This window comes from Cynocephalus volans, chromosome 5 (genome assembly GCF_027409185.1).
Source record: "Cynocephalus volans isolate mCynVol1 chromosome 5, mCynVol1.pri, whole genome shotgun sequence".
Taxonomy (NCBI): domain Eukaryota; kingdom Metazoa; phylum Chordata; class Mammalia; order Dermoptera; family Cynocephalidae; genus Cynocephalus; species Cynocephalus volans.
The window spans coordinates 156,941,654-157,013,742 of NC_084464.1; the positions used below are offsets into that span (position 1 = coordinate 156,941,654).

Below are 72,089 nucleotides of genomic sequence, written 5' to 3' on the forward strand. Positions count from 1 at the left end.
GCAGTAAAACACGATGCCTACTCTGGCTAGGCTGTGGGGAGAATCAGGTTTGTGGGTAATGCAATTGATGTCCGCGGTATTCTAACCATCATAAGGAACATGCTGCTAGACCTACTCACATACGAAACAGTACTATGCCTCAAAGAATTATTCCTCCTTCCGAATGTAGTTATTTGTAAATGCTAGTTTTAGATATTTAAACAGTATAATTTGAATTTTACAAAGATTTTCCATTTTTTTGGGTCTCCAGATGGACATTTACTATCAAATTAAAACTCTCTACATTGTTAATTCAGTCCTTAATGTTGGATATTGGCTAAATCCCCATCTGTGCTTCTGATTACAGTGTTTACGTACATCCCGAGCATATTTTGTTCTGTAGGAAAAGAAACTGAGGTTAAGCCTCGTAGTCTAAGATCTTTAAGACAGGGCTTGATCATCCTCGTCTTGTTCATTCTTTATTCCTAAAGCCAAGGAGCCCAAAAAATATTTAATGAAGGAAGGAATGAGTAAAGGAATTTATTAGTAAATCTGACAAATTCCAAACAGATTACAGAAGCACAAATAATTTTTAAGACTTATATCCTCCCTTTTCTTCTCCCAGCTAGTAGTTTAAAATTTATAATCATTTTTGCTTAATTTGGAAGCTCTTGTAGGAGAGAGATTCCATCTCTAAAAGTACTATTTTCTGCACTGAGTACAACGTGGTACTTACAAAATAATTTTAAAAGAGCATGATATAAAGTTTTCAGTCTCTAAGCTTAATGTCAAGATTGGCCAGACCATACTATACACGCTGTGAGACTTTTCCACTCTGTCAGATTCATTACAGTGTAAGGTGCATAATCAATTTAGAAACTCATAAACTACCTTTTATTAAAATTACATTTTCAACCAAAGCAAGTGAATGGACATAAAAAGCACAGTAGGAAATATATACATATGTAATCAGACTAGAACACTGATCAACCAAAACAGACACTCAAACTCGAAGCTTTAATAATTCAGTGTTTTCTTATATAACACTATTTTAACGTTGTAATATTTGCCGTGTCCAATATTACCTGAAAATAAATCCATGGCTATATTCTTAAAATCTAGATATGTCCTAAATTTCTGAATAAGAAGGGATAGACTATTTTTTCTTTTGTAGAATTTTAGACTTTTTTCTAAACATTCACCAAAGTAAATAAGGTACAATTTGATTACAGTTATTTTACTTACAATCAAGACACATTTTTGGCATGTCCCCCCCAGTGGACATGGACTCTCCTCCCTTCTTCCAGCTGAACACTCACTGCAGCAGATGGCCAGCGATGGCCAGAGACAGGGTTGCTACAACCAGACCCCCTGAGGATCGCATCTACGCCCACACTCCTCCGGTCTCTGTTCTTTGGGGGTTGAGAGAACGGCAGGCATCGTGAGGGTCTGCTAGCATCATCTAATTCACTGGGTCCAATTTCTACTTTTTTGTAACATTGGAAACTATTTTCTGGGTCATATGAGAATAAGAAACTAATGCTTATGGAAGGAACCCAGAGAAGAAACAATGCTGAGAAGTTTTCAGCTTTTCAACTCTTGCTACCCATTATACTAGCTGAGGGAGCTTTAAAACAAATAATGTCCAGACCCTGCCTCAGACCAGCTGAGTCACAATTTGTATTCACTGAAAATAGTATTGTTTAAAAAAGTACTTTTGGGAGCATCTCACACTGGTCATAACGGGGCTGCTGGAGTTTGCCCGTGCTGGCCAGGCAGGACTTTATGCATTTCTGGGAGATGCAAAAGTCGGGGCAGCAACCTTGCCTTTTGTTCACTGTTGTGGTCCTAGTCACAAAAACAGATCTTGGTACTAGTAGGTACTAAATAAATATTAGCTGAATGAATAAATGGCCATGTGTAAAGACCAAACTGTGTTTTCTCCCTGTGGCATGTAGATGCTCACTCTGGGTCCTTCACGTGTGCAGCAGCTTTCTCTCTAATCAGTCCACTAGCAAATTGTCTTTTTTTTTTTTTTTTTTTGTCTTTTTCGTGACCGGCACTCAGCCAGTGAGTGCACTGGCCATTCCTTTATAGGATCCGAACCCGCGGCGGGAGCGTCACCGCGCTCCCAGCACCGCACTCTCCCAAGTGCGCCACGGGCTCGGCCCCAAATTGTCATCTTTTTGACAGGTGATGTCCTGAGCCTTTTTAATTGAAGGTTATATTTTATGTTGATGTTTCTCTATTAGGGAAATACAAGAGGGTGCTTTATGTTTTTTCTGACTAATAAATGAAAACAATGTTAAAAAAAGAGGTTTTAATGAATAATCTGTAAATTGAGTAGATAACCACAAAATAGAAATTTTCACATTTTTATTTATCCTTTCCCCCCTCATTCAAAAAATGAACAGATGATTCAAATGTTGTGGTCAAAATCTTCTTGATGCAAAGGATGAAAAATGATCTCGGATAAAGTTGGCTCCTGCGAAGGTACAGACACACAATATATAAAAATCTTACTTAATATAAGGCAGTTTTCTCACTGAAGAAACCTGTGGCACTGACCAAACAACGTGATTTTCCACAGGTCCCACTTTTCAGAAATAGAATGACCCAGCTGTGGACGTTCAATGGGGAGATGTTAGCTGACATGTTCCAACAGAAATAAATGCATAATACTTTTTAAGAACTTACATGAACCTTATTAATGACTAATACTCTATACGTGAATAATATTGAAGTGATTCTTTTTTTTTTTTTTTTTGTCTTTTTCGTGACTGGCACTCAGCCAGTGAGTGCACTGGCCATTCCTATATAGGATCCGAACCCGCCGCGCGAGCGTCGCTGCGCTCCCAGCGCCACACTCTCCCGAGTGCGCCACGGGCTTGGTCCAATATTGAAGTGATTCTAACAATGTAATCTATGAATCTGCTAAAATTATTTTAATTTATAGTAGTTATGCCATATAAATGTATTTCACTATCTGTGACTTTGTTAGGAACAATTTTAGCAGTCACTCCATGAGAAGTGAGAAGTACTAGAAATAAGAAATTTATGTATTTCTGAGTCCTTTATATAGCTGGACTCATGGTATTATAGGTAGGTTTATTTATGATGAAATAATTTTTTCTAGATAGAGGAAATAAAATATATACACAGTGATTGGAAGTAGACGAGCCATTTCAGGGATATTTTGTTGCCTATATTAATTGAAAAAATGGGAACCTCAGACTTAAAGTTTGAAATGATGAATTTTTCATTAGAATTAGGGACATTTTTTGTTTGCTTATAAATACTTCTACTGAAAATTCAAGCATAGCAACTTCCTGGCTACTACTACTACTACCAAAAAAAAAAAAAAAAGAACCCACATATACAGTATAGACAAAGTGTTCCCTCTTGACATTCTGGGAAGACTATGATATTCCAGTATCATATAAACTGCTAATCTATTTACTTATGTGGAACTAGCTCTCTAATTTAAATCTTGTGTGAAATATGTGAATGCAGTCACTTATTTTAAAGTGAAGCAAACTTTCTGAAGTTCTGTTTGGTCTAAATATAGCCAGAAAAGTAGCATAAGGGCTAATCTGAAAACCAAACTACTCATGTTTTTTTAATGCAGTGGTGGGTCTCTTGAAAATTATCATGTAAAACATAAGTTCTGTGAATAAATCTCCTATTTTCCTCCTTCACTTAGATGGCAATTGTGGAGCTGACTGTCACTGCCCAGTTCAATGGGAGGCAGTTTTTGGGGGGGGGGGGGCAGGGACAGCCTCTGGAGCCAGCCTGCTGGGTGTGCGTCCTGCCTTACCTCTCAATACTGACCTTGGGAATAGGGTGACCTTAGATAAGACAACAGTGTGACCTTGGGATTAAATTACTTGTGACCTGTGAGCTTAAATTACTTAAGCTCAGTAGCCTTCGTTTTCCCAGGTATAAAAGGGGATGCTGGTAGTGCTCACCAGAGATGGAATATTTGGGAGGCTGTGGTGCCATAATGAGCGCCGAGAGCTTATCATGGTTTTAAGGCTCTACCAACACTCGACACAGCCTCACTCACATGCTTTCGGTTTATATAGTTCTGGGCACTTGGCACACTGAAGTGTTTGGAACAGATGTCTAGGACAGAAGCCAAGAGTCCTGTCCTGTTTGGTGCTATGGCTGGTGTCCCACAGCACTGGGAATCCAAGCCCTGCAAAGAATGATCCTTGGAGCATGTTTAGGAGTCTCAAGTACATAACATTTGTGTTGACTTTAAAAAGTGGACATTTGAGTGGAGGATCACAGATGAAAACGGTGGAGGATTTTTGACACTGCATGAATCCCTGGCTGTAAGAAGTAAGCAAGAGTGATCGTAATGCTGTCATTCACAGGAATCAGAAATTTGGAAAGACTTTAAACAGATCATCTAGTTGAGGCCCTCACTTAACAAATGAAGGAAGTGGATTGAGAGAACAATTTTACCTTTACGTGGTCACCTAGCAGGGGCTAGGACAAGAGCCTAGTGCTCCTGACTAGGGCTTACACTGCTTGTTTATTCAACAGATGTTTATTGAGCACGCACTGTATGTGAGGCTGGGATGAGACTTGGGATGCCACAGACAGCAGTCGTCGACATGGTACTTATATCCAGTCTTTTCCAAACTATCATGTGTTAAGTTCTTGCACAATACTTGAACTCTAAGAAAAGGCATCACATGAATCTGTACAAATATGAAAAGCAAAACAAATGCCAATACCCACGGGTTTCTAAGCCCACACATTCACAAAACTGTCCTGGAGAAGACGTGATTGTAGTAATCACTATGCCATCAGTAACAACATGACAGTAGGCATTCAATCATTACTGTACTCCAGAACACGGTTTTTTTTCCTCTTTTTTTCTAGGCAGTCTATGCAAAGAATCCCTGAAATTTGGGGAATTTTGATAGTTTATTCATCTGACATAGGTTTCCCTAAAAATATTTAGCGAGAATATCAGTTTCCTATGGCTGCTGTAAAAATGACCATCAACTTAGTGCCTTTGGAACAACAACACAACTTTATTATCTTACTGTTCCGGAAGTCAGAAGCCCACAATTAGTCTCAGTTGGCTAAAATCAAGGTATTGGCAGGGATGCATTCCTTCTGGAAGCTCTAGAGGACCTGTTCCCTTGCTTCTTTCAGCTTCCAGAGGTGCCTGCATTCCTTGGCACATGGCCCTGTAACATTACAACCTCTACTTCTGTCATCACATTGCCTTCTCTGCCTCTGACCCTTCTGCCTCCCTCTTATAAGGACCCTGTGGAAACATTGGGCTCACCTGGATAACCCAGGAGAATCCCCTAACCCAAGATCCTTAACTTAATCCCATCTGCAAAATCCCTTTTGCCATATAAGTTGGCATATTCACAGGTTCTGGGGACCGGGATGTGGACCTCTTTCGGTGGCTATTATTCAGACTACCACACCTAGCATTTCTTTTTTTTTGAGGAGGGGAGTGTGGCAGAAAAGTTAAATAGACAATTATGCCGTGAATGATGAAATGTAACACTGTGTAAATATTAGGCCTCATGGCTGGCTTAAGATCAGCACAGCCAGGTTAAGCAACTTCCCCCACCCCCTTTTCCCTTTTCTGCTCTGGGAACTGAGCAGCCAAATTCCTCTCCTGGGAAGGGGTAAACATGACCGTCATCATCAAAGGAACGTCTTGTGGGCTGCGACAGGCAGCTTCGGGCTGGAGGGCTTTGCACCGATATGGTAATGACACGAATTAGAAGCCTATGACCTGACTGACCAGGTGTTAGCAGACTACAAGGGCTGTGTCACCCTGCATACTACGGATTTTGAAGTTGCCCATTACTCTGCCAGAACCTTCAAAGGCTTATAACCACCTGCTTTCCTTTGTTCGGGGGAATCGATCTGGCTCAGTCTCCCCTCCACGTTGGTGGAATAAAGCTTTTTGGCTGAAATAGCACCTGGCTCGGGTCTCTGTCCCTTTTCTCCCTCTTGCTGAACCTAACAGTAAATAAATCATAGAAAGAACTACTGACAATTTCAGAAACCAGTCAGGTTTTAATATTCATTTCAGAGAATCTGATATTCTTTTAATATTCTATTATGACTCAATATTATTTTTGGCCGCAAAATGAAACACGTGGTTTTCTTACATGAAGTTTATGTATATTTAGAGTCTGCATAAAGTTTGATTTTTAATTTTAAATTTATGATGAAAGATTGACTAAAGGAAACCTACAATACTTTCTTAAAAAATAAATCCTACCTTCTGTTCTACCATCCTGTCTCTTCAGTGTTCCTGCCACTTTTCTGATCCTGTCATCTGTGCCTTCTCTGTTTCCGCTTCCTGGCTGTGTCCTTTAACTGCTTTCTACAACTAGCGACCTGGGAATTTCTCTTCTCTTTCAATCTCTGAGGTCTCGTCCATTGCTATATTTACAGTTCTCACTTTTATGGGATGAGGTCCCCAAGCCGATCCAGTCTCTCTGACCCAAGCTCTTCTTTGTCACCCCAATAGCTTATTTCCATATTTCTGTGCAGCTGCCTCCCCACAACTCAAACCGATCAGGTTCCAGATCAAAGCTGCCACATTCCCTTCCTGCAAACCGGCCGCTCCTCTCTCTGCCCCGTTTCTGTCACAAGCATCACCATTCCTTTTGCCTAATCTTCCATCATCTCTACTCATAAGCAGAGAGGTTCCCAAGGGCTGTCCCAACCCTGTCAGCTACAAGAGTCTGGGCTTCATGAGGGCGGGGCTCGGCTCTGCTTTGCTCACTGATGTCACCCAGGGTCTAGAGCAGTAGTGCCCAGCACGGAGCAAACACACACTGTATATTTATTGCACAAATGACTGTCAGCTCCATCTGTTCATGACATACCTTTGCTTTGGCTCATGGATCTGAAAAATCTATTAAAGGAGAAAATAAAACCAATACTTGCAGAACACTTTTGAAACTACAAAGCCAGTTGACACTTACCTATTTTATTTCTACAAAAACCTCGTGATGAGGCAGAGGGAATATGTTATTAAATTTCCACTTTAGAAATGTGAAAACTGAGACCCAGTGAGCAATTAATTAACCAATTTCTTCACCTGAATTTCATTTCATCTTTTCTTTTCTTATGGACTTTGCTTTTTTCTGTTTTGGTGACTGGCCAATATGGGGATCTGAACCCTTGACCTTGGTGTTACCAGCACCACACTCCAACTAACTGAGCTAACCAGCCAGCCCAACTTTGCTTCACCTCTAATCTCCTCTGGGCTTTGTCTCCCATGGCTTTCCCTTGCTTTCCACTCCCACCCTCTCAATGCCTCACTCTCTCTTGTCTAGACAATTGGAGTATTGTACTAATTAACCTTCCTATTAACATTCTTACAAAAAGCTCTTTTACAGTTCTGCTAAAATTATCTTCAGAAATACAAATTTGATGCCATTACCTTCTCATAAACTACTTTACTTCTCTCCCAGAAGATCTCATGCTTGCCCAGACGTGATAATACAGAAGCCAAAATTAAACAATTTCTACAATCCAGATTAAAGAGTGAAGAAAAAATAATTTAGTAGGCAAAATTTTCAATTAGCTTTCATGGAGTAGGTAGTATGGTTTCAATATCTTATGAAAATACTATGTTATTTCTCTGCATAATTATTTGAAAGACACAAACCTCCAAATGTCTCTCATTTTATGTGTGCAGAGGTATTACTGTAGCAGCAATGAATACATCTATCCATAAAATGCAGTTACTTACATCTGGTGTTTATAGCTGAAGGCAATAATTCTTGTTAGATGTTGTTCTCATTAAAAATTAACATTCTCCAAACACACACAATGTGCTAAAATGGCCTTGGATAAACCATCAGGCTGAGCAAGTCTACAGTTAATATTGCCTTAGTCCTAGAGCTCATGGAAATAAACCCTAATGTTTTATTACTTCATTGTCTGAGTTAAGTACTACAGCAGCAGGACAACAGTGGGCCAGCATCATAATGTGGCCTGATGCAACGTCAGCACACTGATGCCGAATTCTTGTGACACTACTGCCGAGCCTGGCGTGATGATGGCACGTCCTGCATCTCACCTGAACTTAGGAACATATCTAATGAAATTCTCTTATGTCCAGCTGTATAGTATTATTCTTTATTGGTGATCCCTTTAGTTACCACCATTTTATATTTATAAGACCCTATTCTCATTTTGTTAGATTTTTAAAAACAGTATAACCAGATGTAGCTCTATGAAGATAAATTATGAGAACTCTTTCAACTAAATTAATTCAATTCACTGTGTATAAACACTATGAATTCCTGTCATTTGGAGAGTCTTTATAATTTTTAAGAACCTTCCTTAAAGGAATCAGTATAAAAGATGTAAAGTCACCACTTCATATTTTCTATTGGTTACAGTAGCTTCAGTTATAAATCAGGGACTTGCTGAGATGCTGCTAGTTGCCATGTACGAAAATTTACCATGGCAGGGTGGCAACCTGGTCTATCATCTGTTTAGAAACTCAATACTCTGTAAATGTTTGAGTTCCTTTTGTGATATGTTTAGAGAAAGATAAATGATCATGAAACAAAGAAAAAAAGAAACTGAACCGGGTTTAGGATGAGAATGAGAAGATAAATGATTGTCAAAAAACAGAAGAAACTCAACAGGGCGGCACTGTATGAAATTTCACCTTCGCAGCATGTAATTAATGCATTTTACTTGTATAAATGTAACCAGATTATTGAACAAGCTGGACTAGGGAGAGTGTAGGCAGAACAATGTTGTTCTTCCTCCCACCAACTCTTTAAGCCCAATCTTTGGACTTTCATCCTCTTGGATGCAATCTTGGGCAGATTCCATAGCTTTTCTGGTTACTTAAAAGAAAATTGTGATAAAAAATGCATAACATGGGCCAGCCTGTGGCTCACTCGGGAGAGTATGGTGTTGATAACACCAAGGCCACGGGTTCGGATGGGTGAGCATGGTGCTGACAACACCAAGTCAAGGGTTAAGATCCCCTTACCGGTTATCTTTAAAAAAAAAAAAAGGCATAACATAAAATTTGCCATCTTAACCATTTCTAAGTGTACAATTCAGTAGTGTTAAGTATATTCACATTGTTGTGCCACTAATCTCCAGAACTTTTTCATCTTGCCAAATCGAAACTGTGCAGCCATTGAACAACTCTTATTCCTCCTCCCTTCCAGCCCCTGGCAACCACCATTCTACTTTCTGTCTCTATGAATTTGACCACTCCAGATACCTCATTTAAGTGGAATCATACAGTATTTATCTTTTTGTGACTGGTTAATTTCACTTAACATAATGTCTTTAAGGTTCATCCATGTTGTAGCAGGTGTCAGAATCTCCTTCCCTTTTAAGGTTATAATATTCCATTGTATGGATATACCACATTTTGTTTATCTATTCATCCATGCATGGTCACTTGAGTTGCTTCCACCTTTTGGCTACTGTGAATAATGTTGCTATTAACGAGTGTACAAATATCTCTTTAAGACCCTGCTTTAAATTCTTCTGGATGTATTCCCAGAAGTGAGACTGTTGGATCATATGGTAATTCTATTTTTAATTTTTTGAGGAACCACTGTATGATCTTCCACAGTGCCTGTACCATTTTACATTCTCACCAACAGTGCACGACGGTTCCAATTTTCCCACACCCTCGCCAATACTTGTTTTGTTTTTTGGATAGGAGCCATCCTAGTGGGGTGATATCTCATTGTGGTTTCGATGTGCATTTCCCACGGGCCGGCCCGTGGCTCACTCAGTAGAGTGCGGTGCTGATGTGCATTTCCCTAATGATCAGTGACACTGAGTATTTTTTCATCTGCTTTTTGGCCATTTGTATATTATCTATGGAGAAATTTCTATTCAAGTCCTTTGCCCATTTCTTTTTTTTCTTTTTTTTTTTTTTGCAGCTGGCACCCTTGACCTTGCTGTTACCAACCCCATTTATAAATCTAGTTATTTTTGTTGGTGTTGAGTTGCAGGAGTTCTTTATATATTCTTAATATTAACCCCTTTTCATATCTATGACTTGTGGATGTTTTCTCCCATTCCATAGGTTGTCCTTGCACTCTGTCGATTGGTGGTTTGATGCACAGAAGTTTTAAATTTTGATGTAATCCAATTTGTCTGTTTTTACTTTTGTTGCCTGTTTCTGGTCACTCTGAAGGTACTAAAATCTCCATCTAATAATTAAGTGAGTGTGTGCAACAGTCAAAACTCTGAACGCTCATCCAGCTGGAAACTTCTTCCTTCCCCAATCCAGCCAGCTTCAGGTTGGAGAGTCTGCAGTGGGGTGGCCGAGGGCTGGGGGTGGTGTGCCTCGCTTTTCCTCTTTTCTCCAAATCTCTCAACTTGCTGTAGATGCCTATTGTTTCTTTCTTTTTAAAAAAAATTAATTATCATAATTTATTCTAGAAAGCTGACTAAATGGCAAGGTCCTTATATCTAAAGGACACATTTTAGAGCAATATATTGAACAAATCCTCAGTATTAGTATTAGATCTTTCAGAGATTTGGAGTGGTAGTGCTTTTAAAAATTTTTATAAAATTTTATTTTATTTTTAATTGACACAATAATTGTACATATTTCTGGGGTACAGTGTGATGTTTCAATACATGCATATATTGCATAATAATCAAATCAGGGTATTTAACTTATCCATTACCTCAAACATTTATTTCTTCGTGGTGAGAACATTTAAAATCCTCTCTTTTAGTTAGTTTGAAAAACGCAATGCAATATTGCTAACTACAGTCACCCTAATGTGCAATAAAACGCCAGAACTTATTCCTTCTAACCGTAATTTTGTACCTGTTGACCAATCTCTCCCCCTGGCTCCAGCTTCTGATAACCATTATTCTACTCTGTACTTCTATGAGATCAGCTGTTTTAGATTCCACATACGAGTGAGACTGTATGATATTTGTCTTTATGTGCCTGCCTGATTTCACTTAACATAGTGTCCTCCAGGTTCATTCATGTTGCTGCAAATGACAGGATTTCATTCTCTTTTTTTTATGGTTGAATAGTATTCCTTTGTGTAAATATAACGCGTCTTCTTTATCCATTCATCTGTTGATGAACACTTAGGTTGATTTCATATCTTGGCTACTGTGCATAGTGCTGCAATAAATGTGGCAGTACAGATACCTCTTCAACACACTGATTTTATTTCCTTTGAATATATACCCAGTAGTGGGATTTCTGGATCATACAGTAATTCTATTTTTAATTTTTTGAGGAATCTTCGTACTGTTTTCCATAATGACTTTACTAATTAACATTCCCACCAACAGTGTATAAGGGTTCGCCTTTCTCCACATCCTCACCAGCATTTGTTACCTTTTGTCTTTTTGAAAATAGCCATTCTAATTGGGGTGAGGTGATTTCTCAAGTTATAATTTACATTTCCCTGATGATTAGTGATATTGAGCATTTTTATCATATACCTGTTGGTCATTTGTATGCCTTCTTTTGAGAAATATCTGTTCTGGTCTTTTGCTGATTTTAAAATTAGATTATTTGTGTTTTTGCTATTGAGATGTTTGAGTTCCTTATGTATTCTGGATATTAACCCCTTGTCAGGTACATAGTTTGCAAATATTTTCTCCCATTCTGCTGGTTGTCTCTTCACTCTGTTGATTGTTTCCTGTGTAGAAGCTTTTTAGTTTGATGTTATCCTACTTGTCTACTTTTGCTTTTGTTGCCTGTGCTTTTATGTTCTTATCCAACGAATCCTTGCCCAGATCCCCCGTTTCTTCTAGTAATTTTATAGTTTCAGGTCTTACATTTAAGTCTTCTATCTATTTTGAGTTAATTTTTGTATATGGTGAGAGATAGGGCTTTAGTTTCATTCTTCTGTATGTGGATGTCCAGTTTTCCCAGCACCATTTATTGAAGAGACTTTCCTTTCCCCAGCATATGTTCTTGGCACTTGTCAAAAATCAGTTGGCTGTAAGTGTGTGGATTTATTTCCAGGTTGTCTATTTTGTTCCATTGGTATATGTGTCAGTTTTGTGCCAATATTATGTTGTTTTGGTGATTATAGCTTTATAGTATATTTTGAAGTCAGAAAGTGTGATGCCTCCAGCTTCGTTCTTTTTGCTCAAGATTGCTTTGGCTACTTGGAGTCTTTTGTGTTTCTACACAAACTTTAGAAATATTTTTTCTATTTCTGTGAAGAATGTCATTGGTATTTTGATGGGGATTGCATTTAATCTATAGATCATTTTGGATAGTATGGATATTTTAACAATAATAATTCTTCCAATCCATGAACATGGAATGTCTTTCCATTTATTTGTGTTTTCTTCAATTTTTCATCAGTGTTTTATATTTCCTTGTAGAGATCTTTCACCTTCTTGGTTAAATTTATTCCTAGGTATTACATATTTTTTGTAGTTATTGTAAATGGGATTGCTTTATTATTTTTTCCAGACAGTTCATTAATGGTGTATAGAAACCCTACTGATTTTTATGTGTTGATTTTGTATCCTGTAACTTTACTGAATTTGTTTATTAGTTGTAACAGTTTCTTGGTGGAGTCTTTAGGGTTTTCTCTATATAAGATCATGCTGTCTGCAAACAGGGACAATTTGACTTCCTCCTTTCCAATTTGGGTGTCCTTTATTTCTTTCTCTTGCTTAATTGCTCTGGCTAGGACTTTCAATACTGTGTTGAATAAGAGTGGTAAAAGTGGGATCCTGTTGTTTCTAACCCCTCTGTCAGAAGGGACTGGACCCAGGGAGAGAGAGAATCTGCTGAGGTAATACAGCTGTAATCTACCATGAGGGCCCTCTAGATAGTGGGTATAATATCTGGCTCTTCCTCTCGAAGAGAACTTTTGGGGGTTCCTCAAAGATCCCATGAGGGACCCTGCTGGCTGCCATTCTTTTGAAGCCATACACTGATTTTAAAAAGTGTGCTCTGACATTAGTGGTCATGGACAGCTAGTCCCTTCAGTTCTCATGGCTGGTGTGAGAAGTATTTGATGCTGTACCACTGCTGGCTACTTGGTGCACCAGCCAGCTGTGCCATGGCTGGCACTTTAGCCTGTGTGATGCCCAAAGTCACCAGGCTACGGGTCAGTGGGAAACATGAAAATGGTAGGTTAGTTGTGTGGGAAGTAGAAGCTGAGCAGTCCTGCCATAGAATGTCCCGAGGAGAGTCTGAATGCTCTTGCTACAGTGGCCTGTCATTTATTACATGGTCTATGAATCCGTTATTTATTGTTGGGTGGTACTACTTTAAATTTTGCAGTGACAATTTACTCCAACTCCAGGAAACATAGGTCAAACTTTTGAGTGCTCCTCTTGAAGCTTCTTTCCTGCCTAGAGACTGTACAGCCCGCTGGTTACTCCAGAACAAGCCTCCCCCCTAGACTTCATTCCTCCTCTACAGCCTCAGGCTGGGCGAGGACTAGTGCTTTCAGCCCTGGCCTCAGTCCGCACCCTTCCTTAGCTCATAGCCGTGCTAGGTACTACTGCACAGTTCTCAGCCTCCGGGGCCTCAGCCTAACCCCTGAGAATGGAGTCCCATTTAAACATCCTGCCTCATGACTGTATTATAGAGAACAAAGAAAACTAAACCAAGAATCAGTTTAAAAGTTTATCTTTAAAGCAGCGCATAACAATTTTAGTCCAACAAGGTAATTAACAAAAATAAGGCACTGGTTAACTTAATTGATAAAATAACTTTTGAAAAAAATTTTTTAGGTGATGTTAATAATAACATCTGAAATAATGTATCTTATTATCTCATAAAAACAAGTGACTAGATAACTAAAATTCAGAAAAAACCAAAGTCATGGGAAAGGCCTGAACACCAGACTGACATGAAAATATTATTATCAATGAAAAAAGTAAACTAAATGTGGGTTATTTGGGCAACCATTGTTCAAAAACCACAAATGTGACTTAGGAAATGAGATGAATAATACGCCAGGTGTCTGCAAATCAAGGAGTTAAAAAGTATGGAAAACAATTAAGTGAATTGAGCTTGATGTAACAGCTCCTGTGGCCCGTGGTCTGTTCTGCAGCGCCTCTTTAGAGCTGTCTGTGAAGGCCTTTTAGTTCTTATGGCTGAAACAGTGTGAGATGCTGATGGAACAAGGAATGAGGCACCCTTTGAATTTAGCGGGTGAATTGACAGGTAAGAGTCACCTTATCTAGGATTCATTCTCTGCACATTGGCCTTCTGGAGATGGAGCTGGTATCCTGTGCAACAGGACAACTGGGACCTGAAATCTGTTCCACAGATACAAGGAGTCTTCAAAAAGTTCACGGAAAGATTCATATTATCTTTTAATTCTAGTTTTCCATGGACTTTTTTGAAGTACCCTCATACTGGCGATAGCCTAGTGCTTAAGGCAGTGAAGTTAACCTTGGAGAATGCTGAGTGGCAGATCAGGGCTGGAAGCCACTGATCTACCATGTGACATAGCTGCTACTGGATCCCAGACCAGGCCTCTGCCAGGGGAGGGCCTGGTACTTCCCCATCATACAGCTGATCGTGTGCACGTAGGATGCTGGCCTGCAGCTACTCTCCTGGAGTCTAATGTCTACCTATGCTTGATCATGTGAGCCACCCAACTGTGATGGGCAATGAGGGAATTCTGCACCTGAAACTTCTCTCGTCTCATGAATACTGCCCAGGCCTGGTGTGTGTGCAGCCGGGACGTTGGAGCCCTAAAGAAGGCCTCATAAAGTAGGGACCCTTGAGCTGCGTATTTAAGGATGAGAAATTTGCTAAGCAGGCAAATGGTGTGTGTTGGGGGGGAGGGGGGTCGGGGTAAGGTGGAGACAGCAGGGACTGTATCAGATACTGCACTTTTTAGTTCTAGAGTATCACTTGGTTCTTTCTTTAATCATTCCTATTTCTCTCCTGAGATTTCTTATTTTTCACTCATTGAAAGCAGACTTGTAATTTGTTTTACTTCACTGAGGAGAGTTTTACTTCAATGAAGAGATGTTTAAAAACCACTGTCTGGTAGTTCCAATCTGGAACATCTTGGCTTTGGACTCAGTTGATTTTTATTCCCTTGAGAATATGTTCCATTTTCTTGGTTCTTTATATGACAGTTTTTTTTTTTATTGTATCCTGGACATTATGAATGTTAAGCTGTGAAAATTCTGGATTCTGTTAGTTTTCTGTCATGATTATTATTTCTTTTGTATAAGCAGGCAATTATCTTGTTTGTGCTTGAGTTGAAAACTATTTTTGGGGTGGTAGCTCTAGTCTCAGTTCAGATATTTTATCTTTAGATGAGCTGCTCTGAATTTGGCCCATACATACATGGTTCAAGGGTCACTCAGAAATGTGGGTGGACATACTTGTATTTGGTGAAACCCTCTCTTGCTCTTTCACTTTCAGGTTTCTTCCACTCTCTTCAGTGGCCATGATTCCATAGCTTCAGATTTTTGGCTTCTCTGGCCAAAGAGACAGCTGTTTTCAATTAGCACCCACTCCAAGACCACTCCCTCCGAGTGGACTCCATTTAGCCACAGAACAGAAGCCATGAAAACAAGGGACTTACTTTGTACAGCTCTCCTCCTGTCCTCCTCTGCGCTCTCCACCAGATCCTGTCCACTCTCTAACTCACCAAGGTTAATTTTCTGTGGGGTCCTCCAGTTGGTTCTTATTCTATCATTACTGGAGGTGGAAATTCCTACTATTTATCTTTTAGCTAGAAATGTGATTTATTAGTGAAGGTAAAAATATAACATCCAAATTCCACTGACCTTGATGGAAGGGTAAAAACGTGGTACAATCTTCTAGAAAGCAGTTAACATTAATATGTTTCAAGAGCCTAAAAATGTTCAAATTATTTGACCTAGTAATCTCACTTGTAGGAATCTATGCCAAGAATTAATTAAAAAAATTTATGATCGAGAATGTTATTCATAATTTTAGAAGAGTAAAAAATTAGGAAAACTTCAATGACCGACAGCAGAACATCATTAAACCAGTAACTGCACTATGGGTATTGTTTGTAAAGAATACTGAATAATATGGGGAAATGCAAAAGATTTAATGATAAAAGCAGAAAATAAAACAGCATGGAATTATAAACATACACATAAAAAAAGACTGGAAGGAAATACTACAGATGATAATTCTTATTAAATTGTGATGGTGAGATTATTAGTGATATTTTTTCTTTTGCATAATTTTAATAACTTCCAAATATTCTCGATGAAATAAAAATAATGGAATAAACAATAAAAACTATTTTAATAATCGATAGATCTCAAAAGGGATATACTTTTGAAAGTAGATTTTCCACCCCTCCTCTCATCCCCAATACAAAGAACTTTTGTTAGTTAATAGGAATTATTAATATATGTGTTCTATTCAAAAGATGAGGGAGGTATGAATGAATACTAGTAGATTTTTAGACTTCGTAGACTAGTAACTTTTCAAAAACAATTTTAAGAATGGATAAGTGAGAAAAAAAAAGTCCCAAACAACTATTCTTTGTTTTCTTTCTTTCAACTTCTCACACCACCCCCACCCCAAATATAATATCAGAATAAAGGACAGTTCTTTAAATGGGCAAAACTTACAGCATTGTCTTTATTTTTCAGTTTTTGCTTCAGATGGATGAAGACATTTTGTGGATGGAGTCAAATTTAGGGACTCATGGGATTAGACAGGTTTTCACGTTTCTTCCTATGCTGTGATTGTATGGTCTTCTATTCATTTTTGGGGCCTGGAATCCAGACATGATTAGTGTCCTGTCATAAATCATTCACTTTATTGCTTGCTGAATTTTGGTGGCCCTCAAAATTCTTTCAAATTGAAATGAAGAAATTCTGCTGGTGAACTCTCAGTGAACTCATAGTAGAATGGATTTGAAATCATGTGGCAAGAGGACTGATTGGTAAAAAAGTTGGTATTGTATCTTGGTCAGCTCGAGTACTCAAAACATTAATGTGCATTTTTTTTATTCCTTCAGGATTTTAATATTACTATTCTGATAGTTGGAATTCTCCAGTGGATTTAAATATTTCCTAAATGACTAAAATATAGTCATATGCCCTAAGGCAGGAAAGAATATATGCAAAAAAACAGTCCTACTAGGAGAATGTTAAAAAGGAGCTAGCATGTTTGCTGTTTCTTTAATGAATATTTTGTTGTTTTAAAGGGGAGAGCTTTTAGATATTGGTTACTTATTAGGTGGTGGCAATCTGCTCTTTGGAAATAATTTCACGGCATTCCTCATCCTGAGTTAGAAATGTTTTAAAGGGCAGCAAATCAAAAGACAAAATATATGACACTCTCTTCATGGGATGGCAAAAACTAGTTTATCAGTAGGTACCTTCAATTACTTAACACTGGACTAATATATTTTGAGCAGAAAAGTAGAGTAACACTTCATCTATCCAGGATGATTGAAGAATGAATTATTGTGGATAGCAACGTTGTGCAGTTGTCTGGCCTCCTTTAAATTTTTTTTCCACAGAGCACTACACGTGAGTCTTAAATGGAATGCAAAGAGTATAATTTTGCTTATTTGTAGTGATTCAAGATAATCTTTATAAACATTAACTTTTTAATAATTGCTTTATGAAGATATAATTTACACATAATGAAACTCACTTTTTAAAGTGCATAATTCAGTGGCTTTTAGTATTTTCACAGAATTGTACTACTATCTAATTTTAGAACATTTTCATTATCCCCCCAAATAAACTCTGTACCCATTAGCAGGCACACCCCAACACCCCCCTCCCACAGCCTCTGGCAACCACTAATTTACTATAGCATATGATCTTTATGACTGGCATCATTCACTTAGCATAATTAGTTTTCAGGGTTCATCCATGGTATAGCACACAGTATATTTCATTCTTTTTATTGCCAAATAACATTGCATTGTATGGATATACCATATTTTGTTTATCCATCCATCAGTTAATGGATATTTAGGTTTTTTCCACCTTTTATTTATTTATTTTTTTGGCTCTTATGAGTAATGCTGTTATGGACATTCATGTACAAGTTTTTGTGTGAACATGTTTTCATTTCTCTTGGGGATATACCTAGGAGGGGAGTTACTGGAACATATGGTAACTCATCTTTAAGATTTTAAGAAACTACCAAACTGTTTTCTGAAGTAACTGTACCAGCTTACAATCCCATCAGCAATGAATATTCCAATTCTTCCTCATCCTTACCAATTTCTGCTATTGTCTGCCTTTTTTATATTAGTCATCTTAGTGGGTGTAAAGTGGCTTTGATTTGCATTTCCTTAATGACTAATGTTGAACATTTTACATGTGTTTATTGGCCATTTGTTTAAATTCTTTGGAGAAATGTCTCTTGAAATCCTTTGCCCATTTTTAAATTGGGTTGTTTTTTGATGAAATCCAATTTATCTCTTTTTTCTTATATCATTTGTGCTTTTGGTGTCATATATAAGAAACCATGGCATGACCTATAGTCAGAAAATTTTACTGCTATATTTTCTTCTAGGAGTTTAAAAGTTTTACCTCTTACAGCTAGGTCTATGATCCATTTTGAGTTAATTTTTATATATGGTGTGAAGTAGGGTTTGACTTAATTCTTTTGCATGTGGATATCCAGCTGTCCCAGTACCATTTTTTGAAAAGATTATTCTTGCCCCATTGGATGGTTCTGAACACCTGTCAAAAATCAATTGACCACAGATGTATGGATTTATTTCTGGACGCTTGATTCTATTCCATCAATCTGTATGTCTATCCTCATCCACACTGTTTTGATTACTGTAGCTTTGTAGTAAATTATGAAGTTGGGAAGTGTGAGTCCTACAACTTTGTCCTTCTTTTTCAAGATTGTTTGGCTATTCAGGTTCCTGTGCAATTCCACATGAATTTTAGGACTGGCTTTTCCATTTCTGAGAAAAAGAAAAAAAGAAAAAAAGACTGTTGGGATTTTGATTGCTATTGCACTGAATCTGTAGGTCACTTTGAGGAGTACTGCCATCTTTACACTAATAAATCTCCTGATATGAACATGCAATGTCTTTCCATTTATTTAGGTCTTTAATTTCTTCTGTGAGTTTTCTGTGGTTTTTGGTGTATAAGTCTTACACCTCTTTGGTTAAATTTATTATTTGGTATTTTATTATTTTTGATGCTACTGTAAATGGGAGTGTTTTCTTAATTTCCTTTCAGATTGTTCATTGTTAATATATAGGTATATAATTTTTGTATACTATTAATTTCGTAGCCTATGAACTTCCTGAAATCATTTAGTAGTTCTAATAGTCTTTTCGTAGATTCCTTAAAATTTCTACATACAAGATCACACCTTCCATGACTAGAAATTGTTTTACTTTTCTTTTTCAACCCGGATGCATTTTATTTCTTTTTCTTGCTTAAGTGCTGTGATCAGAACTTCCAGGACAATGTTGAATAGAAGTAGTGAGCAGACATCATCTTTCCTGATTGCAGGGAAAATCACTCAATCTTTTACAGTTAAGTATGATATTAGCTGTCAGGTTTTCCTAGATGCTTTTTATAGGGCTGAGGAAGTTCCCTTCTATTCCTAATTTTGTTGACTGTTTTTATTATGAAAGTGTGTTGAATTGTGTCACATGGTGTTTCTGCATCTACTGAGATGATCATGTGGTTTTTGTTCTTTATTCTATTAATATGATATATCATATTGATTGGTTTTTGGATTTCACAACCTTGCATCCCTGAGATAAATCCCACTTGGTCATGGTATATATCCCTTTTTAGATGCTGCTGGATTTAGTTTGCTAATATTTTGTTAATAATTTTTGCATCTATATTTTAAGGAATATTAATCTGTAGTTTTCTTGTGGTATCAGTATCTTGTCTAATTCTGGTATCAGGGTAAACTGACCTCATAGAATGAATTGGGAAGTGTTCCCTCTCCTTCTGTGTTTTCCAATGTTTGTGAAAAATTGATATTAATTTTTCTTTAAATATTTGTTAGAATGCACCAGTGAAGCCATCTGGGTCTGGGGTTTCCTTTGTGGAAAGTTTTAAAAATTAATTCAATCTCTTTATTTGTTATAGATCTATTCACGTTTTCTATTTCTTCTTGGGTCAGTTTTGGTAATTTGTTTCTTTCTAGAAATTTGTCCATTTCATCTAGATTATTTAATTTGGTGGCATACAGTTGTTCACGATATTCCCATAATAATCTTATTCTTTTTATTACTGTAAGGTAGGTAGCAATATACTCTTTCATCCCTAATTTAGTAATTTAAATGTTCTTTTTTTTTCTTGGTCATTTTAGCTAAGGGTTTGTCAATTTTGTTGATCTTTGCAAAAAACCAAACTTGTGGTTTTATTGATTTTCACTATTATTTTTCTATTCTCTATTTCACTGATTCCTGTTTTAATCTTTATTATTTCTTATCTTCTGCTGGTTTTGGGTTTATTTCACTCTTCTAGTTTCTTAAGGTAGAAGTTTAGGTTATTAATTTGAGATCTTTCTTCTTTTTTAAATATAGGCCTTTACAGCTATAAATTTCCCTCTAAGCATGGCTTTAGCTGCATCCATAAGTTTTGGTATATTGTATTTTTGTTTTCATCCATTTCAAATTACTTTCTAATTTCCCTGTGATTTCTTTTTTAATCCATTTATTATTTAGGAGTGTGTTACTTAATTTTCCCATATTTTTGAATTTCCCAAATTTTTTTTTGTTACTGATTTCTAATTTAAATATATTGTGATTGCACATATACTTGTATGGCTTTAATACTTTTAAGTCTATTAAGGCTTATTTTATGGCCTAACATGATCCTGGAGAATGTTCCATATGCACTTGAGAAGAATGTGTATTCTGTTGTTGAATGAAGTGTTCTATAAATGTCTAAGTCTAAGTAGTTTATAACACAGTTCACATCTTCTATTTCTTATTTTCTGCTTAGTTGTTTTATTCATTATTGAAAGTGGGGGTTTGAAGTATCCAACCACTGTTTTTGAATTGTCTAATTCTCTCTTCAATTCTGTGAGTTTTTGCTTCATGTATTTTGAAGCTCCGTTGTTAGGTGCATCTGTATTTATAATTGTTATATCTTCCTGATGGACTGACACTTCTTTCATGAAAAAATGCATATTGTTATTTCTTATAACAATTTTTGTCTTAAAGCCTATTTTATCTGATATTAGTATAGCCACTCCAGCTCTTGTTTGGTTACTGTTTGCATATCATATCTTTTTCCAGCCTTTCACTTTCAACCTATGTGTTTCTTTGAATCTAAATGTATCTCTTATAGATAGTATAGTTGGATAGTTGGGTCATTTAAAAGAAAACTCATTCTGCTAATCGTTACCATTTAGTTGGAATGTTTACACCATTTACTTTTGATGTAATTATTGATGTTAGGATTTCTTCCTGTCATTTTACTTTTTACATGTCTTATGTATTTTTTGTATTTCTATTCCTTCATTATGGCCCTCTTTTGCATTAAAAGGATATCTTCTAGTGTACAGTTTTAATATCCTTGTTGTTTCATTTACTATTTTTTTCAAAGTTATTTTCTTAGTGGTTGCTCTGGGAATTACAATTAACATCTTCATTTAACATAATCTACTTCAGATTAATACCAATTTCAATAATATACAAAAATTTTTCTCTAGTATTATTCTGCTCCCTCCCCCTCCTTTGTATTATTTCTGTCCTACAAATTACATCTTTATACATTTAAATCCCATTAATACAGTTTTATAATTATTGCTTTATGATGCAGTTGTCTTTTAAATGACAAGGGAAGAGTTACAAAGAAAAGTACATCTACACTTTCCTTTTTATACATATAAGTACACTTGTATATGGTCTTTATTGGTGGTTTTTATTTCATGTGGATTTGAGTTACTGTCTAGCATCCTTTCATTTCAGCATGAAAGTATCCCTTTAGTATTTCTTATAGGGTAGGTCAACAAGTTCCCTCAGTTTTTGATTATCTGGGGATGTCTTACCTTCTTTATTTTTAAGGACAAATTTGTTGGATATAGAATTCTTGAATGGCAGCTTTTCTCTTTTAGAACTTTGAATATATCTTCCCATTGCCTTCTGGCCTCCATGGTGTCTGAAAAGAAGTCAGCTGTTAATCTTCTTGAGAAGCTCCTGTATAGAATGAGTTGTGATTGTCTTGCTGCTTTCAAGATTCTATTTGTCTTTGTCCCTTGACAGTTTGACTATGATGTGTCTGGTTGTGGATCTCTTGAGTTTATCCTACTTGGAGTTTGTTAAGCTTCTCGGATGTGAAGATCAACATTTTAAAAATCAAATTTAGTAAGCTTTTGCTCCTGGTCTCTTTAAATATTCTTTCTGCCTCTTTCTTTCTCCTCTCCTCTCCTTCTGGAATTCCCATTATGTGTACCCTGATGTGCTTGATGGTGTTCCACAGGTCTCTGAGGCTCTGTTCATTTTTCTTCATTCATTTTTCTTTCTGTTCCTCAGAGTTGATTATCTCAATTTAACTTCAGTTTTATGGATTCTTTCTTCTGCCAGATCAAATCTGATATTGAGGCTCTGTAGTGAATTTTTCATTTCTGTTATTGTACTTTCAACACCAGAATTTCTATTTGGTTCTTTGTTCATCTCTTAGTTGATATTTGCTATTTGTTGAGACATCATTCTCATACTTTAACTCTGTAGACATGGTTTCTTTCATTCTTTGAGGTACAGTGTGCTGTTTCAATACATTCATATACTGTACATTCATTCACATAGGGTAGATAGCATAGCTTTGTACCAGTTAACCCACCACTCCACCACTTCCCTTCTATGAGGACCACTTTTTTCTTTTTTTTAAGATTACACGTGAGTGAGATCATAAAGTATTTGTCTTTCTGTGTCTGGCTCACTTCACTTAACATGATGCTCTCCAGTTCCATCCATGTTGTTGCAAATGACAGGATTTCTTTTTTTTTTTTTTTTTTTTTAATAGCTGAATAGTATTCCATTGTGTATATAAACCACAGGTTTTTTTTTTTAGTCCATTCATCTGTTGATGGGCATTTAGGTTGACTCCATCTCTTGACTATTATGAATAGTGCTGCAATAAACATAGGAGTGCAGGTGTCTCTGTAATACATTTATTTTATTTTCTTTGGGTATATGCACAGTAATGGGATGTCTGGGTCATAAGATAGTTCAATTTTTAGTTCTCTGAGGAAATTCCACACTGTTTTTACAATGGCTCTACCAATTTACATTCCCACCAGCAATGTAGGAGAGTCACAGGAACATTTTCTATTGATTGCATTTTTTTAAAAAAAATTCTGCTTGGACTATACTTTCCTGTTTTTTGCATGTCTTATTTTTTTTTAAATGAAAATTGGACATTTAAAATAATTATAGTAACTCTGGAAGTTAGATTCTTGTCCCACCCCTCTAACCTGGGTTTTTTATTGCTTTTTGTTGTTGTTGCTCTTTAATGACTTTCCTGGAAAAATTCTGTAAAATTTGTATTCTTTGTTGTGTGACCACTGAAGTCTCTGCTCATTTAGCTTAGTGGCCAGGTAATGATTAGACAGAAATTTCCTTAAAAGACCAGTGGCCTTCCACCGTTTGCTGAGGGGCTCTGTATGTGTTGAGGCATGCCTCCAATATTTTGGCAGTGTATAACTCTGCCTTAGCCTTCAATGCCTGCTTGTACAGAGCCTCAAGATCAGTCAGAGATGAGAGATGCAAGCCTTCTCAGGGCCTTCCTGGGCACACACACAGTCCTACACACCTTATACATAGATTCCTAGGAATATGTCAAAGTTTTTCAAAGTCCCCTATGGACATCTTATTTCCAAGATTTTGAAGTTTTTGGTTTTTTTTGCCAGCCTCTTATTTGCTCCAACTGGCATCTCCACCTCATGCAGCTGTGATGTTAAACAATTGCTTTAAAAAAAAACAAAAATCCCCCTCCCAAAACCCTCCACTAATGCTTGGTGTTAGGACTTTCCTCACTGAGCAAGCTCTGAGTCAGGTCAAATAAAGACAAGACCTGTAAATGGGCTCTTCTGGGTCAAATAGTGACAATTGGGGATGTGGCTTTTTGGGGCAGGAGAGGGCACCAAGCCTATTCTGCTCCCTTTAGAGGCTGCTAGGCCAGTTACTGTGGTTCTGAGTCTGTTGGTTTTCAAGGCTACTGTGGATCTGGGAAGAACAGAATGGAAATAGGGCAAGTTAAAATGTCATGAAGCTTACTATAGTTACTGAAGTCCAACCATTTTTCTTTAATAAATGCTCCTCATTGTTGCAAGCCTTTGGTTAATTTGCAGAGATCTGAAAATGTTGATTTTAGTAATTTTTGTCTGTGTTCCTATTGCTTTTATGAAGAAGCAGATTTTCAGAGGTCCTTCTTCCACCATGCCAGAAGTGCATCTTCCATATGCATTAATTTCTGTGCTGTGTTTTAATAGAATGATATATTCTGGACCTGCTGAAGGGTATTCAATTTTAGTCCCACAATGCTGTACTTTTTGAGTTATCTACTTTTTCCTGATATTTTTCTGTCTTTTCTCTTATAAATGTGAGCTCCACGGGTCTTCCCATAGCAGACCCTCTCCCCTTGTTAATATATTACATCTAACATGCTGTGGGGTTAATAATCAAATAGCCAAGTTGGTTAGCAAAATGTTAGAGTAGGCTTGGAGGGTCCACTGCAAAGTGTGTGGATTTTATGACGTGACTGCTCAAAAGTGATTTTGGCTTTTTCTTTCCTACGTTCTGAAAGGTATAATTTTTAGATAACTGAGTTTAGAAGAAGTGAATTGGTGATGTCCAAATCATGGGACATAACAGTACCACAGTGCTCTTTGCTGAGTCAGATTACATCTACATTAGTACAGCTAATTCTGGGAGTCATGTTTTGAGAGTAACTTTGACCAAGCAAAAGTTTCAAGGTAATAGTCATCAGGATGGAGAGTGGGGGAAGTTCTAAACTATGCCATATGAAGAATAATTGGGAAGAGTGGTGATGCTTCACTGGGAAAAAGAAAAACTTGGAAAAAAAGAAAAGGACTTATTGGGGTACATGATAGGGCTGATATGGTAATAAAATTCTTCTGTCTTTTGATTCAGTATAAAAGAAATTTCTAATAATGAGAACTGTCTGACAATGTAATTGACTAAGCATTTACCATAGCCCAGGCCTGGAGAGACAAAACTAAATAAGATATAATAGCTGTTTAGAGCAGCTCATAAAGTGAAAGCCTCCTCATCCTTAAAGTGATTAAACAAAGGCTAAATGACCAGCTGTTAACCATTGTGAACTGATAGAAGACTTTAGTATATGACAGCTAAGATCCACTCTAAAATGAACATTTTAAGGGTCTGGCACCCCCACAGAGCTGGAAGATAACTTTAGGACAAGATAAAATATTCAGTGGGAGTCTGGGGTCTCCAAGGAATACAATACATTTTGAACTCTTTGCCTACCAAGGTCTCTTATGGTTATTAAATAATGTGTGAAGTTGGAGCAAAACCCTAACTTTACCTTAGGGTTTTCCTGACACCTAGAGGTAAATATGAGTATTAATATAATCTAAAATGTTAGAATATAACATATAAATTATCACAAATACAAATGTTCATATTTATAAAAATCATGAAAGAATACAGTGATCAAAAATTTGTTTTGAACTCTGTTTTCTAAAAGGTTTTAAAATTATTTAAATGTTAAATGCCTTTATGCTAAATAAATTGAGATAAACAGCCATAGCTATTGAGCTATAGAATATTTATACCTTCTCTGATTCACCTATAAATAAAAGAGTAGAGCAGAATATATCAAATTTTACATAGTAAGTAAACATATGAAAATTAAGACTACAGATGAAAAAATTTAGCTGATGTGGTAAAAGTGTTTGAACAACATAAAAAAACAAAACTCTTCTAGGATAGAATACCATTAACATTTTGATGGATATGTTACCATAACAGTTTGATATAACATGCAAAATGCCACTTCCCCACTATGACTCCCACCATGACTTTTAAAGAAGTTATAAGCTCCAAGTACTTTTTTGCAGGTTCCCCATCCTTCCATATGTTTTTCAAATGAAAAACCAGTTCTTTTTCCTAGTTAAAAAAAAAAAAAAAAAAAGCTTTGAGAAAGTCAAACCACTTTCTGCGTGGTGAAGACTATCTCCTTGTAGGTAAGGATTCCAGCCCAGGTGCTGTGGCTTTTGAGTCCATGCGTTCAATCTCCACCCTGTGCTGCTTGGAGTGATGTCACAGGCCATGCCAATACACCTCAGATGGCTCAAATGCAATGATGTCTACACTAGAGAAAATTACAGTCTACCTCTCTGATCTAGTTTAGTAATATGGGAATTTATGTCAGGGATAGCAATCTCTATATATTTATTACATAATTCATTTTATTATTATTTAACTTCTGTTAGCTTAGTGTTAGTTGAAACAAAGGAAAGGAACAGAATTCATGAGAAGAACATTAGCAAATGTGGGCAAAGTCAATGACAATTTGAAGATTTTTATGTATCCCACCCATTTGCAGAGTTGCCTACAGTTATGACAAGTCTAATAGCCATGTGGAACCTAAGCATATTGCCTTTTGATTTACCATAAAATCCATCATGTGCTTGAAGAAATACTTCATAAAAATGTAGTTTCCATTCAATATTCTTTTCTCCAGATAATATACAACCTGTCTCTCCAAATTTTCTCATAGGGACAATGCCCTAACTTCTCAATTATTTTTGTTCCTGTCTAGGAAGGAACAGAATGGCAATTAAGCTTAGCCAGTTTCAATGTGGGGTCTACAGGTTTCCATATATTTTAATAAACTGAATTAATTTATGGAATTATAGAACATAGGTCTGGATGTTTAGCAAAGCATCTGCAAAGTGTTTAACAGACTGAATTATTCGAAAGGAGGATTGGAATTGTAGAAGATAATCAACCTCAAATCCATTTTAAGTTTCTGATATTTGGTTGTAGACATTTAAAAATTAATAATAATAACTAGCAACAACGCTAATTAAAATTTTTTTTGTCTTCTTGCCAAAATCAATATCTTAAAAGTTTTAGAATGATCATAAAGACAGTTTAACAAGATGAAACTAACACAGCAATGGATGACAGGTATAATTCCAATTTTTAAAATGCTGTTAACGCGGGCCAGCCCGTGGCTCACTCGGGAGAGTGTGGTGCTGATAACACCAAGGCCACGGGTTCGGATTCCATATAGGGATGGCCAGTTAGCTCACTGGGTGAGCGTGGTGCTGACAACACCAAGTCAAGGGTTAAGATCCCCTTACCGGTCATCTTTAAAAAAAAAAAAAAATGCTGTTAACGCAATAATTTATTTAAAATTGTTCTTTGTACCTCACAAAGACATCAGCTTATTTAGGAGAAAGTACACTAAATTAGGAATAAGATTTGGGTTCCAGCTTTAGTCCTATTACTTACTAGGTCTGTCACTTATTGCAAATTACTTAAAATCCCTGAGCTTCGTTTCTTCATTTACATCTTTTACTTCATTTAGTTCCACTGCTAGGCTGCAAAATACATGCATGTAGTATCCATGTCTGTCCACCACTATATGTATAGCCTCCTGCATGGTTCCTGACACATAGCAGGCACTCAGTTAATGTCTGCTGGCTGACTGAACTAACGATTAGAAAATAAAAATATAAATACTGTCATGCATACCTCTCTGACAGTTGCTATTAGGTTTAAATGATAAAATGATATAGTACATGGGAGAATGGGTACATTGTTTTTACATTTTTCTTAAAAAGAAATGAAGGTAAATGGGTTAATACTTGTAAGGTATTACAAATCACTACAGCTTATACATCCATACATATCCTGAGAAAAGTAGGCCGTATCTACCTGCAGGCTCAGAGGATTTCAGTTACTACCTGACTAACAAGACTTTGGAGATAAAATAATCGTGATTTTCAATACTGCAGGTTAATTCTCCAAACAGGTTCAGATACAAAAGTTAAATGTGAATTCCCTATACTATAAACCTACGTCCTTACACATAATATCTTACCATATTTAAAAAAGATAATAGATTCATGTATACTAATGTTGAAAGATCTAAGACATACTGCTAGGTAGAAAATGAAAGATGCAAATAACACTTTTATGTTTATATAAAGAAAAATCAACCTATGATTTCTAGATGTTAGAACACGTATGTATATAAATATCTTGAAAAAGGCCTAGATGGTATACACGTAACTGATAACAGTGGTTTGCCTTTGAGGAGGGGATTGAGACTGCATGAAGGCAAACAAGGACTTTTGCTTTATTAACATTGTCTGAAATTTTTTAATAGTAAGAATGTGAAAAAATAGATGACAGCATATACTAATCCATAGAAATCCTTAAGCCTTACTTGAATATTGAGGATGAAAGGGGTAACTATTTATTTAGTATACAGACAGAGCTATAGTTTTTGGTCCTTGCAGGGAGGGAACATTGTATCTTTCAGTAACACAACATTTAAGTGTTCTTTCGTAGAGTAAGTAAAATAGTTTTACTATGGAGAAGAAAAGCTCAATGGCTGACAGCACATCTAATATTAAATATCATACTTAATGAAAAAAAAGAACTAACCCGCAAAATTAGAAGGGTTAAGGAAAAATATATTTGCTAGTTACATACAATGGTAATAGGAAGCTAGTAATTAAATATAATTCTCATTAGAATTACAATATAGCTTTTGAATATTCTATTAAATTAAACTTTTTATTCTTTATTGGATTTATTAGTTTATCACATTTGATCTGCCCAGTCCATTAGACAAAAAGACACGCTGACTAAATACAGCCTAATTTCTACAGTCTGCAGGGACTTGTGCAGCAGTACCTGATCGTTTGCGTCGCTGACTCGGCTCTTGACTGGTTTCACGGCCCCCAAGCTCCTCTCGATTGTGACAGTTCTTCCTTCCCTGAGGATTTCCCCATCTCTGCTTCTTCATCCTGCCCAAAGAGCTCTTCTTCCTCCATCAGCTTCCTTTCTTGGGATGGCCCTCCCTCGGATGGTGTTCTTTGTAGGTGGTCTCTGTCTAAAAACGGCCTCTCTGTCTGCGACATGCTTTGCTCCAGGAATCCATAAGTCCCCAGTGGGTCTCTTGCTGCTCCAGGACCATCCTCAGGGTTCAGAGAAGGATTTCTGTTCTCCTTGCTCTCATACATATTTAATCTCTTTTCAATGACCTCACGAATCAACACTGAGAAGTTAGATGTTCAGAAATTACTATGATTTTTCATAGTTTAGTAGTTATATTTCTTACAGATGAGTACAAAATATTCATCAGGCCTTATCCCTTCCCTATATTATAACCTTTTGTAAAAGTTAGCATACTTAACTTCTGTACCACTTAATGCACTGAATATGAATTATATATCTCTGCTTTAACTGAATGCCATTTATAAAGGAAAGACAGAAGATATTAATACTGAACAAATTACAGAAGAACCAAAAATAATACTGAGGGTAAAAATTTGCACCTTTAAAAAATTAATATACTGAAAGTTTAATATACTAAAACTGTAAAATTAATATCTTTCTTGGATTTATTCTTTCCACTGAAAATTTTAGAGATAAGTTTTAAATAAAATAAAAGAACTTACTGTCAAGCACTGTTCTTCCCACCATGCTGTATTCCATGGCTTTTTCAACTTCATTCATTAGCCATGGAAGGAATCCTATCTCAATATCTGTAATGAAATAAGTTTCATTAAGTGATTTTTATGAATCATTATAGATAGGAAGAATATGCTTTCCCTCTAATGTAACAGACCCATCAACATTTTCTTAATACACAATGTTAAATAGACTCATACAGCATAACTTTTGCTATATTTTCTATATATGTTTTGTTCGGTTTCCTTGCTATTGCAGTAGAAGTGAAATTTTAAAAACTATGAGGCCTTTCTTGGAGTTAAAGCATTTATTGCTGACTTCATGGGTGCAATCTGAGACAGATCAAGGAAGCAGCAGGTAGACTGAGACCTGAGAGAGCTCCAATCCCAATGCAATGCAAACCTGAGATTGAGCAATGCCAGTAAAAAGAATGCCCCCGTTGGGAGCTCAGAGGATGCAGGTCAGAGGGCGTCTGAGAAGGCAGCCATCTAGAAATGGGTCAGAAACTGTGTGTTTCCATTAGTAACAAGTTTGTTCAATCTGAAATGAAAATCTACTGTGTAAGCACTTAAAAAACATGGTCTATTAAAACATATATTTTAGTTTCAAAATTGCTTTCTCAGGGGCAGGTATCTATTATTTTTCAATAGAATGACAGTGGAGAATGTGAAAGAATATTATATATACTACTATAAATTTAATCTCAGGCACGAATTTCATGTGCAAGCTTTTAAATGATCTATAACTGACTTTTTCAGCAGTCCATGACAGAAAAAAACATTACTGGTCTCTGTGACTAACAGTAAAAGGCCTACCTAGAACCCAGGATGGTAGGATGGTGGCAGAGAAAAAACACTGAACTTGGAGTCAGAGTTCCAAGTCAATTTGAGACCTGAACAGTTCCACTGACTGAGTATTTTGGAGCAAGGCATTTAACTTCTCTGAGCTTCAGTTTCTACTTCTGAAAATGGGAATTACTGTATATCTGCCCTATTTACCCTACAGAGTTATTGCAAGGATCAAATGACATCATGTATAAAAAGCACTATGTAAATTGGAAAGTACATTTTAAATGTAAACTAATATTATTTGTCTGTAATCTGACCCCTATGTATTGAATTATATATGTAATCAGTGAAAACTAACATTACTAACATCTGCCCCTAAATACTACTGGCCAATGAAACAGGAGCCACAAACAAAGCTCTGTGAATGTAAGTGCTTTTCACCCGAGGAAGGACTTGGCAGTGGGAATGTGGCAACTCCTCCGCTCCACTGGCTAAACTAGCTGAGAGTGGGCTTTGAGGGAATGCTGATATGCTATGGACTCCATAAAGGTAGAGATTAGGGCTCCTTCTTTTTCTTTATCTCCAGCACTTAACACAGTGCTGGAACAGGGTAAGCACCAACTGAAATGAATAAATGACCTCAATAGGTGCCACCAAAAGGCTTTTGATTGAAATAGGAAGTCAGCTGAGAAAAAGTTAACTAATTACACAGAAGTGTACATAGTGCTTTACAGTTTCTGCAAAGTTTCATATACTTTATGATTTAACTCCTAAAAAATCTTTGTTTCACACATGAGAAAACTGAAGGTGGTAAAGCTAAATTAATGAGGAAGCGAGGACCCAAACTCAAGTTTTTGACATCAAGTCCATATCTCTTTCTACTATCCAATGTTGCCTCTTAATAAAGAAATGCTAATACCCTAAATTCAGGACCTTTATGATACACCTCTTATTAGCAACAGTTACTTAAAACAACTATAATTGACTTTTTTGTTTCGGAGGCAGAAAGATTCTAATTCAAAGTAAAAATGGGCATGAGATAAATATGAACCATTAAGAGGATGCTGACTATAAAGGAGTTTATCTAACAAAAATTTCCACAAACCTCTTTCAATGGGATCATAAAAGTAGCCACTATTCCTGAGACTGTCAAAAACAGACGGGAGAAGGTCAGCCAGGTAACGCTGTGAAAATGCACGGGCGGCGAGTTTTTGTGACGTCTCCTTATGCTTCTGCACGATTTCCCACTGCTGTTGCTTACGACGTTCCTGCCAAGAGAAAAACATCATCATAGATGGTTACTTAGCTATTATGTCCTCCCCAAATACCAAATCTAGTGAAGTAAATAAGTGGAAGAATTTGGACCTATCAAAAAATGGACAACAAGGTGTCTATCTATTAAAGGATCATATTTTTCATCAAGATTTTAGTGAATTTCAACAATTAGTGGGTACTGAATTTGGAAATTTATATTCATCTCGTAACCCATTTTCAAGTAAAATAATTTCAAGATATACAAACTTAACTATATGAATGATATCAAAAGGATAATAACAGCTATATAAATTCTAATTAGTATTATAAAGTATTACTGTTATGAAAACTATAATTGCTTAGATATCTTCAACTAAAGAACTTGGAGCAAGAAACTGGTTGATGGATACAAAGAATGTTTACGTTTTGTAATGATGAATAAACTAATTATCCTGATTTGATTTTCACATATTGTGCACAGGTACTGATTATTCAACTCTGTATCCCACAAACATGTATAATCATTTGTTTCAATAAAAAAAAAAAAGTTAAAAAAAAATAAAGGGCTTGGGCCAATGAATGAACTCATTTTTAATAACTCTTTGAATTCATAAAGCTGAAATGGTTTTGAAGATTATGAAAACCTCTTTTTTGTTGTTGTTGCTTCTTGAACACATAATATCTATAAAGCTAATGAACCCTCTCTTCTACTCCCTTGTAGAAGTGGGAGCATTAACATATTTTCTAATTAAATGTACTTTCAAAGTTTAAGCAAATATAAATCTAGATGACTTGTATTCTTTATTGTTTCTATAATATATTTCCTAATAATGTTTTTGATGAAGATTTCACTGATTATTTCTACAAAGCTTATTTTGTCAGTGTTAATAATTGTACACAAAATCTTGTATTTGCACAATCTTTACCATAAACACTATGTTCTTTACATAATTAATTCATTATTCATTTGGAGGAAAACTTAAAGTCCACTTGATTAGGTATTGAGTAGAATTTCTCAACAACTAAGCTATTCTTCATAGTAAATGAGGCCCTTTAGAAAATTATCTTATCTGTTTTAGGTACTCAGGTGCTACTTTATAATATTCATTTAGTGTACAACAAAGTGTGACAGTATTGCCAGAACCAGAAAGACCCTTAAATATTACTGAGTCTAACACAGACTAATGGAACAGAGTACAAGACACAAATAAATTCACACATCTATAGTCCACTGATCTTTGACAAAGGTGCCAAAAATACATATTGGGGAAAAGATCTTCTCTTCAATAAATGGTGCTGGGGAAACTGGATATCCACATGCAGAAAAATGAGACTAGGCTCCTACCTCCCACCAAATACAAAAATCAACTCAAAATGGATTAAAGACTTAAATGTAAAACCCAAAACTATAAAACTACTAGAAGAAAACATAGGGGAAATACTCCATGACACAAGGCCAAGCAAGGATTTTTTAAATAAGACCTTAAAGCACAAGCAACAAAAGCAAAGATAGGCAAGTGGTATTACATCAAACTAAAAAGCTTCTGCACATCAAAGGAGACTGTTAACAGAGTGAAGAGACAACCTGAAGAATGGGAGAAAATATTTGCAAACTATACATATGACTATGGGTTAATATCAAGAATATATAAGGAACTTAAACAACTCAACAGCAAAAAAGGAAATAACCCAATTAGGAAATGGGCAAAGGATCTTAACAGACATTTATCTAAAGAAGACATACAAATGACCAACAGGTATATGAAATTATGCTCAACATCACTAATAATTAGAGAAATGCAAATCAAAACAACAAGACACAACCTCACTCCAGTCAGAATGGCTATTATCAAACTCTACAGGCCAGAAGAAAATGGGATGATATATTCAAAATACTAAAAGGAAAAACTGCCAGCCAAGAACACTATATCCAGCAAGGCTATCCTTCAGAAATGAGGGAAAAGTAGTATTAGTCCAGGCAAACAAAAACTGTGGGAGTTCACCACCACATGACCAGCCCTACAAGAAATCCTCAAGGGAGTCCTGCATCTGGAATCCGAAAAATTACACAAGAAAGAAAAAAACTCACTGGTAGAACAAAAACGCAAACGAGAAAGAGAAAGAAACTAAATCTTACCACCACAAAAAACCATAGTGACAATGTAATAACCCTACTTTATTTCTGATTTCAGTAATTTCAGTCTTCTCTCTTTTTTCTTGGTCAGTCTAGATAAAGGTTTGAGAATTTTATTGATCTTTTTAAAGAATCAACTTTTGGTTTTGTTGATTTTCTTTATTGTTTTTAATTCCCTATTTCATGTATTTCTGTTGTACTCTTTGTTATCTCCTACTTATATTTGCTTTTGGTTATGTTGGCTCTACTTTTTCTCTTCAGATAGAAATTCACATTACTGATTTGAGATTTTTCTCATTTTCAACATAGGTGTTTACAAGTATAAATTTCCCTCTATGGACTGTGTGAGCCCTACATCCTATAAATCTTGATATGTTGCACTTTGATCTTTATCTCAAAGTACTCTAATTTCCCTGTGATTTTTCTTTTTCCCATTATTTATTTCGGAGAGTGTTGTTTAATTTCCACACATTCGTGAGTTTTCTAAATTTCCTTTTGTTATTGTGGTCAGAGAGCATATTTTCCATGATTTTAGTCTTTAAAATAAAAAAAGGAAAAATTTAAATAAACAAAAAAGTTCAGGGAAAGATTTCCATTATCTTTCAATTGTATTTTTCCATGAACTTTTTGAAGTGCCCTTGTGTTTATATTGTTTTACTGATTTTTTATGCAATTTATGTTGCTAAACTTAGATATTAAATTTCTGTTCTTGATTCCTTTTTATTAAGAGGACTCAATTTGCTTAGAAATTAATCTGCCTATGAAAAGTTTACTAATCTTACTCTGTTGAAATTAATTTGATATTTGCATGCTTTTGGAAGACTTTAGAGAGCTCTTTCAAATAACTGTAGAGATTATAAAATGAAATATGTAAATTGTAATAAGTTTTCCATCTCCAGTTTTTGTGAAAATTAGAAGCCCTACTTTCTACAGAGTGTTTTGTTATTCATCTGTTATTCAGTTTATGTATTTGTTATTTGAACAAATAAATGTGCATATCCTTGTTAAGAAAAAAAAAAGACAAAAGAAGACAAGTGTTGGCAAGGATGTGGAGAAAAGTGAGCACTTGCACACTGCTGGTGGAAATGCAAACCATGAAGCCCTTATGAAAAACAGTACTGAGGTTCCTCAAAAAATTAAACATAGAACTACCGTATGATCCAGCAACCCCTCTACTGTGTATATATCCAAAGGACATGAAGTCAGTATGTTGAACTATCTGAACTCCCATGTTTATTTCAGACTATTTACTATAGCCAAGATATGGAATCAACCTAGTGTTCAACAATAGACAAATAGATTTAAAAAATGTGATATACAAATATACACACAATGAAATGGCATTCAACTGTAAAAAGGAATGAAATCCTATCACTTGCAGTGACATGAATATGGACCTGGAGGACATTATGTTAAGTGAAGTAAGCCAGGCACAGAAAGACAAATACTACATGACCTCACTGATACATGGAATCTAAAACAAAGAAAAGATATTATAGAGGCAGAGAGTAGAACTGTGGTTCCAAGAGACTGGGGAGGGGAGGGTCAAAGGGAAAATGGGGAGAAGGTGGCCAATGGGTACAAAATTACAATTAGACAGGAGGAATAAGTTCTGGTTTTCTCTTGCAAGTGTGACTATGGCTAACAGTTAAGTTTTTTATATTGCATAATAATAGCCAGAATAAAGGCCTTTGAAACTTTTGAATGTTCTGCCAGAAGGAAAAGATGAATGCATGAGGTGATGAATACCTAACTATCCTGACCTGATCATAATATAACATACACATGTATCAAAACATCAAATTGTACCTCATAAATATGTACAATTACAACGTGTCAATTAAAACAAATAATTAAGAAAAAAAGATTACCAGGGCTAGTGTTTCCTAACTGCAGGCTATTAGCATATTTAAAAGGAAACTGGACTGTAAAACTTATTTTCTTACTGAAGCTTCTAAAAACCTATAATCTGAAAAATATTCTATAAGGACCCAAGTAGTTCTGGTGCATCCCTGCAGTTGTAAAGAAGGGCCTGGCTGCTGAGAAGAGGCCAGAATTCTATCCAGGTCCTCTGCTGCTTACCCCCACCTATCCTCAGTGTACTTCATTTTTCCCTTCCTTCCATTTTCTGCCACTGACTTATGGCAAATCAGTGAATTTCTTTCTCTAGGACTCCTGATATTTAAGAGTGTCTTCCAGTTGGGCATACGTAATTTAGGAACTTTCATTTCACTTAAGAACTTCTGGAAACTCAATTTTGGTACATTTATGTAAGCTGGAATTTAAAAAATGGAATTCAGTCCATGAAAGATCTACGATCTATAGGGGAGACCTGAGCAAAAAAGACCATAGGTCTTTTTCTATCACATTGCCAAAGATCTTTAGCTTTACGACATGCCACATATAATTTTGAACGTAATATGTTAAATAGCCAAAAGACTATCTACGAAAAAGAAAAAAATAGAATTCCATACTTTTTCTTCACGGTGTCGTCTCTCTTGCTCTTCAAGTCGCTGAACTTCAGCAAGTTCAACATTCCGGATTTCTTCATACGCATACTGGCTGGACCGCAGGTTAGCCAACTCCTCTTCTTCCATTACTTCCAGAAGAGACTGCTCGATCGTCTTCCCCACCAAAACTTCTAACATTGGTTTAACTTCAAGATCAAAGTCAAAGAGCTTAAACACACAAAATCAAACAAACTTAAATTTTAATCATGAACCAAATGCTCAATAAAAAATATAAAGAAGAATAGTACTAACAGAATATTATTTATTAAGTGTCTTCTTATGTGTGCCAGAGACTGTGCTTTATTTATGGCTTCTAATCTTCAAACAACCCTGCAAGGTACGTAAATGGCATTTTGCTTACAGGCAAAAATCCATTAAGCTGAAGTTATGAAAAAAAATCTGTGCATTTGTCAAAATGAACCTGACACTCGATAATTTTAAGATCACACTCTGAAATCCAAGGAAAATATCCTTGTCTTTCCTATTCCCTACCTTTTCTGCTTGATTTTTATTGGTTGTTTTTAAATAATGTTTGATGAACTAAGGAGCAAGAATAATGGATATCTTGGTGATGCACCTCTAGATTTAGAGGCAAAAGCACCTTTCTATGTAACTTCTGAAGACTTATTTTATTTCCCAATTTCAGTAACAGTTCTTTTAGTTCCTTCAAGTCTTAAATCTCAGGCTATTATGCACATAATCATTGCCTTCTCTTCTTCAATTTCATAAACTGGCCCATTTATACATTCCACATTGAAATGAAATTATTAAAAATGTTTTGTTACAGAGAGAGTATCTTCATAAAAGTTTTGTAACCTACAAGCAACTAATAGTGGAATCTTTCATACCAGGAATATAATTTTTCCTTAACTGGTACAAATCTACGTTTTACACATACATTAAACAAATATGTAAAACAAACAAAAATCAAATGTGTAAATCCTAAAAAAATTTCTAATGATTTTACTTCTGATCAGGAAAGAGCAGAAATCATAACACAATATTTAAAAACATTTAAGGGTACTATAGGATAAAACCATTATGGATAATATCTGAAAAGAAATCCAAAATGTAGAAGCTTTACGAATTGGTTGTTGCCAATATTAAGCTTTACCTAAACCTAACTTTACCTTCATTTATAATGATCATAGAGAGAAGCCCACAGAATGTACTGTACCTCTCCTTCCAGTATTTGGGTGGACACATCTTTGCCAGTTTTGGCAGGAATAAAGAGTGGTGTTGATGGTCTGTCCAAAAATGCATCTGTTTGGCACTCCATATCAACCTCTATTATGCGGTCAGCAATTTCTTCAAGGTACAATTCTAAGAATAACATCGTATACATTGAGTTTAAAATTTTGATTCTACTTCAAAAGCATACATGTACGTATATTTGAAATTTCAGCTCCTTCAAAACAATTAAACAGATCAGAAAGTAAGTCTTAGAATGAAAGTCCTCAAATGTGGGGTTCAATTCACATATTGAACTAATAATTTTTATAGATCTGGAAGACCAAAGAGTCAGTCAGGCTAGAACATTACTGAATGTCTAGAAAGCACTGAGCTTTGTATTTGAAAATGAAACTGAAGAAGAACATGAAACCATAGATGTGCATAAGGTGCAATGTATAATAGGGAATGAAAAGTTAATAATACATAGAATTGAGTCCTGAGGTGGTAAACATATAAAGATTTGAAAATTCTTGGATATTTTTAAAAATCATGTACCAAATCACCAAGTTATTTGATGTTCCCTCTATCCTATAGGATATAAACAGATGTATGAAAACAAATTTCACATTAGGAATAATTTATATGAGGTAGGGGCAATGGGGAACACACAAAGAACTGAAGTCATGATGTTGAGCACAGAACCTAGCCAAGTTACATCCTCTCTGGGCCTCAGTTTCTTCATCTGTAAAAGAGATCATAAGTACCTGTCACATGAAATCTCTGTAATAATAAAGGAGATACACTGGTAAAGGACCTGGTATAGTCTCTGGGGAAATACAGGAAGGTGGCTACTATTATATCACTTAATATTCTGATAGTATAAACAAAAACTAAAACTTAGCTCTTACAGAATTACAACTATATTGGCTAATCACAGACATCCACTTGTTCTAGACTTGGCCTAACAGGAGGGGAAAAAGGTGTGGAATGGTTCTTTCCTTTTGCCTTTACGCTCCAGAAATAACCCTGATGAATCCACTGACCATCTTGGTAGGGTAAAAGGTGAATCTTAAGCAGTTACAGTAGTCCATGCAAAACACCAAGTGTTGTCTGATTACCAAGATTCTGTCAATGCCACCGTTAGGCTATGTAGGTCCAGGTAAGCCTCTACAGCTGAGAACAGTAGACGAGCAGGAACATTCTGGCACCTGCCACTGGAGCACCTGTGTGGCCCTGGAGACTATGCAAAGCGAAGGCAGAACCACAGGGGAACAGGACAGATGAGGGTGGCCTGACAGGCAGATGACTCAGATGCGAGTGGGTTTACTCCTCTCAAAAGACAAATAAAATGCCAAAACAGAACCATACTGTTCTCCTCTCCTATAAGTCCTGATGAAAGAACAGGAGTTCATGTTGCGCTATGAGAAATCATCCCAGTTTGAGAACAGAATATGTGAAAAGGGATAAGAGGAAATTAGGTTGGTCATAACATTCTTTTTCTTAAAACCTCATTCCACACTTCCAGCCATACCTGATGTAGTAATAATACGCACTCTGTGTATTTGTTTAATAAAGAGACTTCCTACCGTGACTGGGGAAGTATTAGATAGCATAGGAGAGGCATAAGTAAAGACCAAATAAAGATGGACGGACCGACAACTGAGGAAACCAAGGGGCCACGATGCCAAGGGCGCGGTGCGCACCTGTCTGCACGTCCATGTGCTTTCTGCCTTCCACGGGTTCGGGCGTGCGTGCTCTGAGCTGCTCTTGAGCTCGTCTTCTAGCCAGAACCCTCCTCCTAGCCTGCTGCTGCCTTTGAAGGTCTACAGGATCAGGCTGATCAGGCTGAAAGGGATAGAAAAGGCTTTGAAAATTTAGAAAATATATCTCAAAGAACATAGGAACTGCCAGTCCAAAAGTGATGCCTAGACAGCACACAAGCATCTGTCACAGTAATGCCTCCTGACTATCAGTAACAATTGAAGTTTTACTGGAACTCCGTCAGGTCCTTATGAAGGTACCTGACAGAGCATAAAAGCATCTTCAAAGTATGGCTGTTAACTGAAATATTACTGGTGCAGAGTCCTATCAATATGTTTTTCCTCTTTAAACATTTTACCATGAATTCCTCTGGTGCCTGGTAAAACTGATATAACCATTCACTTATAATAAACTTTAATGTGTAGTTAAGAAATTGAAAAGCACTAGGATTTTTTAAAAATCTGAATTTCTCTAACAAAGAAAACATCCTGAGTTCAAACAAAGCCCCTCCAAGTGCACAAAATGCTAAGTTAATTAAGGGATTAAAAATACAATTATTTACAGTAGGTCTGCAATATTTGGAGCACCTAGATTTGGCATCTGTATCTTCTCTTGTAGTCATTCTCTATGGCTGGCTTGTCTCATCTCAAGGTAAATATGAAAAGAAAGGGAAAGATGAAAGTATTTTGCATAAACTTTAAAAAAATAATTAAAATTAGAATTCTAAACATGTTTTAAAGTGACAATGTAATGGGCCAGCCTGTGGCTCACTTGGGAGAGTGTGGTGCTGATAACACCAAGGCCACAGGTTCTGATCCCTATATAGAGATGGCCGGTTAGCTCACTTGGGAGAGAGTGGTGCTAACATCACCAAGTCAAGGGTTAAGATCCCCTTACCGGTCATCTTTAAAAAAAAAAAAAAAAAAAAAAAAGTGACAATGTAACAACATTAAAGTTTTTTTAAAAAGAAAATTACCTATGACCTCATGTCATTTAAATGCATACTGCTTTTGAAATTGTGATGATACTATACATGCTTTACACTGTCTTTCTAATCTATCATAAACTTTTCTTCATATTGATTGGCATTATACAGTGAAAACAAGAGCGTTGGCTCTGAAGCTCAAATTCCAACTCTTTAATTTATTCATTACTTGGATTAGTAAAGCTTGGCCTAATAGCCTAAGTTTTCAGATACTCAGTTTTCTCATCTGTATAAGGGTACTTCATATAGTTTGTGGAAAAATATTATTAAAAGATAATATGAATCTTTCCATAAATTTTTTGAAGACTCCTCATGCAATGAGAATACTAGTAACATCTATCTATGTTTTTTTTTTTCCCCAAAAGATGACCAGTAAGGAGATCTTAACCCTTGGCTTGGTGTTGTCAGCACCATGCTCAGCCAGTGATCTAACCGGCCATCCCTATATAGGATCCGAACCTGTGGCCTTGGTGTTATCAGTACCACACTCTCCCAAGTGAGCCACGGGCCAGCCCATCTATGTATGGTTTTATTTGTAAGGAACAGTTCAGATAATAATGTAACGACTCTAACACAATATCTGACATAAAATAACTCTTCTTCATAGTTATCATATCCTTTTATTATAAAATAATATAACCACATTACCAAAAAAACCTCAATTGCATTTTTTACAATTCCATTTTTCTAATACAATTGCTAATATCATTTTGGGATCATTCAGTGAAGACTTTTTACTTTTCGTATTTATTCTGCATTATTATATGCTTGATTTAGTTCCATTTTCTTCTGTTTAATGGAACAGAATTATACATGTAAGCTTTTGAGTTAACATAAATGCAACAAGTTCATCTTAGTAATGCATTGCCAGGGTTGGCTAGTTAGCTCAGGTGGATAGAGTGTGGTGCTGATAACACCAAGGTCTAGGGTTTGATCTCTGTACCAGCCAGCTGCCAAGAAAAGAAAAGAAAAGAAAAGAAAAGAAAAAAGAAAAGAAATGCATTGCCCAACCTAATTGTTTCAGGGCCTAGTTAAAATATCTTTAAAAAAATGTTTTATTTTGAAATAATTTACAGGAGGTTGCAAAATAGTAGAGTTCTGTGTACCGTTCATCCAGCTTCCCCCAGTGCTGACATTTCATCTAATTGTAGCACAATGCTCAAATCAGGAAATTAACACTGGTGAAATAGTGTTAACTGATCTTATTCAGTTTTCAGAACTGTTTTTTTTTTTTGGTGACTGGCTGGTACAAGGATCTGAATCCTTGACTTTGGTGTTATAACACCACACTCTAACCAAGTGAGCTAACTGGCCAGCCTGATTTTTGTAATTTCTACATGCATTGCTTTATATTTGTGTCCGTAAATACAGTTCCATGTGATTTTCTCCCATACACAGATTTGTGTAACCACCACCACAGTCAAGATATAGATCTGTTCCATTACCACAAAGGAGCTCCCTCAGATATCCTTTATATTTGTTCCCAAGTCCCACCCCCATTCCTGTACCCTGACAACCATCTCTATAGTTTTGTCTTTTCAAGAATGTTATATACAAGGACTCATACGGTATATAACCTTTTGAGATTGGCCTTTTTTTTTTTTACTAAGCACAACGCCCTTGACAGCCATCCAGGTTGTTGAATGTATCAATAGTTCATTCCTTTTTTTCTCACTGAGGGTAGTTGACTGTACTGGTATGGATGCACCAATGCACCCATGAGAGTTTGTTTCGCATCATTTACCTACTGAAAGACATGATGGTTTTTGGCTATTATGGAATGAAGTTGCTATGAATGTTCATGTACAGTTTTATCTGTAAATGGAGGTTTCCATTTCTCTGGGATAAATTGTCTATGAGTGCAACTGTGTGGTTAAATGGTAAGTACATATTTAGTTTTATAAGTAATTGCTGTGTTTTCCAGAGTGGATGTACGATTTTACAGTCCTATCAGCAATTTATGAGAATTCCAATTGCTCCACATCCTCACAAGCACTTGTTATGTCACTACTTTTAAACGTTTACTCTTGTAATAGGTGTGTAGTATATCGTTGTGGTTTTAACTTGAATTTCCCTAAGGATTAATTGAACATCTTTTTGTGTGCTCATCTGCCGACCATACCTCCTCTTTGGTGAAATGTCTGTTCATGTCTTTTGATCATTTTCTTTTTCTTTCTTTTTTTTTTACTTTTGAATTCTGAGAGTTCTTTATATATTCCAGATTTAAGTCGGATATGCAGTTTGCAAATACTTTCTTTGTAGCTTGTCTTTTCATTCTCTTTTAAGGGTTTTTTGCATCACAAGTTTTTAATTTTGATGAAGTCCAATTTATCATTTTTTCTTTTATGCATCATGCTTTTCGGGTCATACCTAAGAACTCTTCACCTAGCTCTAGGTTCTGAAGGTTTTCTCCTATATTTTCTTCTAGAAGTTTTATGGTTTTACATTTAAATCCATGATCCATTTGAATTAATTTTTATATATGGTATAAGGTTCATTTAATTTTCTTACCTATGAATGTTCAATTGCTCCAGCACTATGGTTGAAAAGATTATCTTTACTCCACGGAATTGCTTTGTCCCTTTGTCAAAAATTAGTTGGGTGTACTTGTAAGGGTATACTTCTCAGTTCTCTGTTCTGTTCCATTGGTCCATGTGTCTATTCCTCCAGCAATGCCACCCTGTCTTGATGACTAGGTATATATAGTAAGTCTTAACATTGGTAGAGTGATTCTTCCTACTTTATCATTCTTTTTCAAAACGGTTTTAACTCTTCTAATTCCTTTGTCTTTCCATATAAGTTTTATAACAAGCTTATCTACATCTACAAAAATCTTGCTGGGATTCTGATAGGAATTGTGTTAAACTTATAGATCAATTTGGGGAGAATTAACATTTTTACCATTGTGAATCTTCCAATTCATGCATGTGGTATGTCTTGCATTAATCTAGGTCTTTGATTTCTTTCATCAGAATTTTGTAATTTTTATCTTACAAATCCTGAACATGTTTTGTTTTCTTCTCTTTTATTTTCTGGAAGAGATTGTGTAGACTTGGTGCTAATTATTTTTTAAATGTTTGGTAGAATTCTCCAGTGAAACCATTTGGGCCTGGAGATACCTTTCTTTGTAAGCTTTTACATTAGAAACTCAATTTCGGGCCGAGCCCGTGGCGCACTTGGGAGAGTGCGGTGCTGGGAGCACAGCGAAGCTCCCGCCGCGGGTTCGGATCCTATATAGGAATGGCCGGTGCACTCACTGGCTGAGTGCCGGTCACAAAAAAGACAGGAAAAAAAAAAAAAAAAAAAGAAATTCAATTTCTTTAATAGTTATAGGACTATTCAGAACATCTATTTCAAGTTAGGTGAATTTTGGCAGTTTGTAGTTTACAAAACTGGTCCATTTCATCTATGTATTTACATGTGTAGATTTATTTGTAGTTGTGACATTATGATTTGTAATGGGGGGTTTCAGTTAATTGTAGAGGCTTACCTGGACCTACAAGGCCACAAAAAAGATTACATTGTGTAATGTTGAATATACTAATTATCCTGATTTGAGCATCATATATTGCATGCAGGTATTGATATTCAATGCTGTACCCCAGAGATATGTACAATCAGTTATGTTATTGATTTCCAGTTTTAATTCATTGTGGTCTGAAATGATACTTGTTTTAAATTTGCTGAGACTTGATTTGTGACCTAACTCAATTTAAAAGAGTGATCCTGGGCAGGGTTTCTCTTTCCTTTTTCCTACGGGCAGAGGCTCCACTTGGGTTCTTGATTCCCCCAGCTGGGGGATGGGTTGGTGTTGGCTGGGAGTTTTCTTTCTTATTCTTATATGGGTATCCTAGGTTTCTGCATTGTCTGGGGGTTCTGCAGGTGTCTCTCCTCTGATCAAGGCAGTTGCACGGGCTGCACACATACTTCCCATCACCAGGTGTGCTACCATGGATGCCGCCTTAGTTTACCTTGTGGGTTGGGTCACTGGGTCACATGTCTGTGTTCACTCACCTCTTTCTCTGGGCTCTGCTGGTGACCCACTTTGTGTCAATGCAGTTGAGTGGTTGGCAGGCTGCCTGAATGGTGATGGTGGTAATAGCAGGCCACCCACTAGGTAGCAGTGTCTGCAGCAGTGGTGGGCCACCCACGTGATGGCACTCTGCTTCTGCTGTCTGTCAGCAGGGGCTGCCCTTGGCTCCTGAGGTCCCATGCTCCTGTAGCCCTTGACCTTTATTTATTTTTGGTGCTAGCTGGTACAGGGATCTTGTTGTTATCAGCACCACGCTCTACCAAATGAACTAACTGGCCAGCCCTGTGTCTTTTAATTTGTTTGTTTAGACCAGTTCCCTTAAAATAATTAATGACATGTTAGGGCTTAGTCTGACATGTTATTTTTTTCCTGTTTGTTCTCCCTGCTTTTCCTTTCTCTGTTTTCTTTTTCTTGCCTTCATGTGAGTTACTTGAACATTTTTCAGAATTCTATTTTGATTTACCTATAAAATTTTTGACTCTTTGTATAGTTTCTCTTCTTATTTGTTTTTTCTTTTTCATTTTTTTCCAGATCTCTTTGTATAGTTTTTTAAATGGTTGCTCCAGATATTACAAAATATATACATATGTTATCAGTCAATAGTTACTATCAACATTTTACTATTTCAAGTTAAGTACAGAAATCTTACACCCATTTAAAATCCTTTATTATCCCCACTTTTAAAATATAATAAAAACATAGCCGTCTTAAATATTTCATCAACATACATAAAGCACTACATCAGATGTTATAATTTTGCTTCAACCATAAAACAATTTTAAAAACTCATGAGAAAGGGCCGAGCCCGTGGCACACTCGGGAGAGTGCGGCGCTGGGAGTGCGGCACGGCTGCGAGTTCGGATCCTATATAGGAATGGCCGGTGCACTCACTGGCTGAGTGCCGGTCATGAAAAAGACAAAAAAAAAAAAAAAAAAAAAAAAACATGAGAAAGACAGTTATTATATTTATCCCTATTTTGACCCCTTCTCTCTCTCTCTCTCCTTCTGTCTTTCAAGTCTCAGGCTTCCTTCTGCTATAATTTCCTTTCTGTTTAGAGAACTTCCTTCAGCCATTCTTTAAGGGAAGATCTGCTAGTGACAAATTCTCTTGGTTTTCCTTCATCTGAGAATGTCTTGATTTCTTCTTTCTTCCAAAAGAATATTTTCATTGTATTAGAACTAGAGGTTGAGAGTCCTTTTCTTTTGAGAGTTGAAAAATATTGTGCCACTTCTTTCTATGCCTCCATGTTTCAGATGAGAAATCCACATCTTTGTTCCCCTTCCATTAAAATGTCATTTCTCTCCAATGCTTTCAAGATTTTTTTAGTTTTTAGAATTTTTATTTTGATGTGTCTTGGTGTGGATTTTTTTGGGTTTATCCTTCCTCGAGTTCACCTAGCTTCTTGGATTTGTAGGTCTTTTGACAAATTTGTAGAATTTTTAGGCACCATTTCTTCAAACATTTTTTCCATCCCACACTTTTTCTCCTCTTCTTCTGATAACATAAACATAGATCTTTTGTTATTTTTCCATAGCTCCCTGAGGCTCTTTTTATTTATCTTTAGGGGGGGTCTATTTTCTCTCTGTTGTTCAGCTGGGTAATTTCCATTGATTTGTCTTTGAGTTCATTGATTGTTTCCTGTGTCATCTCCAATGTACCACTGAGTCTGTCCAGTGTGGTTTTTATTTTGGTTATGGTATTTTTCAGTTCTATAGTTTCCACTTGGTTCATTTCTGTATCTTCTATTTCTTTGCTAAGATTTTATTTTTTCATTTGTTTCAAGAGTGTTCATAATTGTTCACTTTTTTTTTTTTTTTTGTGACCGGTAAGGGGATCGCAACCCTTGGCTTGGTGTCGTCCGCACCGCGCTCAGCCAGTGAGCGCACCGCTCATCCCTATATAGGATCCAAACCCGCAGCCTCGGCACTCCCAGGGCCGCACTCTCCCGAGTGAGCCACAGGGTCGGCCCATAATTGTTCACTTTTGACGAGAATGTTTTTATGATGGTTGCTTTAAAATCCTTGTCAGATAATTCCTACATCTGAGTCATCTTGGTATTGTCATTTCTTAATTTTTTTTCTCATGCAAGTTGTGATTCTTCTGGTTCTTGTATGATGAGTGATTTTTTATTGTATTCCAGATATTTTGGGTATTATGTTGTGAGACTTTGGAGCTTATTTAATATTTTTAGCAGGATGTTGCCCTTTCAGTTTTAGCATGCAAGTGTGGGTGGGACTGGAAGTTCCTCTCCTTACTGGGGCCCACTGACATTAACTCAGCTAAAGAAGAGGGTCAACTGGTACCACATTATGGGTGCCAGGTGGGGGTTGGAGCTCAGCTCTGCTGACACTGCTGTATGGGGGAGTAGAACACTGACTAGCACTTCCATACCACCTTGTTCCTCCTTATTATCTCTATATAGGATTACAAATTCAGCTCCTCACTGGCTTTGCTGATACCATCCCAGAAAAAGTAGGGCACCGACTTGTACCATCTTGACTTACTCTTTCACCGACACTGTGCAGAGGAGTAAGGCAGTTTTTCCATTAGCTGGAGTAGGCACAGTGTTGTCAGAAATGTTTTCTGTTCTGCTGGGCTGCTCCCTTCCCAGTTCTTTGCCTAGAGGGAGCAGGCTTTCTGTGGGGTTGTGCCTGTTGGTGGTTCCAGGTTGCAGGCTTCTCCAGTGGCCTTAATGAGATATGTGGGAGGCAGAAAGAAAACCCAGAGAACTCATCACTGTGCCTCAAGTCCTGGGTCCCTACCCAGCCTGTCTTCTTCTTTCCACCTTTCAGAGTCTTCCTATGTTTGTTTGTTGTGTTATATTCAGAGTTTTTACTTGTAAGAGGGAGGAACAGGAAGGAATGAGTAAATTCCTGCTTGTACATAACTGGAAGTCTCAGTGCAGACTTTTAAGGTAAGGTGCTGATTAACTGACTAAAGAACTCAAAGAAGGTGATCCTCCTTTCTATCTTGTTGTAGGTAGGTCAGTGTTCATTGGTACTGCTATATGAAGATGCTATAAGAAAACATATGTCAGTATCACATGTTTGAAAAGTTGCTTCCAAATGGTGGCTGGCCCTGAGCTGGCTGTACCAGAATTGCCTAGAGAAGTTTATTAAAAATACATATTCCTATGGCCAACCCTTAGAGGTACTAACACAGGAGATCCAGGGTAGGGCTGAAGCATATATATTTTTAATATGTTTTCCAGGTGATTCTGATGCACAGCCAAGTTTGGGAACCACTGCTTCGGACTGTCTAACGTTCCATATATCACCATCTTTTTGTTAGGCACTTCTATGTCATAGACTGTCTAGAGATTCACTATAGTTCATATCTGGGACAAGAAATCACCACCATTAACATCATACCACATCTTACACATCTCTGTATCCCAGGTACCCAGCATAGGACCTAAAAATCAATAAATATTTGTTGAGTGAATTAAAGAAAAGAAGAGTAATTTGGACGTTTTGATTAAATAATGATAATAATAAGATTATCTAAACAAACTTAAATGTATTATACCAGTGCTACTCAAAATGTGGTACTCAAAAAACTAATGTGTCTATAAACAGTTGAACTGGTTGTAACAACTTAAGTACAGAAATTGAAAGCAAAGGTTTGGAAAATAAGTAATTTGCATAAAACTGAATTTAATAAAAAATTGAGGCTTGTATTATTTTTTTTAGTTATTATTTTTAATTGTGGTAAAATACACATAACATAAAATTTACCACTGTAACCATTTTTAAGGGTACAATTCAGTGGCATTAAGTACTTTCACATTGCCTGTAACCATCATCACTATGTATCTCAAAACTCTTTTCATCTTGCAAAACTAAAACTCTGTACCTGTTAAACAATAACTTCCTATCCCCCTTACCCACAGCCCCTGGCAACCACCATTTGGCTCGCATTTGTATGTCTTTTTTTAAGTTTCACTTTTCTAGTAATTCATCTTTATTCTATAAACGTTTTTTAGTTTGCAATGGATTAGAAATTAACAGAAACAAACTGATCCTTCCCCACAGACAGTATGAGAATTTTGTTTTAAGACCATTCAAAGTGTACTAACCAGCAGCCCCGTCTGCAGCGCGTATGTGTTACCTCGGATCACCCTTCTGTCATACATTATGTTTCCGTAATGGACAGGTTCTTCATCTCTGTAAAACACCAAATTCTAAGTTACTACCTCAGTGGAGTGTTGTTATCTATGAAGTAAACTCATTTTCAATAGGATTTAGACTAAGATGAAAATATTTTAAGAAAACAGATTTCTGTTTTAGTGTGGTCCATAAAATAAGGAGACAAATGGCTACCACAAATGTAATGCTTACTATATGCCAGGCTCTTCATAAACGTTACTTTGTTTATTGCTCATAGTAAGCTTCAAGTTGGGAACTATGATCCTTATTTCACAGAAAAGGAAATAGTTTCAGAAAGGAATCTGCCCAAGGTCACCTTGCTAGTAAGTGTCAGAGCTGGATTTAGGCTGTAAATCTGTAAGACGGCTTAACAAATGTGAAAATGGCCCATCTGAAAAGGGGCCTGCCATACAGGACTAAAAAAGCTTGATTCAAGGATTGAAAACTTACATTAACAAAAGAATCAGGCTTAGAAAAATAAGTCAAATTTCTCACGGTTCTTTAAACCCAAAGATATTTTAAAAAGTCATTGTTTTAAATGTTAATAAAATTTTAATATCAGGAATTAACATAAATGATCAATAGTGACAAATACAAATACACAGTTGATATTTTCAAGTTGTTTAAATGATATACTACTTATAGGTATGAAGCCAAAGACCAACTTATACCAATAACAGTATTCTACTGGAGATGATTCTGAGTGGGACAGGAGTTATCATACATTGAAGGCACCACTGAACACTCCTTCACTGAAGCGCACTCTTTTTAGGCCTCTATGATACCACCATATTAGTCTGATTGTTTTCTGCCACTTCTCTGGCTGCTCTTTCTCAGATTTTGTTTGCAGCTCCTCCCATACCAGGGCATTTCCTCAGGGTCCAGCCTTCTGTTGTCCTTAGTTGACCTCACTCATTTTCAAGGCTTCAGTTATGATCCATATACCTAAAACTCCCAATTTTATTTTATTTTTAGCTCAGAACTCTCCTCTCAACTCAATTTCCCAATGACATCTCACTAGGATGTCTGGAAGGCAATCTCAAAATTGAACTAATTATCACTCTCCCGTTCCAACTTGTTACTTCTTCAGTGTCTCTTATTTCATTTACTGGTACCACTAACCATACAGTGGGCTTAATCCAGAAGCCTGGGAGTCATCCATGAATCTTTCCTCTTCCCTATCCCCTACATCTAGGAAGTAGTATTGATTCTACTCCCAAAATCTTTCTTGCATCCATCCATTGCTCACCGCCACTACTATCTTTTAGCTGGACTACTAAAAAGTCTCTAAACTGTCTGGAACATTTCTTCCTCAATCTGTTCTATACATTGTAGTCAGTGATCTTTTAGAATGAGAAAATCCAAATATAATGCTTTCTTGGTTAAAGACTGTTAGTGCTAATTAAAGTAATAATGAGAAAAAATTCTGATCTGATACCATCAAAACCAAAAAAGAATAGAAAAAAATCCATAACACCTATTGCTAATGAGGATGTGGGAAAAAGAACATGTTTAAACATTCCAGGAAGAAAGGTATATTGTTCCATTTGTCTGTATTAAAAATACATATGACCTCACAATCCCATTCTTGGGAATTTGCCTCATAGAAATAAAAAGTCCAGTGCGCAAGTTATTTATTGAAATCCATTCTTTGTAGCAAAAACTGGAAGGAAACTTAATATCTATCAATAGTGGAAATTTTAATGACCTATGGTACATCCATACCATGAGATATTATGCTGTTATTAAAAACAATCAAGCAATTCCAGTTATTTGGAGGGATTTATATTAAGAACTGTTAAGAAAAGAAAGATGCTGAGAATTGTACATAATATGTTACCATTGCTATGAAGTAAACAAAACTCTTGTGTGTGTATCTATTCACATATATTTATACATTTGAACTTAAATATGTGAGTAGGAAGAAAAGAAAAAGAGCGTTCACAAAAGATTGTTAATATGGTTTACCTTGGGGGCAGGGGAAAGAGAGCAGGCTGCAAGGCATGGGGGTTGGGGTACAATGCTGCCCTAAGAACACCCCAAGCATGAATGATGTGAGTCTACTTACATAAAATTAAATATGTATATGCATGTATACATAAAGAAATTAGGGGGGAAAAGGGAATTAGAACTTGTTAAATAGGGGGAAAAGCCAACTGCAGAATAATACAGGTAGTATAATTCTATTTTGGAAATAAGCCTCCTACATGTGTATATGCTCATATATGTGTGTACAGGCAAGGAAGTGTAAAAGAATAATGTAAGACTGTTAAATCTGGTTGCAACAGGGAAGTGGGAGTAGAGGTGGGCAGGAGATGATTAACTTTGTCTTTATTCATCCTTATTTTGTATTTTTTCATTTGCTTCAGTAAGCGTATGACTTTTGTAAACTGAAAACTACCAATTACAAAAATTTTAAATTAAACCCACACACACTCTCTCCCTCTCTTTCTCCTTCTTTCCAATGGCTTCCAGTCATCTCTAGGATAAAGATCAACCCTGAAGATGTCCTACCTGGCCTTTATTCTAGTGAGATGCTGCTCCATAAGGATATCAATGATTATAATGATTTATAAGTAATTACTTTCTTGAAATTGAGATTTTATTATGTCTTACACGTTACTTTGATACACTAATCAACAGACTACTTCAATGTACTAACCAAGTAACTTTAAAAAAAAGTATTACTAATGAACCACTATTGATTTTTTTTTTTGGGTGGGGGGGTGGCTGGGGACAGAGGCAGCTGGGCGGTATAGGGTTCTGAACCCTTGCCCTTGGTGTTACAACACAATGCTCTAACCAGCTCAGCGAACTCACCAGTCAAACTGCCATTGATTCTAATTTCTAATTTGTTGGTCTGATTTAACAGTAATGATTTGTAAGCAAACACTTAAAGGCACCAGGGTACCAGAAAGTGTTTCATAACATAAATAATCCCTCTTCAAATTTAAATTTTCATTTTTGGTTTTCTCAAAGTGGTAAACATTTCTTATTTTAAAAAGTCTTTGTCAGGATAATTATGAGTCTAGACTTAGTATTTGAAATGAGCATGTTAAATAAAATTTGTGGGAGGCCACTGGCTTCTGCACTAAGCCTAATAGACCAAACTAATAAGGAGTTTAACTACAGTAGCTGAGCTTTAGTTAATTGCAGGAGGTTCTGTAACCACCTAACCAATAATTAAGCTGTAACCATTAAGTTATTTCAACACTGCAATTTTGTTTCCTATAAATGCTGTCAGATCATGTTATTGGTTGGAGTTCTCTGAGCCTGCTCTGGTTGGAAGGGCTGCCCGATTTGTGAATCGGTTTTGTTTTGTTTGCTTTGCTTTGTTTTGTTTTTCTTTGCTCAAATAAACTCAGTTAAAATCTAAACTTGTCCGTGTAAGCACCAAGAGTTACACTGCCGATGTTCAATCATCAATACACCAATTTGTATCGAGTGCTTACGATGTGCCAGGCACGGTCCTAGGTAAACAAAAAACGCAAAGGTTCCTGCTTCCATGGAGCTTGCATTCTTGTGAAGTTCTGCTGATTCTGAAATCTGAGGCTTATGGAAAGAACTCTGAGAGAACTATAAAAACACAATTTGCGGTCCCGCATGCAAAGATGAATTCCTGCCCAAAGACTGGTATGGAAAGACCTCCCACTTTGAACATGCTATTGTGTTTGACACCTGTGCACCACAGTTTCCTCATTTGCATAATGAAGTTATAAAACCAACTTCACAGCACTGTGGATTGAGTAAGAAAATGTATTTGAATGTCGCCAGAAAGGTGCTTGGCACATACGTGGCCCTCAAGCAGTAGTTGAAATAAGCCGATTCGTTACATGTTATGGGCCATGCCAGCAACTCCATTTCACCAAAAGTTAACTAAGGGAGGCCACTCATGCCCCTTCTTGCTTCACTCCACACTACAGGAGGGTTCTTCAGAGCAGAATTTTATTTTAGCAGAATGTAGACTAAGGAAAGTCCCATAGGCAGCTTCTGCCAGGGCGAGGGGGCCAGACCCCGGCCCCGGGATGGGGGCCGGCTTGGTCACTCACCGCTGCAGCAGACTGTCTCTGTAACGGCGGCGCTGGCGGGGCAGGGCGCGGGGCCGGCTGGTGTAGGTGTAGGTGCTTATGGCCCGACCGGTGCGGTCCGTCATCGCGGAGGCCATGTCCAGGGTCGAACCACCTCGCTTCCGGTGGAGCTGGGCTTTGAAGCAGGTGGGCGCGAAGGTGTCGCGGCAGCCGGAGGGACGTAAGTAATGCCAAGGGTAGGGATCCCGCGACGCGAGGCGAGGCGGCAAGAAGGAAGGAGGGCGGGACGGGAGGATGCCAGGGCGGCAGGTGAGAGCTACGCTCGGCTTGCTCCAGGGGGCACAGACCCCGCCGGCGGCGTCCGCATCGTTGCCCAGCAACCCGGGATTACGTCTGGGGGCGGGACCTCCGGGCAGTTCCGACCGTCAGGTGTCCCAGGAAGGACAGCGCGCGGGCTACTTCCGGGTCTTGATCCCTCCCACGAGCGCCCCTTTTTTGCAGGTGCGCATGCGCATTAGGCACTCTCTGGCCAGGGAAGCGGGCGTCGCGGCCTGGGCTGAGTCCAGCGGGGCAATGGTGGCGACGTGTGGCTTTGCAGGGCTTTGGTCGGCGCCACTCTCGCAAGGCCACGTGCTCCTGATCTTTCGGGGGCGTCCTCGGCTGTTTCTCTTCCCGCCACTGCCGCCGTGCTCCCGGGCTGCCGCTACGATGACACGCCCGTGGCAGCCGGGCTCCCAGCTCTGTTACGTGCCAAGGCCGCGCTTCTTCGTGTGCCCCGGCACCGCCACCTCTCCTGCCCCGGGGGCGGGTCGCCGCCGCCCTCCTGTGTTCACCGCTCTGTGCTAGCTCGCTAGAGGACCCTCGGGCGCATGGAGCGACTAGGGCCACTCCGCAGACATCTAATTGTGGGAAAGGGGTGGGCGGTTTATTGAGTCTTCCCAAAGAAAGGCGTAGTTCCCCTGTACCTTAATCCATCAGGCCCCAGACACCGAAGAAGGGCTCATCATGGGGTGGGTGTGCACTTGCAAACGCACACGTTTTGGAGTAGCAGTGTTAAAAATCTTGTCCTTTATGGAAGGGAAGTGTACGTATCCTTTGTGAGCAATTATTTGCACTTGCAGTTATACCTTCAGTTCCAGCTAAGTGCTGCCTCGATTTGAATCCAGGTTCTGCAATGTACTAGCCTACTTGTCATCGCAGGCAAGTTAATGTTTTTTGTGCTTTATTTTCCTAATCTGCAAAATGAAAATAATGGAATTTATCTCTTAGGATTTGTTTTGGGGATTGGAAAGGTTAATAAATGTAAAACTAATTAGAACTGTGCCTGGTGTTAAGCCTTTCTAATTACGATCTCTACCCCTTCTCTGAAGTTTATGGTCTAAAGTAGATGTAGGCATTATGTAAGTAACACTAACACGAAGGTGAATGCTAGAGGTAAAAACACAGCTGGAAGTTTTACATCTCATCACTTAATTTTGAGGTAATTTATGAAAGGGCTACAGGAGAAAGTGACATTTAAATCGTGTTTGATGAATGATAGTGTTTTGACCACCAGGATCTGGGGGGAAGTGCTTTCAGAATGGCTTGATCAAAAGCTCAAAGCCCAAAGTGTTCTTGGAGGACTCGGTACAGTGTGTGTAGATGAGTTGGAGAAATACTTACAAAAGGAGAGACCGGCACGTATCATGGGAGCATTGAACATTTGTTTATCAATTAGAATGTTTTTCCCTGAAGTAAAAGAAAGCCATTTCCAAATGCTGAGACAATTATTATTATTTTTTTAAAGATGACTAGTAAGGGGATCTTAACTCTTGACTTGGTGTTGTCAGCACCACACTCTCCCAAGTGAGCTAACCGGCCATCCCTATATAGGGATCCGAACCCGTGGCCTTGGTGTTATCAGCACCACACTCTCCCAAGGGAGCTACGGGCAGGCCCTGGAACTTATATTCTGATGGAGGAGTATTTTATAAAATAATAAAATAAGTGTGTAGAAAAAATAGTATAAAGTACATAAAATAAGTGTGAAAATAATATGCATTAGATAGTTTTAGGAACTAAGGGGGAAAATAAATCAGGGAAGAAGGCTAGGTGTGGGGGTGGTGCAGGACCTAGCAGTTTTAGATGGGTTAGGGAAGGCTTCATTGAGAAGGTGACATTTGAGTAAAGATATGAAGGAAGTGAAGAAATGAAACTTGAGACTATTTGGCAGGACATTCCAGGTCAAGGACGCAGCCAGTGCAAAGTTCTAAGGCAGGTGGGGTAAGGAGGCCAGTAAGGAGGCCAGGGTGGGTGGTGAGTGGTGTGGTGGGAGGCGAGTGAGCAAGGGGGAGAGCGTTAGGAGATGAAGTCAGAGGCCGGATCCGTTGTGCCTGGTGTAGGTCAGTGCCAAGTCTTGAGCTTTTACTCCAGGGTTAAAAACCCCTGGAGGGTTTTGAGTAGAATCTTGACATAATTTGATTTAAAACCTTTTTTTTCTGGTTGCTGAGGTGAGAATAGACTGAAGTGGGGCAGAGACAGAAGCAGAGAGACCATTTGGGAGGCTCTTACTCAGTAAGCCTGGCTGGGAGAGGGGCTTGGATCACGGACAAGGCACTGGGAGTGGTGAGAAGTGGTTGGATTCTGGATGTATTTTGAAGGTAGAAACAGATGGATTGGATGTAGGGCATGAGAGGAAGAAGGGAATCAAAGGTGACCCTATGGTTTTTGATTAGATGTTGGACACTGTGTATGAAAAAATGTGCAGAGGCTCTGGCTGATGTTATCTTTCTTCAGAGAGGATTTAATCTTATTTTGGCAGGCAGTTAGAGTAGGAGCAGATGATCTTTAATCGAGCATTCAGTCTTTATGAGAGCTGATCCTCTTCTGGTTTCTCCTTATCCCAGAGCATAGGCCTTTCTGTTCTTTCTCAACATGAAAGCCTTAAGGCAGAATAAGGGTAGGCCTGTGAACCAAACTGACTCCATTTTCCTTGCATAGGACACTTTGTTACTTTTCCATTCCTTGGCCATGAGACCCCCCAGGGCACACAATTACCTCATGGCCTGCCCTGATAAAATAAACTGAGATAAGAGGGGAACAGATATTCACTGAGTTGCATAACCCCTCCCTAAGTCTTCTTTACTGTAATTATAAAAGTTAAGTTACAGATTAACCTTAAGACCCCTTTAGGAATTCCCGCATGTGCACAAAGCTTCAAGGTGACTGCTACAATGACCCTCCTGGGGTGACAATAATGAACACCACCACCATCTTGGACCTACAGAGCAGGTGCAAGGACCAAAACTTTAACTGAGTATGCACCCATAATGCAACCAGGGAGAACAGAATGCACTACCTCCAGTTATGCTGGCCTGCACCCCTTAACTCCATTCCCTATAAAAACTGAACAGCTCCTCTCAGTGGGGCTAGCTTTCCTGCAGCTACCTCCATTATGCATAAGTCTATCTCCTCTTTTAATAAAGTGTTGCCTACTTTACTGCTGGGTACATTGTTCATTTCTATGATTTTGGGACCCAAGAGCCTAATTCAGTAACATTTCTTTGGCAAGCCAGGCTAGGAGATAAGGTTACTCTGAGTGCTGGGGATGGCCCTGGGATTTTCCCAGTACAAAACATGTGCTGCTCTAATAATCTGCACCAGTGAAAATTGGAAAACCTCAGATATTAGAGAAGATCCCAGCTACAACAGGCAAGTAGCCACTAGGACTATTTTGCTCCCGTGTCTCTGTTGCTGGTAAGTCTCTCCTGCTGGTAAGTGAAAGAAAGTGAGCCGAGATGCCGGGTACCGTTCAAGCTTTATTAAAGAAAGAAATCTGCTGGGCTGTGCTCAGAGTGGCACAGGGCCCAGGGCTGCCCTGAAAATGGTGGACAGCACCAGGTGTGGGGGTGGTAGAGCTTATATAGTGTGCCAAGGGCTGGCTGATACCATCAAGGAGGGTGATTATGCTAATATGGATCAGGGTGGAGAACTGCGTCCTTGTGAAAGCAAAAGGGGTTTCTGTTTAAGTCCAGAGGCTTCTCATAAAGGAAAGGGGGACGGGAGGGGAGGGGAGCAGGTGGGCGGTGCCATTTTGTACTTGGGCTTGTCTAAAGTGGCGCTGGTTATGTTGCAGATCTATTAGTAAGTCTCTCCTGGAGCTCCCGACCTAAATTCTGACATGACACTTTATTCTCTCTTACTATCCCTTTTTCTTCTCGTTTTCTTCTTTAAAGTGACTGCTGGACAACTACAGCCTAAACTCCTTTCAACCCGTGAAAAGCATGCTCCTTCTGGCCAACAACAGCTTGCCCTGATGGGTAACTAGCAGAAGAGGGCAGGCCAGTCCCACATGATGAAGATGATGCTTGAGCAAGTTCCCCCTGACATTCATGATTCATTCCCGTGCCACTCAGTGACTGGAAGTCTGGAAGCCACGAAAATTCTCTTTACTTTTCCTGATTTTTCTAAGCCCTCCGCTGCTGTTTGGTTGAATTGTGTCCACTACTATGTAGGTGCACCCTGGAGGGCTCCTGGCAATGCTTGTTACTCTGATTTAAATCTAGTTGGTGCTTTTCTTCTTTGTGCCGACAACAGTGGGGTGCACAGGTGGCCATCATTCGAGTTCCCAGTCCCAGTGACGCTGCTCCTAAAGGCACAAGAACCATCCCAGAAACTTCACATTCCCTTTTGCCAGGCAAGTGCAAATTGGGTTTCTACTACATGCAATCGAGTCCTCACTAATACAACTACTTTCCATAATAATTACATTGGTATAAAGTTGGGCACAATTTTTCAAAAAATTTTTAAAATCTTGTGTTTACAGAAATTTCACAATTTTCTAAACGCTTTTATACACATTATCTCTTTTGATATGCAAAAATAATTGAGGTGGTAGAGCAGCCTTTACTATCTCTAGTTTTAAAGTAACAGCAACAAGGAAATAAGACAATTTAAATGTTGCCTGGGGTTAAACAGCTAGCGAGTGCAAAACTGGAGTTGAACTCAAGTCTAACTCCAAATCCAATACTCTAAACCCAAAGCCCTGGTCTTCTGATTGCTAGTCCGGTATTCAACTCACCACTTTACGCCTACACACATTTGTCAAATTATCAGAGGCCAGCTCACAAAAGGAAACCTTTTCCCAGTGTAAATAACTACCTTCTCAGTGGCATACTTGGTAAATATGGAGCTCTTTAATGCAAAGTATACAAAGAATTAGTGACACCTTGTGGTAAAAACTTAATAATTCACGTGCTACTGCAACCCATTTTCATTTGAGGGATTTGTCAAAAGGCCTTATGCACTAGGAGCTAAGACAATAGCAAAACTCCTGGAACAAATGATCTATGGTTCCAGACTACTTATGTGACTAGATTCTCTCTTCATTTACTTTACTGTGTCAGTGGAATAAGAATGAGTAAGATGTTGGCCCGCGGGTTGGGACTAGGATAAAGTAGACCCCACTGTTTCTCTTTTCTCTTTGCTTGGGTATATGTTTACTTGAGTGCTCGTTATCTGAATAAACTTTCCAATCCTTCCACCAACTTCTGGACTTTCGAGTTATTTGTTTAGTGTGAGAGGACGAGCCAAGCCTGGTCTGCCAATAACAGCCTGGGGTGTCTAGCAGGTCCCCATCTTTGGGTGACCTTAAGCACCAATATTTGTATTCCCAGCTCTGTAAGATTGTTGAAAGTTCTACTTAGATTTTAGTCATTTAGCAACTGCTTAATTTTTTTATTTATAGTGCCCTTATAGCTTAGAATTTAGCAAATACCTCAAGGATAGAAGCTAAGCAAAATGTCAGGGTGACTTCTCTGTGATCCCCTTTCCTCTGGGGTCTTGTCCTTTTGAGTCCTGTTTGTCTTGTCTTTTCAAGTCCTGTTCTCAACTCCAATTTTTATCTCCCCAGATCTGAAAACCTCCTGACTCCTATAATCACTGCTTACTGCTTGCCCTGAATGTTCTGCACAGAAACTCAGCAAAATCCCCAAGGAGAAAAAGCAATGAAGTTCTGAATCACTTTATGCATTTTCCTTCTCCCTGGGGTCCCAGCATCTTGTGTCCTGACCATCTTGGTAACTCTCCAAAGCCTTCAAACAGCCTGAGTGGTTTTTGTTGTATTTTTTGTTTGTTTTTCTTTTTCTTTTCAGCTTTTACAGTTATTCCTGTGGAAGGCTTGGTCTGATTAAAGTTACTTGGTCATAGCTAGAAGCTACACCAAGTTCATTGACCAGAAAGTGGAAGAATGGAGTTGCCATTTACTGATATAGGAAACACTGGAGAGGAGTGGGTTTTGAGATAAGCATTAGAAGCTCAGATTTGGGAACATTAAGCTTGAGAGGCACATTGGTCATCCAAGTGGAGATATTGAGAAGACAGTTGGATATGGGAGTCTAGAGTTTCAGGGAATTGGTCCAGGGTAGAGGTATTGATTTTTGAGTCAACAGCGTATAGGTGGTATTTAAAGTCCTAAGACTTGATGAAATTACCAAGGGAGTGTAGAGAGAAGAGAAAGAAGCCCTTGACCACTCCAATATTTAGAAGTTGGAAGGATAAGGAATAATTAGCAAAAGAGACTGAAAAAGAATTGTCAAAGACATAGAAGAAAATACAGAAAGTCTGGTCATTTGAGAGTCAAGTGGTGAAAGTGTTCCAAGGAGAAGGGACTAATCAGCCACGTCTAATGTTATACATAGGCCAGGCAAGATGAGAATGTTGGATCTGTCAACGTAGAGGTCATTAGTGATCTGGAAAAGGGCACCTTTTGTGGAGTTATGGAGAAGAAAGTTCAATTATAATGGATTCCAAAAAGTGGGAGGAGAGAGATTTGTGGCTCAAAGAGGTTTGCTACAAAGGAAAAGAAGGAAATGGGCTAGTAGCTAGAGGGAAACTGGGTCAAGAAAAGGTTTTATATTTTTTAATGGGAGAATTGACTGTGTATATATTTATAGGGGGTGATTCAGTAGAGAGAATGGATGATGTGGAAGAGAGAGGGAAGAATTAGTGGAGTGATGTAGGCAAGAAGGGATGGGGTCTTGTGCACAAGTAGAGAGGTTGGCCTTGCCTAGAAACATGGACAGTTCACCCATAGTCAGAGGAGAAAGGTAGGTCTATGACCGCAAATGCAGGCAGATTAATGATCATTTTAAAATTTCTTAACAATTAATGGGTGTTTCTGATATATCAGGCACTATGCTAAGCACTTTAAATACATGATTTCATTTAATTGTTATAATGACCCCATGAGGTGGATTTTGATATTATTCCCATTTAACTTACAAGGGAACTGAAGCTTAGAGAACATGGAACGCAAGGGGGAGAGTGGTTGGAAGTGAGCTTTTAGAGCTGCTGTAGTTTGAACATGTCCCCCAGAAGTTCATGTGCTGGAAACTTAATCCTTCTGCCCTCATGAATGTATTAATAGACTAATGAGGGCTCTGTCTTCATGGATGGATTAATGTCACCGTCACAGGTATGGGTTCACTATCGTGGGAGTGGCTGTGTTGTAAAAGTGAGCTGTCTGGCTCTTGCCCTCTTGCCCTGTGATAATGCAGCAAGAAGGCCCTCACCAGATGCTGGCAACATGGTCTTGGACTTCCCAGTCTCCATAACTGCAAGAAATAAATTTCTTTTCTTTATAAATTACCCAGTTGATGGTATTCTTTATAGCAACAGAAAACAGACTAAGACAAGAGTATTTAGAAGTAGCTAGGAGTCAAATCAGTAGGGCTTTGTAGGATGGGGAGGAGTTGGGCTTATGGGGAGCCATCCAAGGGTTTTAAGGGAGGATGATATGATTTGAGTTATATTTTGGGAAGATCACCAATTTCTATGTGAAGAATGGATTGTAAGAAGTGGAGAGTAAGGTACCAGTTATGAAGGTGTTGCAATGGCCTAGAGAAAGCATGGGCTTAAGTCAGGAGGACAGTATGGAAAGTAGAGAGGAGGGGTGGCTTTGGGATATGTTGGAGAATGAATTAAGGTAACCGACTAATGGATTAGATGTGGGAGTGAGGAAAAGAGGAATAAAAGATGACCACTAAGTTTTGGCTTGAGTAAAATGACACAATAATCATGTCATTTACTGAGATGCAGTCAACTGTTGGAAGAAATAGGAAATCAATAATTCTCTTTTTGACATGTTACTTTTGAAATAGTATTGGACGTCCAAATACATATGTCACATTGGTGGATTAGAGACATGAGTCTGGAGTTCAGTGGATAGGTTGAAGCTAGAGTTATGAATTTGGTACTTACGAGCATTTAGAGGGCTTTAAAGACTTTAAAGGTAGGAGGGAAACAGAGTGTGGTCTTGCTGAATGTGTGGAATTCAACCTGGTCAAATATTCCTGAGAGGTTGAGTAAGAAGAGAATTGAGAAATAACCATTAGCTTTGCCAACATGGAAGTCATAGCATAGCAGTTTCTGTGGAGAGGTGGGGACTGAAGCCCACGAAGAGTAAATGAAGAGAGAATCTAGTCACATAAGTGGTCTGGAACCATAGATCATTTGTTCCAGGAGTTTTGCTATTGTCTTAGCTCCTAGTGCATAAGGCCTTTTGATAAATCTCTCAAATGAAAATGGGTTGCAGTAGCACATGAATTATTAAGTTTTTACCACAAGGTGTCACTAATTCTTTGTATACTTTGCATTAAAGAGCTCCACATTTACGAAGTATGCCACTGAGAAGGTAGTTATTTACACTGGGAAAAGGTTTCCTTTTGTGAGCTGGCCTCTGATAATTTGACAAATGTGTGTAGGCGTAAAGTGGTGAGTTGAATACCGGACTAGCAATCAGAAGACCAGGGCTTTGGGTTTAGAGTATTGGATTTGGAGTTAGACTTGAGTTCAACTCCAGTTTTGCACTCGCTAGCTGTTCAACCCCAGGCAACATTTAAATTGTCTTATTTCCTCGTTGCTGTTACTTTAAAACTAGAGATAGTAAAGGCTGCTCTACCACCTCAATTATTTTTGCATGTCAAAAGAGATAATGTGTATAAAAGCGTTTAGAAAATTGTGAAATTTCTGTAAACACAAGATTTTTAAAATTTTTTGAAAAATTGTGCCCAACTTTATACCAATGTAGTTATTATGGAAAGTATTTGTATTAGTGAGGACTCGATTGCATGTAGTAGAAACCCAATTTGAACTTGCCTGGCAAAAGGGAATGTGAAGTTTCTGGGGTGGTTCCTGTGCCTTCAGGAGCAGCGTCACTGGGACTGGGAATTCGAATGATAGCCACGTGTGAACCCCTTCATCCCCCTCTGCCTCTCTCTGATGCCTTTGACCTCTCTGGCTCCAACTCGCCTCCTCCACCTAATGGAAACATTTTGATGTTAGGAAGGTTGTAGGACATTCTCATGACAATGTCCTATAGGTTGACAAGAGAGAAGCCAGGGATGAAGAATGAGATGCTACAGAATTACCTTGATTTTGGTGGAGAGAATATGATTTTTGAATTTATGAAAGCCATCTTTAGTTAACTTTCAAATTAAAAAAAATAAAACCCACATATTCTGAAACAGTCTAATATCCTATGCCTGCACGTCTTTGTTTTCTTAAATTAGACAGTATGGTATTATTATCTTTTTCTTCAAAAGGTTGATGTTGAAAGGGGGTTAGACAAAGAGAAAGATGTACCTAGCTTAAAGTAAATCAAAGATTAAAAAATGAAAATTTACCAACTAATAAAAAAAGAGCTAGGTATAATTTTTTACAAAAGAAATATTAATTTAAAACTTTTCACAATGATATTCCTTTAAAAGTAATTCTGATATGAGACATATATTAGTTTTAAAACTTTCAATTTTAGACATCATTAGGACATATATGTGTATTATATTGTTTGAGGCATACTTGCTAGCTCTATATTCCATATTTAACTTCTTTTTCATTTATTTTTGAAAGCTGACCAGTACAGGGAACCATGACCTTGGTGTTATCAGCACTGCACTCTAACCAACTAAGCTAACTGGCCAGCCTGACTTCTTTTAAATCCCAACAAATTTGCTGATTGCTTTAACCCCAAATCCCCCTGGCCATAGGCTTTTCTGCAACACCCAAGATCAGAAGACAAACAATACCTTCTAGGGTTTTCAGGGGGAGATGTTGGAAACAACCCCATTCCAAACTAAATGTGTTGTCTTTCAAGGCATATACTTTCAGATCTGCAAGGCCATGTACCATAGACCATCCTGTCCCTTCATTAAAAAACATTTGTAGACTTCTACTACCTGAAAGAGTAGTCAAAATGAAAAACTTGGCAATAAGGAAATTATGGTTCACAGGGACTTGTGAGACCAAACTTATTCACTTTGGACCCAAACACAGGAATGTGAAACCCTCCATGTGGACTGGTCAGTTCTGCCACCGGGTGAAGGCTGGCCTGTAGAACTTCCCTGAGCTGCTCCTCCTGACATTTCTTTACTTCCCAGGAAATGTATTTCTTGTACCACATGCTTGACCCCACGTTTCAGAAGAAATGTCATGTTTGATGACCACTTAAAACCCATTTGGTTCCTGTAGTCTGATAACATTGGCTTAACTGTTTACGTGGCTGAGACACAATGCTAAGAACTAAACACTTCACCCCTTCTCAAATCTGGAGCTGCATAGTGAAGCATATTTATCATTTTTATCACCAAGTGCCTCACATATTTTCTGCATCTTTAATGCTCTGGTGTTTACTTGATTTCCGGTACTTTTAATTAAGTGAGACTAGTAAAACATCTGTTAGCAGCCATTGAGTCAGTAAACTTCACTTTATATTGTCTTCCAACTGGGACTTGTGAATGTCCCTGCATTACCTATGGTTGGACTAATTATATTCATTATGTACATATAATGCCAGTGTTTAGAAATGTAGCTTATCTGTTTTTCTATTTCTTAAAGAAATCTCAGAATCAGAAAAACTATCATTTCCTTTGAATCAAAGAAGTTAGTGACTCACTTCAGTAAGAGAGATGTTTTTAAAGGTACAGAAAAAGACAGAATTGTAACATTTTGAACATTCTTCCCCTGGACACTCCAAGAAATTGGTGGCTTAAACAATGTATTAATCGGGGTTCTCCAGAGAAATGGAAAAAATAGTGTGTGTATAAATATATATTATAAGGAATTTATTATAAGATTATTATAAGGAATTGGCTCATATGATTATGGAGGCAGAGAAGTCCCACCATCTGTCATCTGCAAGCTGGAGACCCAGGAAAGCCAGTGGTACAGTTCCAGTCTAAGTTTAAAGGCCTGAGAATAAGGAGCACTGATAATATAAATCCCAGTCCAAGGGCAGAAGAAGATTGATGTCCCAGCTCAAGCAGTCAGACGGAGAGAGTGAATTCTCCCTTACCCCACCTTTTGTTCAGGCCTCCAGTGGAGTGGATGAGGCTCACACACGTTAGGGAGGGCAATTTGTTTTACTGATTCAAATGTTAATCTCATCCAGAAGCACCTTCGCAGACATACCCAGAATAATGTTTAACCAAATATTTGGGTACTCTGTGGCCCAGTCAAGTTGACACACAAAATTAACTGTCACCACCAATAACCATTTTATTGTGCTCACAGGTTCTGTGAGTCTGGAATTACAACAGGACACTGTGGGGATAGTTTGTGTTTACTCCATGGTGTCTGGGAACTCAGCTCAGTAAGACCCAAGCTGGGGATGACTTAATAGCTGGGGGATGGAAACTTCTGGAAGCTCTTTCACTCCTCTCTGGTGGCTGGGCTGTGATGACTTGAATATTGGGACTATTGAACAGAATAGTTGTCTGCTTGCCCAGAATAAAAGAAGTGGGACAGAGGCTCCACCTTCACTGGAAGCGTCAGAAGAATTTGTGTCCATATTTTCAAAAAATACCTCATAATAAATTGCTAACATTGGTTTTCTTTGGCTCATGGGATTTGGGATGGTATTGTGTGTTGAATTGTGTCCCCTCTGAATTTGTATGTTGAAGTCCTGATCCTCAGTACTTCAGAATGTGAATATATTTGAAAATAGGGTCTTTGCAGATGTAATTTGTTGTTAGGATGAAATAATGTTGGTATAGGGTAGGCTTCTAGTCCAATATGACCTGTGTCCTTATATGAAGGGGAAATTTGGACACAGTCCCACACACTGAGAGAACACCATGTGAAGATGAAGGCAAAGATCAGGGTGACGTGTCCACAAGCCAAGGGATGCCAAAGACAGCCAACAAACCACTGGAAGCCAGGGGAGAGGCGTAGGACAGATCACTCCCTCACAGCCCTCAGAAGGAACCAGCCAATTCTGCCAACACCTTGATCTTGGACTTCTGGACTTCAGGACTGTGAAACAATGCATTTCTATTGTTTAAGCCACCCAATTTGTGGTACTTTGTAATAGCAGCCCTAGCAAATGGGTACAGATGGTTTTTAGTTTCTTTATACTTTTCAATATTTTTCATATCTTTGACAAAGAATATGTTTCTTAAGTCATGAGAAAAATAGGATTTATTTAATGATTTTAATTTCTATGTCCCATAAAATATGGAAATATATTAAAATCTTGCTCTGATGTATCTAGGTGCTCATAAGGGAGAATATTTCTCGATGTTGTTGTGAGAAATGAATGAGTGAGTATATGTGGATACACACAGGACATCCAGTGCCTGGAACGGTGCCTCCACACTCCACAATGGGTTTGAATCCGTGACTGTGATTATGGAGGTGGAGGAGGTGTAAGTACTTTAAGTGCTTCTGCATGTTCTTTTCACTGATTGTCAGTGGAAGACTAAGGGCGTAAAGAACTAGGAAACCCAGGGCTGGCTCTTACTATGAAGCAAATGCAGCCTGAGCTCAGGGCCTCTGACTTATACAGGTCCCAGCTAAAGCTTTGGGAAGCATCAGAATGGGTTCACGTGGTCATGTGGCTTTGTAAAATTTGCAAAAGATATTTTAACTACAATCAGTTATGACTGCTATCTCTTTCCAATTGGCTTCCCCTCCTATTAGATGGCCCTGAAGTGGCCAAGGGGATTTTGGAATTAGGCTAAGGGAAAGTTGACTTATGGATATATTGAGTTTGAGTTCAGTGGGTGTCTTAGTCCATTTGGGCTGCCATAACAAAATTCCATAAACTGGATGGCTTATAAACAAAAGAAACCTATTTCTTACTGTTCTGGAGGCTGGAAGTCTAATAGCAGGTCACCAGGAGATTTGGTGTCTGGTGAGGGACATTTTCCTGGTTCATAGATGGTGCCTTTTTGCTGTGTCCTCATATGGTGGAAGGTGCCTGGGTTCTTTCTCTGGAATCTTTCATAGGACACTAATTCCATTCGTTCACCTAATCACCTTCCAAAGGCCCCAACTCCTAATACCATCACCTTAGGGGTCAAGATTTCAACAAATGAATTTGGAGGGGAGATACAAATATGCGGACCATAGCAGTGGGATTTATTTATGTGGTTTGCAGTCACTTCCTTGAATAGGTAAGTTATTAATAGCTGCCCTGGGGTAGGAGGGGCTTCCAGAGATATTCCTACTGACCACTGTGCCTACTCACCTGGCTTGTGACCTGTACTATGCTAAGGTCACTTTTTACAGAGCCTAACATTGGCAGTGTATGGGTAGTAGAGAAACGGGTTTGAAACATACGAAGCCAGAAGGTAGTCTGTGAACATTTTTTCTAGATTTTATGGCTCCTGTATGAAAAACACATGATAGAAATTTCTCCAAATTTGACAACAGTCCTAAAAAATTTGTATGTCTTGGGCCGAGCCCATGGCGCACTCGCACTCGGTAGAGTGTGGCGCTGGGAGCGTGGCGACGCTCCCGCTGCGGGTTCGGATCCTATATAGGAATGACCGGTGCACTCACTGGCTGAGTGCTGGTCACGAAAAACGACAAAAAAAAAAAAAAAAAAAAAAAAAAAAATTTGTATGACTTTACCAATAATGAGTTGAGAAGCTGAAATAAATGATTCTAAACTATTAACTTTGAAGGGAACCCCAAGTTTTAACCAAGCTAAAAGAAAATCAACTTTTATTCTCTCTATAGAAGATACTTTAAAATCTTTATTTTTAGGAAGAAGTGATTTAAAAAATGTAGAAAAAGGAGCATTAGAGAAATGTGTCAGGCAGTTAATAAAAACATTATGTGATTTCTTCGGGGAAAATTTCGTTTGTTGTATCTGTCAGCTTTGTTAATTGATAATTTGTGATTTTGTTTCTTGTTCTAGGTAAATATTTGTGTTCATGATTAAATTTGTATTTATAAGTTTTCTTTCTTTTTATTAGAAAGCCTCCAAAATTATGTAAACATCAGTTCTCTCCAAATCTGGGTCTGACCTGAAGGAACCTAGCTTTGATCAATCCTTGCTCTGCAAAGTTATCTGAATCTGAGGCTGATATTTAGAACTGTGGGTTCTCTGTTTTTCCATTTCCTGCAGAAGGTCTCAGAATCAGAGAAGCTCCTTACTGATCATTTCCTTTTGATCTCAGAGGTTTCAGTGACTCTCACAAGAGTTCGAGGATGCTTGCTGTTGACCTAGTCAGAGTAAAACCATGATTCAGAGTGTGAAAAAACGGCTCTCATTTTCCTAGGAAGTTTTCAATACAAAAACATACTACACTTTTGAATGAAAAGTAAAATTGGAAGCCAATGAATGGAAATTTCTTGTAAGAAGATATAAAACCCCCCTAAGAAACCCTTCTTATTCTTGAAAATAAGAGTTGTTTTTGTCAAAGGATCTGAGACCTGAACACTTATTTTAAAAAATGAATTTGGCAGGTTGTGATAAGGCCTGTGAGTCCGTGATTTTATTCCTCGGTGTAGCCCTTACCTACCTTCCTTTTGCACTCGCTGTGCGTTCGTGTTTTACAGTTTAAAAACACAGGAAAAATGGTCTTGATAATAAAATTACTTTTGTATGTATGGGATTTTCATTTGAAGCCAGGAGTTTCTTTGCTTTTATCTCTGATCAAAGATAAGCTTCACTCATTTTGATGGAAACATACTTAAACATTGTTTTAAAAACATTTCAGATCTGTGAAATATGACAGATTTATTGCAGAAAGATCATAAAACTAGTATTCAGCCTAGAATATTTTTTCTCTATCCCCCAGGCTGGGATGGAGAAAAAGTGTGTCTTCAAAATAAGATAGCCCTGTGTTCAAATACTGACTTCATCTCAGCTGTGTGACCTTGGGCAATTTACGCAATCTTCTCATCTCTCAAAACATGGATATTAATGTTCTCTTCGGGACGTTGTTGTGAGAATTAAGTGAATTAGCAGTAAATTACAAAAACAACAACAATAACTCCCCGTCTAGTTATAGTACTTGGCACAATAAAGGAACTAAGTCCATGCTTTAAATAAAAGAAAGAGAAGGCTTTAAACCTACTCTTGGGGAGTGTGGAATCTAGAATATAGCAGAAAAGAAGGAAAAGGTTAAATTATGGAGCTCTTGAAACTGGTGAATTTTGAAGGAAGTGATATAAGATGAGTGACTCCAGTTTGCAGAAAGTTTTGCATAAAGCTGGGGTGTAAATAGATTAATTAAATGTAGGGAATGACTGTCATATTTTCTTGGCTTAATTGAAGAGTACATGTTCATTTATTTGTTTATTCTTTTATGAATTCAACAAACGCATAATGAACATTTAACTTGTCCAGGAAAGTTAGTGCTGGGAAATACAAAGAGGAATGAGACCCATTTCTTGCTCTCGAAGAAGTTATAATCTACTAGAAGGAGGAAAACATGAGAAAAGTGATATTAAAGTGTGGGGTATGAAAGAGGAAGGGAGAGGAGGTGGGGTCAGTGAGTGATTTTGGGGTCAGAGGTCAGAGGTGATTCTTGAGATGAGGTATCTGCATGGCAGAGAGGGGGGTGGGAAGTAGGGGTGGACTGTGTAGACATCCTGGTAGGGGACCAGAATGAACAGAGGCACAGGTGTGCATCAGCTTTGTGTGTATCAGTATGCAGGGTCGCAAGGAGGAGGGCCTGGTCTGCCATGCTTTGGTGCAAGCCTGTGAGGGGCCACATTAAGAAATAATGACAGTGGCTGTGGCAGTGATTCTAAGAGCAAATAGATGTCCTCTAGGGGAGGGTCTGAAAGGCCAGGCAAAAGGTTAGAATTGGAAAATTTGGGAATATGTGACGAAAGGGAGGTTCAGAAGATGAGGTTTCCATTCATTCTACACTGTATAAATTGCGTGGGGAAGACAACTAAGGCAAGGATGTTAACTAAGAAGACATTTTGTTAGCCTGGGCATTTGATGATATGGGCTTGGACCTGTAGATTGTAGTTTAAATTTTGCCTTTCTATTTTCTAACTCTTTAACCTGTAAGTGTCTGGAAATCTTTGAATAATTACTATCTCTGCTATGGGGACAGATAGTCAGAGTTGAACACCAATGTTTACAAATTAGACTTGAAAACTGACTCAACCAACTTGTTTAAAAACTGATGTAACAGGAGGAATTTTACACATGCAAATGAACACCTGTGAAAATTTTTAGGTATGAACTGCTAGATTTAGCAACACCAGTTTAATAGTTTGAGAGGTGATTTTGGAGCTAGATGCCCAATTTTATAGATTGTTTTGCTACCTAGATCTGCTGTAATGCTTGTTGAATAGACAAACAATCCCTATGTTTAAAGAATGGGGTTATTAAACTCTCTTTATAGTTAAAAATTTGAAAGGAATGACTTTAGATTATATGTATCTCAATGTGCTCTGAGGCCTGTGTATGTTTGCTGTCCTATAAAGGATTTAGACATCTAAGTCTTGCACATGAAATTGATCTTAGGAATTATATGCATGCAATTCAAGTGTCATACTGCCTAGAAATCCGAGATATTTTTTTCTCCTTTCCAATTACAAGGAAAACCCTGTAACTTTTTGCTACAGATCCACAGATAAAAATGATTGGGATCATCAGTGAAATGACAGGATTGCTGCCCTATCACCAAACAGTAAGATCCCTCACTCGACATGTTTCTGGTTTCTTAAAACTTTAGTACTTTTTAAAATATTTGTTTGGGCCATATTTGCATTTTTAGAAACTGGCTAGTTTCTGCATATGACTAAATTCCTCCTTATACTTGAAAGAACATTTAACATGCCCAAATAATTTTCCTAGATATGATCACTTTTTATCCTTTTTTTTTTTTTGTCCTTTTTTTTGTGACCGGTAAGGGGACCGCAATCCTTGGCTTGGGTGTTGCCCGCACCATGCTCAGTCAGCAAGCGCACCGGCCATCCCTATATAGGATCCGAACCCGCGGCCGGAGTGCCGCTGTGCTCCCAGCACCGCACTCTCCTGAGTGAGCCACGGGGCTGGCCCACTTTTTATCCTTTTAATAAACCTGTTAAAGGACACCAGTCCATGGCTGAGGACTCTTGACTAGGTGTTGCATATACAGTGGTGAAGGAAGCACATACCCAGTGGTATGGTGGAGTAGGTTCCTAACAGACCAACCCTCCCACAAATAGTAACTATAAAATCTGGACAAACTGCAAAAAAACAACTACCTATAGGATCTGGGGAGTGAACAAAAGCAGACAGAGGAGTTGAATCTTGGAAGAGAGTGTGAGTTTCATGGTTTTTGAAGCTTTGGCCAGAGGATGGGCCATAGTCAAAAAGTGTTTATGGGTGGCTAAAACTCCAATAGAAAGCCTTCCTTATTTCTGGTGTGAGGGATCAGGAGCTGGAGCCTGGGACAATCATGGCCATGAGAGTGAGCAGTGAATCCTGGGGGACAGAACCAGAGAAAAGGTGACCTAAATTCTGGATTTGAACTCTGTTCAAGTCTCTAGCTGACCCATGAACCACATGTGCACAAGATAGATTTAAAGCACCTTGCAGCTAACAATTAAAGTACTGAACTGAGATTTGAATGCCATCCACCACAGGAGAGACAGAGTTTGCAATTTGAGTCTAACCAAGTCAATTCCCTGTTAAAACAAAATACCAACAATTTGGGGATGAGTACAACAGAATTTAGAGTCTTGACTATAAAACATCCACAATGTTCAGGATACATTTCAAAACTTCTCAAAATGTAAAGAACCAGGAAAATATGACCTATTGTTAATAGAGAAGGCAATCGAAAGTGGTCAATATGATATAAATGAAATCTTGAAACTATCAGACAAAACTTTAAAGCAGCTATTATGCTCAAAGGGTAAAAAAAATAGTGCTTCTAATAAATGAGAAGATAGGAAGTCTCAGGAGAGTAGTTGAAAATGTATAAAGAAGCAAGTAAAAATTTTAGAACTCAAAAAGGCATATATGAAGTAAAAATTTTACTGAATGTACTCTAGTAGCATAATGGAGATAACAGAGGAAAACTTGAAGATAGAGCAATAGAAATTATCCAATCTAAAGGAGGGGGAAGTGGAGGAGGAGGAGAAAGAGTGAGAAACATTGTAGAGAGCCTCAGAGATTTTTGGAACAATATCAAAAAAGCCGACATATGAGTAGTCAAAGTCCCGGAAGGAGAGGAGAGAGGGAATGGGATGAAAACCACTTGAAGAAATAATGGCAGAAAACATCCTGAATATAATGGAATATTTGAATTTTCTGATTGAATGAACTCAGTGAATCCCAAACAGGTAAATACAAAGAAAAACAAACTTAGACATATCTTAGTCAAACTGCTGAAAACCAAAAACAGAATCTCGAAAGAAGCCAGAGAAAAGTGACACATTATATAGGAGAATGATGATTTGAATGTTTGTAGACTTCTCAGCCAAAGCTATGGAAGTTGTGTAACAGTGGAATAAAATCTTTGAAGTGCTTAAAGAAAAAACTTGTCAGCCTAGAATTCTATATCTAGAAAAAATACTTTAAGAATGAAACAAAACAAAGACATTTTCAGATAAAGAAAACAAAGGGAACTCATCACCACATGACCTTCACTACAAGAAGCTAAAGAAAGTTCTGCAGACTGAGACGAAATGATGTTAAGAAAGGTATATAAAGCATAAAAAATTATAAATATTGGAGTAAACATAAAAGATCATATTTTCCTCTTAATTCTTTTAAAATATAAATGATTGTATAAAGCAAACATTACAACTTTGTCTTTAGGTTTTATATTATATAAAGATGGGATATATATGGTAGCTATAGCATAGAGGATAGTGGTGGTGGTGTGGCAGGAGAGAGTAAATGAGCTAATACAATTATAAGTAGACTGTGAGAAGTTAAGGGTTTATATTGTAATTTCTACAGAAACTTCTAAGAAATAGTGCAAATGGCTAAAAATCCAATAGGTAAATTAAAATGAAATTATAAAAAGTATTCACATAATCCAAAAGAATAATGGAAAAGGGAATCAAGGGTGACTAAAAGCAGAGGTGACAAACATAAAACTAATAATAAAATCCACCCGTATCAATAATCATAGAAATACAGAGATTATCAGGATAGGAAAAAAGCAAAATCCTGTTATATGCTGCCTAGAAGAGATACACATTAAAAATGCAGACACAGAAAGGTTGAAAAAAATGGATGAAAAAACACATGTGTAAACAGTAAGCATAATAAGACTGTAGTGGCTGTATTGATATCAGATAAAATAAACTTTCAAACAAAGGGCATTACCAGAGATTAAAAAAAAATTACATAATAAAAAAGGAACAATTAACAAGAAGATATAAAAATCATAAATATGTATGTGCCTAGAATAGAGACTCAAAATAAATGAAACAAAACTTTATGAAATAGAC

At 37.7% G+C, this 72,089-nt stretch overlaps 1 protein-coding gene across 2 annotated transcripts; it reads right to left on the reverse strand.

Annotated features, from left to right (window-relative positions):
- Positions 1-2,383: 2,383 nt before the first annotated feature.
- On the reverse strand, positions 2,384-52,813 carry RSPH3 (radial spoke head 3). Of its 2 annotated transcripts, XM_063097632.1 has the most exons (9): positions 52,431-52,628; positions 48,312-48,399; positions 39,157-39,298; positions 37,458-37,603; positions 36,245-36,448; positions 31,488-31,650; positions 29,582-29,668; positions 28,815-29,178; positions 2,384-2,464 (listed from the first exon to the last, which is right to left on the reverse strand). In XM_063097632.1, the coding sequence occupies exons 1-8, from the start codon at positions 52,544-52,546 to the stop codon at positions 28,853-28,855; spliced, it is 1,272 nt and encodes a 423-aa protein (XP_062953702.1). In that variant the 5' UTR covers positions 52,547-52,628; the 3' UTR covers positions 2,384-2,464; positions 28,815-28,852. The 2 variants fall into 2 exon arrangements, with proteins under 2 accessions (XP_062953702.1, XP_062953703.1); XM_063097633.1 differs by lacking the exon at positions 2,384-2,464 and having other exon boundaries at positions 28,711-29,178; positions 52,431-52,813.
- Positions 52,814-72,089: the final 19,276 nt, after the last annotated feature.

What these genes read in the sequence shown, in the direction of transcription:
- RSPH3 (XM_063097632.1), bottom strand. Translation starts at nt 52,546, where the DNA reads ATGGCCTCCGCGATGACGGACCGCACCGGTCGGGCCATAAGCACCTAC. An exon ending in AGAGACAGTCTGCTGCAGCG is followed by an intron (nt 48,400 to 52,430) that starts GTGAGTGACCAA and finishes GGTGTTTTACAG; the next exon opens with AGATGAAGAACCTGTCCATT. An exon ending in GCACATGGACGTGCAGACAG is followed by an intron (nt 37,604 to 39,156) that starts GTGCGCACCGCG and finishes TGTTATTCTTAG; the next exon opens with AATTGTACCTTGAAGAAATT.